Source organism: Cottoperca gobio, chromosome 2 (assembly GCF_900634415.1).
Source record: "Cottoperca gobio chromosome 2, fCotGob3.1, whole genome shotgun sequence".
NCBI lineage: Eukaryota > Metazoa > Chordata > Actinopteri > Perciformes > Bovichtidae > Cottoperca > Cottoperca gobio.
This window is the reverse complement of record NC_041356.1, coordinates 705810-768476: the sequence shown is the minus strand read 5'-3', so window position 1 is coordinate 768476 and position 62667 is coordinate 705810. Positions and strand designations below refer to the sequence as shown.

The 62667-nt window shown below is 41.2% G+C and overlaps 1 protein-coding gene across 1 annotated transcript; it reads left to right on the top strand.

Moving 5' to 3' along the window:
- The first annotated feature begins 16861 nt into the window (after positions 1 to 16861).
- On the top strand, positions 16862 to 57394 carry LOC115021681 (muscarinic acetylcholine receptor M4-like). The gene is made up of 7 exons (XM_029452278.1): positions 16862 to 17323; positions 44723 to 45321; positions 47572 to 47726; positions 48970 to 49171; positions 49854 to 49943; positions 54183 to 54452; positions 55674 to 57394. The coding sequence occupies exons 1-7, from the start codon at positions 17269 to 17271 to the stop codon at positions 55917 to 55919; spliced, it is 1617 nt and encodes a 538-aa protein (XP_029308138.1). The 5' UTR covers positions 16862 to 17268; the 3' UTR covers positions 55920 to 57394.
- The last annotated feature ends 5273 nt before the right edge of the window (positions 57395 to 62667 follow it).

Below are 62667 nucleotides of genomic sequence, written 5' to 3'. Positions count from 1 at the left end.
CAAACTTTGAAGGAGCTAATTTGTGTAGATTTCTACGAGCTGTTTTTTTTCAACCCACAATGGCTAAAGGAGGAGAAGAGATCGATTTGGTAGCAGATATAATTACAATGGCATTTTCAAGACAAACTTTTCAAGAAAAAATAGACATCGACACCAACCCCGACGCTAGCGAGCCTATCACAGCCGGGAAAAGGGTTTGTCCGCCACTTTCAAATCTCTAACTACGAGCGGTACCCCCGGCTCACAGCCTCCGAGAGGCACTGCACATTGTACTGCTGGGAATGCCTTCTAATTACAACTAAATATTTCGTAAATATTAATATAACTCTGTTGTTAGGGTGATGCAACGCCCGGTTATACTGCGTTTCTGTCTAAATGTATAGTTTCTAGAGCCATGACATCATAATGATGGTATTAAGAGGTGGAATAATTCAGGTAGGACTGTGTAGGACATCACTGAAGGCCTAGGTGTGAAATGCACGGCCCGCCACTGCTATTACTATAGATAACGCAGAAAACTTCTCCCAAGTTACAAGTTGCAATGCCCCTTTTGAGTTCTTAAATGGACAGTGATTCAGCTATTTTATATACATTTCTACCACATGCCACCACCATATTGTAGCCTGTACAGTATAACAGGGAATTGTGTTCCATATTTGGGCATGAAAGTCAAAACTTCCATTTTCTAAGCTGATTACACCATCTGGTGGTTGGACTGCACTGCATAGAACAACACCGGAAAGGCTGCTCTGCGTAATAATTGTGTGAGTTTTATCTTATTTCAACATAACATATGACATATGTTGATGCTGGTATCCATGTTTCCCAAAAGACAAAGGGATCTGGAGAGAGTCCTGCCACTAGGTTTGGGGAAGTTTTTCGTAAACTGTCTCGAAGCTTTCAAAGCGTGAGTAATTGCATTAGTTTTGTGTTTCAGACCTTCTCACGTCACAATGAAGCTCAAACACCCGGCTGACAAAGAAGGCGCAGAAGGCTAGGATTCAGAGCACACTGCTTTAGTAAGGTGCAATTTTAGAAATGACTTGAAATGGCACATAAGCTCATGAGTAATGTGACTGCTCTCTCTCACACACACACACACACACACACACACACACACACACACACACACACACACACACACACACACACACACACACACATACACACACACCGAGACTCTCTTCACTGTAGTGGGTTGTGTAAGAAGATAATGGCTGAGCCAAAATCAGCCCACTTCAATCCATAATGACACATGTTTGTCAGAGGTGAGGTGAGTCGAGTACAGCATTTCTTATGTAAGGTTGTTGACTCAAACACACACACACACACACACACACGAATACTCCCTCCTGCTCGCAACACTTGAGCGTTATTTTTATGTATGTCTGTGTGTGAGTTTTTAAAAGGTTAGTTCAGATTCACATCAAACAATAACACAAGCAAACGGACCGATCGAAGCAGCAGCAGACCGGCAACCACCGTGTTCCACGACGTACAATTACTGTTTTTGTCAATGGAGTCTGGTGGCTTTGAAGACAGCATGGATGGATATAACGGCACGACTCAGAATCAGAAATACTTTATTGATTCCCGGGGAATTGGGTTTTGTTGCAGTTTCTCAATAAAAAAACAAAAAACTGTTTTTTTACCATATCTAACAACAATAAATATGTAAGTACAAAATAAGTAATAATAAATAAGTAAGATACAAAAAAATATTTCTTGAAATGTTAATACAGTATTATTGCAAAAGTGATGTAAGTATTGCATCGTTAAATATTTGCACAATTAAGTAAAGTAAGTCTAGTCCATATTGCACAGTTTAGATATAATAACTCTGGCATTATGGCTGCGGACAGGTGTGAAATAAATCCAAGGTTCAGTCTATTGACTCAGAGAGAGTTTGATGGCCACAGGCAGGAAGGACTTCCTGTGGCGCTCTGTGGTGCACCTCGGTGGGATGAGTCTGACCAGCACGTCATGGAGTGGGTGGGAGACATTGTCCAACATGACAGGTACCTCATACAGCGTTCATGTAGAGGGCTTCAGTTTTCTAACATACACTCCCGGGTCCTGGTACTCCTCCACAGTGTCCCCCCTGGATGGAAACAGGATCAGAATTCAGTTTATTGGCAAATTGGTTTTCACATACAAAGAATTTGTTGTAGTGTATTGTCTGCATACATAAACACAGTAAGATACATTTAAATGAAAGAAAAGAAGAAAGAGTGAAAAATTATTACAATCAAATTGTACCGGGAAAAATATAAAAAATAAATAAAATATGACAAATTACTTAAAAGAAATATGTACAGCAGAGTCATCAGAAAACTTCTGAAGATGGCAGATGTGTGATTGTTGAACTCTGGGGTTTAGAGGGTGAAGAGAAAGGGAGACCGGACCCTCCAAATTGAGGCAGCCCTTCAAAAACGTTGTGCATTTTCATATAACATTGTGGCAAACATGAAATAAATGCAGAATGAAAGAGTGGAATTCTTCGGCATCAATATAAAAAACAGAAATAATGTTTTCCCCATTTATCTGACAGATAGTACCATGGACCTTTTCAGTGGAAAAAAGGCAAATCAAGGCTAAGGTTTTGATTTAATCAGAGGCTATAGAATAGGATCACATTTTTCACGAGTTAAACTTCGGTGGCAGATTTCTGAGGACTAAATAGAGAGCACCTCTTTTGTGAACGCAACGTTTTCAAACCAGTGTTAGCAGCAAAGTAAAGTAATTAGCACAAACTATTTGGAATATAAACCAAGCATTACTGGCGTCATCATTCTCTGCGATTTTCTCAGCAGCCGTAAGAAGTTCGGAACAACTCGGTTGACTGAGTCAGGTGTTTGGCTTCTTTCATAACCTTGGGCTTGAATGCCACTTCTCAAGCATCTCTGATGCAGTTTTGGTTTCAGAACCAAACTGCAGCAGGAAGTCTTAATTCAGCTGCTGCATTAGAGATGACATAATACACTTTCTATCCAAAATGATTGACGGTGACCTTTGATGCGATCATGACCATTTTAACCATACGACTTCATATCCGGATTAGCTTCTAGTTTCCTTGTTTGGATGGATGATGACCTTTGACCTCGATGTGGATGGTGTGAGCTTTTGATCACAAAAATGATCATAGTCAGAACAACTTCTAAGTTCAACTAGTAAGTAGTGAAACTCCATAAACAAATGTCATTTATGAAGGATGGTCTCAAATTAATTGGTTGTTGCGTTTTGAGCGTTGACCCTCAGGGCCACCGTAGAAAATGGACACCTTTATTGGAAACAACCGTTATCTCTAATTCCAACTGTTTATAGTGTATTTAATCATATTTTAGTAAAAGAAACCTTCCTGCCTTGATAAATTCAGTACAATGTACTAACAATGGCAACTGAAAGAACGGCAAAGTTGAAGCAATTGAAATGTATTTATTTAACAGCTAACTCACAGAGATGTGTTCCTTTGCTCAAGTGCTGTACGAGAGTACACTGTTGAGGTAGTTTACTTGAGTATTTCTACTATAACTAACTTTGTACTGCTACTGTACACCACTTGGAAATATTGTACTTTTTCACAGCACTGCATTTTATATTATAGCGGTTGTTAACTTTTCAGATTTTACATAAAAACACACGATAAGACTGAGAATGCGATGCTCTAATTTAAAGATTAGAATGAACCGTTCCCAACCTTTTTGGCTTGTGACCCCTAACCAAAGAACAGAGTCTAGTGGTGGCCTCTTTGCATGTGTCAGATGTCTATGAATGGTTAGACATTTCCCCTCTAAATTTCTCAACCGTTAGCTGTTAAAACTAGCTCCATTTCAAGCAGCTAATATTTCTGTAATTTTATTTAGGGGACATTATTAATTTCAGGATTCATCTGAATTCATTCATGTCACATGCCCCACCAGAGACAATAAAACACTGGACTTACTGTATGCCAACACCAAGGAGGCATACAGCTCATCAGATCAGACCACAACCTGGTACACCTCCTGCCTGTGTACAAACCCCTTGTATGCAGACAGCCAGTAACCACACGCACGGTGAAGAGAGGCCCTGCAAGACTGTTTTGACTCCACTGCGTGGGATGTGTTCATGGACTCTCATGGGGAGGACATTAACAGCCTTACAGACTGTATAACGGACTATATTAACTTCTGTGTGGATAACGTCGTACCCACCAGGACTGTACGATGTTTCCGAAACAACAAACCATGAATGAATCCTGAGATAAAGGCTCTCCTCAAAAACAAAAAGAGGGTCTTTAGGTCATGTGACAAGGAAGAGCTGAGGATTGTTCAGAGGGAGCTATGGTGGAAGATCAGGGAGGGAAAGAACACCTACAGGAAGAAGATGGAGGAGCAGCTGCAGCAGAGGAATGTTAGCGGTGTCTAGAGAGGCCTGAAAACCATCTCTGGGTACAAGGAGCCAGACTCTCAGCCGACCTAAAATGGGTGAATGACTTGAACATTTTCTTCAATAGATTTGATCAGTCAGGCGCCCCTCCCCCGGCTCATTCCCCCGTGCTGCAACCTCCATTGTTCTTATCACCGGTGAACGACCCTGCCATCTCCACCCTGCCCCCTCCCTCAACCCCCCACTGTCAGCTACTTCACACATCCTCTCTGTCTCCTGCTTCTCCACTCACACACCCCCCTCCACCCACTACCTGCACTTTGTCCCTCACAACCAACCAGGTGAGGAGTGAGCTCAGAAGGTGTAAGGCAAGAAAGGCTGCGGGTCCAGATGGTATCAGCTCAAGGCTCCTCAAATCCTGCGACGACCAACTGTGCGGGATTGTGGAGCTATTATTCAACCTGAGCCTGAAGCAAGGGAGAGTACCACAACTGTGGAAAACATCTTGTGTGGTACCCGTGCCAAAGACCCCCAAGGACCAACTAACTTTGTACTGCTACTGTACACCACTTGGAAATATTGTACTTTTTCACAGCACTGCATTTTATATTATAGCGGTTGTTAACTTTTCAGATTTTACATAAAAACACACGATAAGACTGAGAATGCGATGCTCTAATTTAAAGATTAGAATGAACCGTTCCCAACCTTTTTGGCTTGTGACCCCTAACCAAAGAACAGAGTCTAGTGGTGGCCTCTTTGCATGTGTCAGATGTCTATGAATGGTTAGACATTTCCCCTCTAAATTTCTCAACCGTTAGCTGTTAAAACTAGCTCCATTTCAAGCAGCTAATATTTCTGTAATTTTATTTAGGGGACATTATTAATTTCAGGATTCATCTGAATTCATTCATGTCACATGCCCCACCAGAGACAATAAAACACTGGACTTACTGTATGCCAACACCAAGGAGGCATACAGCTCATCAGATCAGACCACAACCTGGTACACCTCCTGCCTGTGTACAAACCCCTTGTATGCAGACAGCCAGTAACCACACGCACGGTGAAGAGAGGCCCTGCAAGACTGTTTTGACTCCACTGCGTGGGATGTGTTCATGGACTCTCATGGGGAGGACATTAACAGCCTTACAGACTGTATAACGGACTATATTAACTTCTGTGTGGATAACGTCGTACCCACCAGGACTGTACGATGTTTCCGAAACAACAAACCATGAATGAATCCTGAGATAAAGGCTCTCCTCAAAAACAAAAAGAGGGTCTTTAGGTCATGTGACAAGGAAGAGCTGAGGATTGTTCAGAGGGAGCTATGGTGGAAGATCAGGGAGGGAAAGAACACCTACAGGAAGAAGATGGAGGAGCAGCTGCAGCAGAGGAATGTTAGCGGTGTCTAGAGAGGCCTGAAAACCATCTCTGGGTACAAGGAGCCAGACTCTCAGCCGACCTAAAATGGGTGAATGACTTGAACATTTTCTTCAATAGATTTGATCAGTCAGGCGCCCCTCCCCCGGCTCATTCCCCCGTGCTGCAACCTCCATTGTTCTTATCACCGGTGAACGACCCTGCCATCTCCACCCTGCCCCCTCCCTCAACCCCCCACTGTCAGCTACTTCACACATCCTCTCTGTCTCCTGCTTCTCCACTCACACACCCCCCTCCACCCACTACCTGCACTTTGTCCCTCACAACCAACCAGGTGAGGAGTGAGCTCAGAAGGTGTAAGGCAAGAAAGGCTGCGGGTCCAGATGGTATCAGCTCAAGGCTCCTCAAATCCTGCGCCGACCAACTGTGCGGGATTGTGGAGCTATTATTCAACCTGAGCCTGAAGCAAGGGAGAGTACCACAACTGTGGAAAACATCTTGTGTGGTACCCGTGCCAAAGACCCCCAAGGACTTCAACATCTACAGACCGGTGGCGCTGACATCGCAGCTGATGAAGACCCTGGAAAGGCTGGTCCTTGGCTATCTTCAACCCCAGGTGAGACCATCGATGGACCCACTTCAGTTTGCCTACCAACCTGGCATCGAGGTGGATGACGCTGTCATCTACCTGATGCAGAGATCCCTCAAGTGCCTTCAACCCCATTGAACCCAGGCTGCTGGGGGACAAGCTCTTGCTCTTTGCTGTAACAATGTAAATTTCCCCGTCGTGGGACAAATAAAGGATTTCTGATTCTGATTCTGATCTAAAATCCCTTTGAAAAAACTTAAGGGGTTTAGGGTTAGGGTATCTGTTTAAAATACATTATACTGATTTTACCATAAAAGCCAACGTTGCACCGGTTGTTTAATCATAACAGTGTACTTACATTCTGACCTTGACTTCCACACTCATGCGAGTGTGAGCCAGTCTGATAAAAATAAACCACTTGTAGTTTTGAAATCATTTCATCATGACGGAGGTTGTTTTTATTTCAATCAGACGATGCCAACAGCTGCTTTCACTTTGTCTGTGAGTGCTTTCATTAGGGTTAACTAGATGCTGTGATCAATATGCTTATAGGAATAGAGGCATGCATAGGCACCTACACACACACACACACACACACACACACACACACACACACACACACACACGGCCAAACATTTACGCCCCAGCCGCTGCCATCGACTAACCCTTCCCCGCTTTTTGTCTGTCCAGTTCGTGTGTGGTCGACCTGCTAGCGGGGAAAGCTATGGCGGTGTGTTCAGAAGAAAGTGTCAGAAGAGTTCTGTGTGGTGTTCATTGGGTACACGGAAACAGCGTCCGTCAAAGCCCCCCGACCCCAGCAGTATGTCCTGTGGAGGACTTCCCCATCGAACCGCCCTGGGATGATACTGTCCGCCATGCTTTCAACCAGGTCGTAAGTATCGATGGCTCCCAGCTACACCCGAACGCCGCACTCGCTCACCCACACTTTACTGTAATTAGGGACAGGTTGTATCATGTGAGCCGAGACACACAGACAGGGGAGGAAAACACTCAGTGCTCATCAGAACCCCCATGTGCGATCATCTGGGGTACAACAAAACACTACATCGGATCATGGCCCAATCTTTTATTGGCCGAGCATTCGCGCGGATGTAAAGTTGGTGGTGTGCATCCTGATGCGAATGTCAGCTGTTTCACCCGCCAGCCACCCCAAAAGCGCCTTTGCTCCCCCTCCCATTAATTGAGGTGCCTTTTCAAAAGAATTGGCATGGACCTCATCGGGCCATTAGTGCACAGGGATATCGCTTTGTGATTCTCGTGAATTATGCAATGCCATATCCCGAGGCACAGGCACTGTTTCATATTCTCTCCCGAAAGGGAGTGAAATATGTTTTAAATTACATTTTCTTGTTTCTGGGAGACGACCCCCAGACACCCCCGCCATTATGTATCTTTCCAAGTTTGCTCCCCCATTTTAAAACTAAACCAGGTGCCCCACTAATATCTATAGAATACAATACACAATATAAAGGACGAATAAGAATACTCTCAAACTTAGAACAGAGCAGAGCTTCTTCTTCATTGCACAGCTGCTTCGCAAGGTAGGTCTCTAAGTAGTCTTCTCCGTCAGCGCACAGTTTGAAGCTTTTCTCAGTTCCGCCTGATCACACACAGGCGGAGCTGTCCGTTCAGCACCACTGACAACGCTTCCAACTGGAGGCTGCGTCTGCTATTTATTTGTGTGCCTGTTGGTTTAAGTGGGAGACACTTGCTCTAATAATACAATCACGCAGGCTGCCACAGTGAGGTTATGAGTATTTTTTTTTCTGGATGAACCATTATATGCCCTGTACCACAGCAAATTCCTTTTATTTGCCAATAAAAAAGATTCTGATTCTGATTCTGATACAGGTAAAACAGTAGACCTTCACTTTCATTTACAGCCCAACATAAAAGAGATGCATCTCAAATACAAACAAAGGGGGAAAAACTTAAGACACATTTTCACATTCAGCAGCCTGGTTCAGACATGCTCATTCACACACACACACACACACACACACACACACACACACACACACACACACACACACACACACACACACACACACACCACACACACACACACACACACACACCGATGGCTCAGCCTTGGGGTTCAGTATCTTTGACCAAGGACATACGGACTTCCTGAGCCACTCTACCTCCTGACCCACAGGCCATAGATCTTTGCTATGTATCAACCAGAAATGAAAGTGTTGTTATAAATAATATTGAACTTTGTCCATTTGCTGTGACCTCTTTATGTGTGTAAAACGTGCGTGTCCTTGCATTTACACCTAGCTCATTCCCCCTTGTGTTTTCAGTCAGAATAGGAACGTAATGAGAACGCACAGAATGATATTTTTGTGTTCTTCACTTAGTAGTTTGGTACCTCCGTGCTGTAAGCCTCGTGCCGCCCTTGGATATTCGTTCTAGCGCCGACACCGTCTCCAACTTTCTCATTATTTACATTCATCAGTCCGTATTAAGTACAACACAGAATATTTATATTTATATTTATTAATTATATGTATTTGCCGATGATCAGTATGCCTCCTATTTTAATAGGAGGCATACTGTGTACGTTAGTGATGACATATCGTATAGTAACTATATATTTATAATACCAGAACTGTGACGAAATGTCAAATACCCTAAACCAGGGGTCACCAAACTTTTTGATACTGAGTGCTACTTCAAGGTACTGAATAATATGAAGGGCTACTTGTTTGATACAAACTCCCTGAATAACATAGTTGCACGGTTCACCTTTAATGATAATGTTATCATTAATAATAATAATCATAATAAATATTCATATATGTGAAGAGATCACATGTTAATGTTAATTATTCCTCACAATGATTATTAACAATGATTTACCATGGTAGGAAACACAGATATATTTAAACATTATTTATTTATGTTCTCAATCTATTTCAACATTTGAAAGTCAGAGTTATCATATCTCTGATATTTTTGTAAATATCTTTATTGACAGTTTTGTATGAATGAGCACATTTGTAGCATTTTGTTCAAATTATATTTTAGTACAAAGTATCACTTCTGTAATAAAATGTAGGAAATCATTAACTGTCACATCTTCAAATCATATCCTGTTTGTACAGACCACTAACTTTGTAACATCAGAGAGTGGAGATGACATCGGAACCTTTCTTCTCGTCTAAGAACAGTGTTTTCAATAACCATCATTGCACCTTTCAAGACCTCTCCGTCCGAAAAGGCTTTCTTGTACTTTATTAAAAATGTGCAGCTCTAAATGAAGCTTCCGTTGCTTTCTGTGACTTGTTCTCCGTCCATCCATCCATCGTCTACCGCTTATTCGGGATCGGGTCGCGGGGGCAGCAGCTCCAGTAAGGAACCCCAATCTTCCCTTCTCCGGGCCACATCCTCCAGCTCCGACTGGGGGATCCTGAGGTGTTCCCAGGCCAGTGAGGAGATATAATCTCTCCACCGAGTCCTGGGTCTTCCCCGGGGTCTCCTCCCAGCTGGACGTGCCTGGAACACCTCCCTAGGGAGGCGCCCAGGTGGCATCCTTACTAGATGCCCGAACCACCTCAACTGGCTCCTTTCAACGTAAAGGAGCAGCGGCTCTACTCCGAGTCTCTCACGGATGGCTGAGCTTCTCACCCTATCTCTAAGGGAGATGCCAGCCACCCGTCTGAGAAAACCCATTTCGGCCGCTTGTACCCGTGATCTCGTTCTTTCGGTCATGACCCAGCCTTCATGACCATAGGTGAGGGTAGGAACGAAGATCAACCGGTATATTGAGAGCTTTGCCTTCTGGCTCAGCTCTCTTTTCGTCACAACGGTGCGGTAAAGTGACTGTAATACCGCCCCCGCTGCTCCGATTCTCCGGCCAATCTCTCGCTCCATTGTCCCCTCACTCGCGAACAAGACCCCGAGGTACTTGAACTCCTTCACTTGGGGTAATGGCTCATTCCCTACCCGGAGTAGGCACTCCACCGGTTTCCTGCTGAGAGCCATGGCCTCAGATTTGGAGGTGCTGATCCTCATCCCAACCGCTGCACACTCGGCTGCGAACCGATCCAGTGACTGTTGAAGGTCACAGACCGATGATGCCATAAGGACCACATCATCTGCAAAGAGCAGCGATGAGATCCTCAGGTCACCGAACTGTAACCCCTCTCCTCCACGACTACGCCTCGATATCCTATCCATGAAAATCACGAACAGGATTGGTGATAAAGCGCAGCCCTGGCGGAGGCCAACATTCACGGGAAAAGAGTCCGACTTACCGCCGAGTATCCGGACACAACTCTCGCTTTGGGCATACAGGGATTGGATGGCCCTCAAAAGTGACCCCCTCACCCCATGCTCCCGCAGCACCTCCCACAGTATCACCCGGGGGACCCGGTCATACGCCTTCTCCAGATCCACAAAACACATGTAGACCGGATGGGCGTACTCCCAGGCCCCCTCCACGATCCTTGCAAGAGTAAAGAGTTGGTCTGTTGTTCCACGACCAGGACGGAATCCGCATTGTTCCTCTTCAATCAGAGGTTCGACTACCGGCCGAACCCTCCTTTCCAGTACCTTGGAGTAGACTTTATCAGGGAAGCTGAGAAGTGTGATACCCCTGTAGTTGGCACAAACTCTCTGGTCCCCCTTTTTAAATAGGGGAACCACCACCCCGGTCTGCCAACCCCTAGGCACTGTCCCAGACTTCCACGCAATGTTGACGAGTCGTGTCAACCAAGACAGCCCCTCAACACCCTAAGCCTTCAGCATTTCTGGACGGATTTCATCAACCCCTGCGGCTTTGCCACTGTGGAGTTGTTTGACTACCTCAGTGACTTCCATCAGGGAAATTGACGATGATCCCCCATCAGCTTCCAGCTCTGCCTCAACCATAGAGGGCGTGTTAGTCGGATTCAGGAGTTCCTCAAAGTGCTCCTTCCAGCGGCCGATAACCTTCTCAGTTGAAGTCAGCAGGGTCCCACCCTTGCTGTACACAGCTTGGATGGTTCCTCGCTTCCCCCTCCTGAGGTGCCGGATGGTTTTCCAGAAGCACCTTGGTGCCGACCGAAAGTCCTTCTCCATAGCTTCTCCGAACTTCTCCCACACCCGCTGCTTTGCCTCTGACACGGCAGAAGCTGCCGCCCTTCTAGTCCTTCGATACCCTGCAACTGTTTCCGGAGTCCTCGCGGATAACATAACCCGGAAGGACTCCTTCTTCAGTCGGACGGCTTCCCTGACCACCGGGGTGTGTGTGTGTATGGTTATGAGTGTGGATAAATCTTTTTGGATGTGGGTGTGTACACATGAGAACATGCAAATACTGTAGGAAGAAAAATGCGTGTTTGCGTATTTTAGCAACCAATGTGTCTACTGTGATATGTGTGTTTGTGTGTACACAAAGTTAATGAATGTGTCAACCTTTGCAGGGGGGGGGGGGGTGTCCCTGTTGCCTAATATATGCTTGAACAGGCTTCCTATCACTAGTGGGTGTAGGGAATGGATGTACATTGTATGTATGGATATAGATACACACAGATACATGGTTTTGTTAATGGTTAATGTTGATTTGACAAGATTATTTGCAGTCTTGCTTCCCAACTGTGTTAGTAGTTTATAACAACCTAAAGTGCAGGCTCCACTAGAGGGCGTTGTTATGATAATCATTTTTGGAAAAAATGAAGGGTGCTTGCTGTCACTGAACTATGCTACACTATTATTTATTACCAGTACAATGAAATGTTTGCCAGCATTAAAGATTGCATTAATACTATGTATTTATTTTGGGATGAGCTTTAGATCACTTTCTGTGATGGTGGTTTCTTGTGGTGGTTGTTGTTGACTGTGTTCGTTAGTTTCCTTAACTAAAACAGTTTGATGAATCCTCTGTGTTTGGCTGGTAGGGGTGTCACGATTTTGAACATCGCCCACTCAGGTTCAATGCCCCCAACCTCCACAGGGATGGCTGAAAAGCTCCGCCGGCCTCGTGAAAAGAGACTGCTGCTGCCCAAAGCTGCCTTTAACTCACGGCTTGTTCTAGTGGTGGGCGGATCGATCTAAAATATCGATGTATCGATAACGTTGGTATCGGTCCAGAACACGGTTGAACGGGCACATGACTCCATAGCGGAAGTACCCTGGTGGGCGACATGAAGTGTCTGGAGAACCTCATGGCGGAGAGAGGGTGGGATGACGACGCTGTCCTGGTACATAATGATACCATCGGAGATGTACAGCGACTTGCGGTGACTCCAGAAGGCGGCAAAACCATCGGTGATACAGCGGACGGCGGGGAAACCAGCTTCAATCAAGTCCATCAGAGGGTGAATGTTGGCATCGGTGAAGGTCTCATTGGCGAGGCGATCCCGGGATAATGCAGTGAACTCTTTGGCCTCTCGACGGATGACCGCCACTATGGCACGCTCCTCATCCTCCATAGTCGAGTGTATGTACGTCAAAACGCCAGAAGAGAGTCTGTTGCTTTATGCGAAACAAGCGGATGTTGGTGATTTCGTCAAGGGTTCGGTCGCCCAGTATCTTGACTAACGGCTTATGATCAATAACCACAAGCAAGTCATCGCACCCTTTGGTGAAGTACTTGGTTTACTCCAGAGATCCGGAAGCCGGCGAAGTCCACGGTTCTTTGTCCGAATTGGAACTTGTCGGGTTTCAGCACGATCAAATCAAATCAAATCAAATTTATTTGTATAGCCCAATATCACAAATTATACATTTGTCTCAGTGTGCTTTACAGACTGTACAGGTTACGACACCCTCTGTCCTTAGACCCTCGCATCGCACAAGGAAAAACTTCCTAAAAGAAACCCCATAATTAAAGGGGGAAAAATGGAAGAAACCTCAGGGAGAGCAACTGAGGAGGGATCCCTCTCCCAGGACGGACAGACGTGCAATAGATGTCGTATGTACAGGATAAACAACATAGTATAAATACAACATTTGACAGAAATTATGTGTTGAAAAAGAGAAAGTTTGGATGAATCCAGGAAAATGTCAAAAAGGCTTCCCGGTGTCCTGCAGTACCAGGGCAGCAGGCGCAACCACGATTCCTGATCCTGACGTAAACTTTATCAGTGGCAACCTGCCACATGAGACACAGAAACTCTGGGGATGATACCCCGGATGATGAGTTAGTAACATACATTTGCAAAAATGCATACAGATAGAGAGGGAGAAGAAGAGAGGGAGGGGAGGAGAGAGGAAGAGAATGAAGAGAGCAGGGAGGTGTCCCCCGGCAGTCTAAGCCTATAGCAGCATAACTAGGGGGTGATCCAAGGCAAACCTGAGCCAGCCCTAACTATAAGCTTTATCAAAAGGAAAGTCTTTAGCCTACTCTTAAACGTGGAGAGGGTGTCTGCCTCCCGAACACAAACTGGAAGCTGGTTCCACAGGAGAGGAGCTTGATAGCTGAAGGCTCTGGCTCCCATTGTACTCTTAGAGACTCTAGGAACTACAAGTAACCCTGCAGTCTGGGAGCACAATGCCCTAGTTGGTTTATAAGGTACTATTATATCTTTAAGACATGCTGGAGCCTGACCATTAATTGCTTTGTAAGTCAGGAGAAGGATTTTGAATTATATTCTGTATTTTACCGGGAGCCAGTGCAGAGCAGCTAATACAGGAGTAATATGATCCCATTTCCTTGTTCTTGTCAATACACGTGGCGCTGCATTTTGATCAACTGAAGAGTCTTAAGCAACTTTTTGGCGACGATGTCCGCGACGATGCCCACTTGGCCTACACAAGCGAGGAAGTGAATGGTTCGCCACCAGTGTTCGTGCAGGTCCTTGTCATAGTGAATAGTGTCGTCCACGCATCTCTCCTTTCGATCGAAGTCTGTTAAGATAGCGTCGAAACGGCGGTTGTAGCCATCGCCTGAAGAAAGGAAACCTTGCGGTGCTCTGGTGTAGCGCCATCTGCCGAAAGGAGTGATAAAGGTGGTCAGGTGGTGATCAGACTTGGAAAGGTGACTCTGAGGCGAAGGTCTCTCTTTTGCAGTGTGTGTTTAATGTGGAGAGATCGACTGTTCGTTGCGGAGTGTCGTTGTGCTTTCGTGTGACAACCATGCGGTGGCACCAAGTCACGGGCTCACCGTATGGTACTTTCTCGATGACTCCGAGAACTTCGTCCCTTAGTAGGTCATTGTGTACCTGCTTCTGCCAGTGCAACGGCAGGGAGGCTGGTGTGTGAACAGACTTGGACGTCGCATCGTCATTAAGATGAATCTCAGCCAGGGGTCCCGCCATGCAGGGGAGGGGCCGGTGGGGACATGTGTTGAATGTCGAGGAGGCGAAATGATCAAGCAGCCAATCTTTCATCTTCTGATTGTTCTCCGGGATGCACTCAAATGACAGTGTCGATTTGCCATGCAGTACTGTGCAAGTACTGCTCCGGCAATGTTGATGGGAGACTTGTTGGCTGCCGAGAAGTCTAGAGAGACGGGTATGAGGTCCTTCATGGAGAAAGCCATCGCTAGGAACCCCTCCATTGACCAAAGGCAAGATTGCGCGCCAGAGTCGGCCAGAGCTGGGATAGTTGATAGCAAGATTTTAGAACACTGGTGGCCGAAGGAACGGTAGTCTGACACAATGTCAGCTTGACCTCCGGATGGCTGAGGGCCTTTACTTTCCGCCATTCGCCTTTGAAGAATATGTGGTGAGGGAGCCTGGTTGTAGAGGGCCACGGTCCCTGTGATGAGACGCCACGCTATGCCTCCCCTTGGTGAGCTTTCCGCCATGCCAGGGGATGCTTCATCTGGTCGTCGGCGAACCCAGTCAGTGGCGTAACTTGGGATACTATAGAGCCCACTTCAGAAGCAGTAGGTGCTTTGTAGTTGCGTTATCTGCGGCGCTGTGTTCTGTAACAGTCGATACAGAGTCGTGGGGCCGGGTGTTCCATCCTTTAGCGCCTTCTGAGTACAGTGAGTAACGTTTTTTGCATTCAGGGTGGGGTGGCTCTCTCACATTTGAATGAGACACCTGACGTTGACGCTGCAGTAGGCAGGGCATTGCGTGCCATTTCAGCTCGGCTTGAAGGATGCCGGTGGCAATATGGATGACAGCGAGCGTTCTCATGGCATCCAGGACTACTGTAGGAGCTTTAGAAGTGATGTCCTGATCCATTTTAAGTATGTTGTCACCTAAAGTGTTCTTGGCACATTGGAAAAGCTGAGCTGATACTGACCCTGGAGAGAGCTGTGATCCGTCCTTGAAGACGTCCCATCGACGTCCCATCGACGCTTGAAAATGTTCCACTCCTCCCCAGATACCCCAATGTCAACTTTTGGACGGTCAAGCTTTGGGCCGGAAGAAGGTGCTCTGGCTTGAGGGATAGCGGCGTGGGAGGCGGTGTGGTTTCCGAGGAGTGCGAATGCAGCAGCCTCGGATACGTCCTGGGTTGCGAAGTCGCATGTCGAGAAGGTGCAGTTGAGTATCATTGTTGATCTATGTTGAATGTCTCTCACATGAAGAAGAATCTCGTTTTTGAAGAATCTTTATTAATCACTCAAAAATGTGAGAGATATTCCTGAAATTAGATACAGATAAATGTCAATAAGAATGTCTCTAATAACATATATAAAACGGATAACTGTCCGTGACGTAACATTTCCACAAAAAGGGAAATGGAGATTTAGCAGAGTTCATATAAATAAAACATTTTTGTTTTTTAAATTCTATATTCAATATTGTCATTTTAAATGTTAAATTAGACTGAATAATTCAAGTGTTATTGATTTAAAAAAACAAAACAGCAAAACATTTACATACACATTTTAAATGGAGCTCCATGGTGACTAGTGCTATTTTTAGAACATGCTCTGCGGGCGACTCACGTAGACCCTGCGGGCGACCAAGTACCCGCGGGCACCGCGTTGGCTACCCCTAACCCTAAACAGAGATTCAGTCACTAAGGATTGGCTGAGGGAAATGACATCACAAGTCTCTTTCTCTCTGTCTCTTTTTACTGTCTCTCTCTCATCCTCTCTCGCGGCAGGCGGGTGGGGAGAGAGCGAACGCGAGCGCGAGCGCGAGAGCTAGCGCGCGAGAGAGCGACGCGCGCGCACGGGGTAGTAGAGAAGGGGAGAGCGACCGAGGGGAGGAGAGGGAGAGCAGAAAAAGAGAGGAGAAAGAGAGATAGAAAAAAGAGAAAGAGAGGAGAGAAAAAGAGGGAGAGAAAGAGAGAGAGAGAGAGAGAGAGAGAAAGGAAGAAAGAAAGAAAGCGAGAGAAAGCAGAAGAGAAGAGAGAGAAAAGAGAGAGCGAGCAAAGCGAGCCGACGGAGCGAATTTCTCTAAGCTCCGAAGCAGAAACATATTTGTCTCGCGCTATCTCTACCTCTAGATCAGATCCTCCCCAGCGATCTATTCTCTCTCGACCCTATAACCCTCGCTTCCATACCCTCGTCTCCTTCTCTCTCTCTCTCTCTCTTTATCTCACTCTCGCTCCACCCCCCCCCCCCCCCCCCCCGAAAATCCGAAAACGCCTTCTGGTGCGCGTGAAACCATGCGGGAGAAGCTGAGCGGCCAGATTTCTATTTTCGGGAGAATCATTGAGTTATTCAGAAGCACAAGTGATCAGGCTTATGTCTTTTATTTTACATCCCTATTTTAACCCGGCTGATTGACACAGTCTCTAACCCCCAGAGAGGCACAACTGCATTATACAGATTGGTTGATATGAGAACAGAAAGAGAAACCATAACAAGCAGAGCATCAACAACACAGAGTAAAGTCGGAAGAGCAGAAGGAAAGGATGAAATAAAGAAATAAAGGGATACAGAGATCAAAGGACTACGGAAAGGAATTTCGCTGCGAGAGCTGCTGGAAAACTTGGAGAGAGGAAAGTGGAGAAGAGTGAAAGCGGAGAGACGCTTCAGTTCGACAGCTGTCGGTGCTCCATCATGCAACATGAGTAACGACAGTAACGGATTTGGGGTGCTTCGGCCCCTCTGGAACTTCAATGGTGAGTGAAAACATCAATTCATTCTTTTTATTTTTATTTGTTAATTGACCTTAAACGATTTAAAATAAATGACGGCCCGTCAAGTATATGCTCGCAGTATAACAACCACATTAACTGATTTACGGCATTCTAAAAATGCGTGTAAAGTGAGGAGAGTTTAGTTTAGATTAAAGTGAAGCAAAATCCAAATATACACTCAGAATTTATTTGATTAATATTTTTTTTAATGTAAATATTTATACATATATATATAGTAAACACAGTGTAATTTTTTTTTAATTATAGTTAATAATTGAGACATTTTCCTATCCTTATAATTAATAACTGACCAATAAAATGCACTTGGATCAGCAGGTAAGTGATTTGATATTCACATAAAAAAAAAAGAATGTTTCCTTTTCACGACCAAATCTAAATGGTTTGAAATGTTGTTTTTGAGACCAGCAGCTTTTCCTCAGGGCACAGGAGGAAACATGAAGATGAGGAGAAAGGGGCGAAGGAGGAGATAACCAAAACAGTGAGAGGAGACGAACAGAAAGAGGTTTTTCAGAGATTAAGAAAGGCTGAATAAACTCCTCCTTCCACTCCGCTCTTCTCCGTTTACCGTTTTCCTCTCATCTCCTCTCCTCTTTTCATGTCTTTCCTGGGATATAAAAGCGACGAGGCTTGAAAAGAGAGAAGAAGAATATGAGATAATTGTCCAAACGTGTACAAATTGGCTATGCAAATGATCAAATATATGAAACTCTATATGTGATGTCATAAAGACTCTGCAAATCTCAAATCTGCATCAATTGACATGTTATGAGGATCCCACAGTGTGTGTGTGTGTGTGTGTGTGTGTGTGTGTGTGTGTGTGTGTGTATGTGTGTGTGTGTGTGTGTGTGTGTGCGTGTGCGTGTGTGTGTGTGTGTGTGTGTGATGAGAGACCTGGAAAGGAAATATACTGAGACACATAGGAGGGGGAGGAGAGAAATGTGGGAAATAAATATTAGTATTTTAAATATTTATAAACATTTAACACATTTAATGACCAGACGGTGATACTTACTGACTGTTTTTTTCTTTTTGCTGAGACTGCTACTGTAGTAGTTTGGGCGATAGATCATATCGCACTGCATGATACTGAAACGTATTAATACAATTTCTCCAAATAATTTACACATGCTATATGGAGAAGCAAAAATATTACACACCCTACAGTGTATGGGTGTAGAACAGAGATGTCTCAGTGTTAACAGCAATTTAAAGTTTGTCACAGGTTTCAATTGTTCCTGTCACCCAATATATACGTGTCATAGATCTCATGTATTTAATTGAAAGTGTCAATAATGTACATATTTACACGTCTTTCCTGGTCGTATATATTTTATACATTGCATGTACTAAACAGCTGGCTGCGTGAATGAATTAATACTTGGGTTACGGAAGGGAAGGGGCTGCGAGACTCTGTACGATGGAATGATTGACAGCGCTGAGTTCCCGATAAAACATTGGGGGGTTGATGTAACATTCCCCCTCGACTCTATTTTCTCTGATTCCTCCCCTGTCTCCTCCCCTCCATCAGCAGCTCTTCTGTTCTCCTCTCTTACTTCTGCTCGCGTAATTCTATCCTATCTACATCCCTGCTCCTGCTGAGGACAGATCCCTGTGGTGTAAAGCTGTGTGTGTGTGTGTGTGTGTGTGTGTGTGTGTGTGTGTGTGTGTGTGTGTGTGTGTGTGTGTATGTGTGTGTGTGTGTGTGTGTGTGTGTGTGTGTGTGTGTGTGTGTGTGTGTGCGTGTGTGTGTGTATGGTTATGAGTGTGGATAAATCTTTTTGGATGTGGGTGTGTACACATGAGAACATGCAAATACTGTAGGAAGAAAAATGCGTGTTTGCGTATTTTAGCAACCAATGTGTCTACTGTGATATGTGTGTTTGTGTGTACACAAAGTTAATGAATGTGTCAACCTTTGCAGGGGGGGGGGGGGGTGTCCCTGTTGCCTAATATATGCTTGAACAGGCTTCCTATCACTAGTGGGTGTAGGGAATGGATGTACATTGTATGTATGGATATAGATACACACAGATACATGGTTTTGTTAATGGTTAATGTTGATTTGACAAGATTATTTGCAGTCTTGCTTCCCAACTGTGTTAGTAATTTATAACAACCTAAAGTGCAGGCTCCACTAGAGGGCGTTGTTATGATAATCATTTTTGGAAAAAATGAAGGGTGCTTGCTGTCACTGAACTATGCTACACTATTATTTATTACCAGTACAATGAAATGTTTGCCAGCATTAAAGATTGCATTAATACTATGTATTTATTTTGGGATGAGCTTTAGATCACTTTCTGTGATGGTGGTTTCTTGTGGTGGTTGTTGTTGACTGTGTTCGTTAGTTTCCTTAACTAAAACAGTTTGATGAATCCTCTGTGTTTGGCTGGTAGGGGTGTCACGATTTTGATTCTAAATCGGAAATCGAAAAAAATTAGCTTTCAATTTCTCCACGTGCTCGCGTCTGAAGAAAAGAAAGCACGACAACACTCACAATAACACAGCAGGGCCTGCAGCACAAAGACCACAGCCGCTCATACAACACAGAGAAGTTTTTTTCAAGCCTGAAGCTCAAAGATGACAGACTGCAGCTCACCACAGCCTGCAGGCGCTTACCGGAACTTGCAGCTCAAAGACAACACAACGCAGTTTACTGCAGCACAGGAGTCAGTTGAGGTGGTTCGGGCATCTAGTAAGGATGCCACCTGGGAGCCTCCCTATGGAGGTGTTCCAGGCACGTCCAGCTGGGAGGAGACCCCGGGGAAGACCCAGGACTCGGTGGAGAGATTATATCTCCTCACTGGCCTGGGAACGCCTCAGGATCCCCCAGTCGGAGCTGGAGGATGTGGCCCGGAGAAGGGAAGATTGAGGTTCCTTACTGGAGCTGCTGCCCCCGCGACCCGACCCCGGATAAGCGGTAGACGATGGATGGATAGATGGACAGTCTACCAGAGCCTGCAGCTCAAAGACAACACAGCGTAGTTTACCGGAGCCTACAAGACAGGAGCAGAAACATCAGATGTTCAATCAATCAATGTTTGTTCTCTGCTGAAATAGGTTCTCTTTATTACATTTTAAATAAATAAATAACATTTGACCATATGGCGTTTGTGGATGTATCAGCTTCATATTATGTAGCCTATCTTTATAAATGTAAATGACAGTTTTCAGGGTATGAAATCAATGATCTATTGACTCCAACAATAGCATAGCTGTCAGCACTGGTGGACTCGGGAGGGTTCAGCAAAGATGATTATTTGTTTTTTTAAATGTTCTTGCCACCTTTTTCACCCCTGATAAGTGTGTCACTATACTGCACTCTCATTTTTTTAAATGGTAAATGCAGGGGGACTAAGTAATGGTATTATGCGGACTTTAAAATGTGCTTAATGACCAAGGAGTTCATAAAAATGAGACACCAACAGCGGCAGTTAAATTAAGTGTCTTTCCTCGGAGAGGGGATGATAAAAAAATTAAGGACATGTGAATTGATTGATTAGAATGCTTTTCAGTAATTTAGCCAAGGATAATCATATTTACTGTCTGTTCATATTAACGTTGGCTGACAAGCAAAATATTCACCAGCCTTTCACATATTTTCAAAGAGCGATTTGACGAACAAAAACGAGTCCACTTTAAAGCACAGCAAGCATTGGTCAAAAATATAGCCTAGTCCCTCTCGCTGATAGTTTAGACACACACCACAGGCTCAATAGGATAAGGTTAAAGTTAAAGATTCAACATGTAATTCCAAGCCGCCTGCTCCAAAGAACTAGGGAGCAGTATTTTACCTCTAAACTGGGTCCATACAATCTGTAATGTTTATATTTTAGTAGTTTTATTCCATCATATTTATTGTATTCTAATTTATTCTTTATAGTGTGTGTTACATTTACTCATGTGTAATGCCTGTCAGTCAGTCAGCAGGGCAAGAATACTCAACTTAATTCAAACTCTGATCTCCGGTCAGAAAACTCTGCTGTTTTATAATCTTCAGGTGGAGCTGATCATCTGTGTTTAATGGAGCACTGATGTTAACTGTGGATGTAACGTTATGCTAGTTTGTTTATTGGACTAAATCCAAAGTGGCAGAATCTAGGAAACGGCCGCATATTCGCCTCGTCTTCCCGGTGGCGGAGCAGCCAGGAGAGCAGCCCGCCGGGGGGAATATTTACAAGAGAGTCAGGCAGCTGCACTTCTTCTCCCACTGAGGGCAGACTGGAGCTACACTGACTCACTATCACCTCTAGAGGAACAATTGGTATTACAGACTGGATGGAGCGCTGCTAGCTGTTAGCATGCTAACTTCAGTAGATATCTCTGCAACGCAATAGACGTATTTGACATAACGTCAACACTGTTATCTCTTCACACTCTGTTGATAATGACATTGTTTTAATGTTTTGACTTTAACTTGTGGCATATCTTACCTTTAAAGTCTTGCATTTTAAACTTCCCTGAAGTAAAAATATGTAAGTTTCATTTAGCTGACGCTTTTGTCCAAAGCGACTTACAACAAGTGCATCATGAGGATACAACTCCGAACATCAAGAAGCTTGCAATTATATTAGCATCAAATAGGTGAAATCATTTTAAGTGCAGAACAATAGATTCAAAAAGGCCAAACCAATTTAGAAATAAGATTTTTTTTTTTATTGTTTACATTTTTCAATTCTTAAATTTTTAAACTGTTTAATTTTGTAATTTTGTAAAAAAAACAACTGGTGTTGTTATGGTGTGTTTAAAAAGAGGACCTAAGTGCAGTACACACAACAGGAAGGTTGCAAACAAAAAGCGAGCCAAACACAACACACTGGTCAAATACAAAACTGAGGGAGCAAGCCAAGGCCACAGAAAACAGGACAAACCAGGTTGGCACAATGGCACATGGGAACACCAGGATCAACGCAGGGATAAACACAAAAGGCATGACCACACCAAGAAACATAGACAATGAACCAACAAGGAACAATGGGACACACAGGTATATATGTATACACAGAACAGGACACAGTGTGCTGTACAGTCTGTAAAGCCCACTGAGACAAATGTGTAATTTGTGATATTGGGCTATATAAATAAATTTGATTTTGATTTGATTTGACACAGCTGGAAAAGGCAGGCAAAGACACAAGGGCAGCAGGGTGATTAGACACAGGAGGATCAAACTAATTACAAAAGGCAGGAAAACACACAAAGCGGAGCTGCTCTGGGGGAAGGGCAGGAAGATGACGAGACGGACAGAGCAGAGCTGGAGGTTGGAGACGATGGAGGAGTTGGAAAGGCCCCTTTGGAGGACTAAGGCTGAGGCGGGCCCACCAACGAAGCCAGGAGAGTGCAGGGGGAAGTTTGAACCGCTGCAGCTCAGCAGGATGATTTTGTGACTACTGCAGCTCGGCAGGGGACACCGGAACAGGGGACTGATGCAGCTCTGTAAGGGGAACAGGAACAGGGAACTGCTGCAGCTCAGCAGGGGGTAACAGAGGAGAAACGGGGAAATCAGGGATCTGCTGCAACTCAGCAGGGTACACCAAAACAGGGAACTGCCGCCGCTCAGCAGGGAAAAGCAGTCTGTTGCAGCTCGAAAGCAGGGTCAGGGATCTGCCACAGCACGGTAGCAGGGTCAGGGATCTGCCACAGCTCAGCAGGGGAGAACAGGAACCGGGTACACTAGGGTTATTGATGATGGGACGATCATTCAAGATAGCTTCCACCTCGCACAGATGAGTTTTCAGTCTTTCCATCATCCAAACTTTGTTGGTATAGTATTGAGTTCAGCCCCTTTCTGACTATGCAAATGATTATTTGCCATGCTCTGCCATGAGGTGATGCAGCAGGCGTGTTGAAGCTCCATATCACTCCAGACTGAAGTAATAAGTTTAGAATTTTTTTGTGGTTTAGAGCAGAAATAGCTTCACTCGTTATCTGATCTGATGTGTGATACTTGACCTCTTCTGGAAATGAACCTGCGCAGTGCATTGATGCAAGAACTGGTGTCTAATAAGTATGCCATTTCCAAATGCGCTGACAAACTGGCCATGCAGGTGAAGAGAACTCCATATCGCTTGATGAGGCTGCGGCCCTCCTTAATCTCAGAAGGGCCAAAACGTCAACGCTTACATTTGTTAATAGTGGGAGATCAGGTTGAAATCTTTTTGTAGGCAAATCTATCAATCTGTCAATCAATTCCCTTTTAACGTCTGCAAATGACACAGTGAGAACGCCGCTTTCTAGCAGCAGCATTTGCACTGGTGATCCAATAGTGTTGACGAAGTCTTGAAGGCATGTGATTTCTTCCACAATGTCCTAAGTGCTCGTGAATGTGAAGTGGAGATGTGCTGGTCTTGAATTACTGGGTGCTTCATGCCATCAGGCATTGCTGCTTTGCTGAGCCTTCCTCTCACTCTCAAGATCCCCTTTTCCAGCACTGGATTAAGTTTGTAAATGTTTACTCCTGATGTTTTCCTTTTTAAAACAGTTAATTACTGAACTTGTCCAGTTGACAGTACCTAATGATGGCACTCTCAGCTGTTTCAATATCTTCAGGAGACAAGGTTTGACCACCCAATGTGGTTCTAAATCTTTGCTCTTTCCACTTTGTTCACTGCAGGACACAGAAGCTTATATTTATTTTTTCTTCTGACTCAACAACTGCGACATCTTTCTCAACTGGAGAAAGCAAGCAACTGAGGTCTTTAGCTTTTTCCATGAAGAGAAGTAGGTTATCAGCTGGTTCATTGTATTATGTGCACAAACATTCACTGTAGCCTCTCTTTTGACTTCTGCATTATCACTGCTGATAGAAGCTAAATCCAATATGTTAATAGGCCATTCTCTTTCATTCTTTAAAAGAGAGTCTGGTCCATGGAGCCACCTGTTGCATGTTAGAAGGTACTCGACATTCACCCCACGAGATGCCTCATGAGCTTTGTATCAATGACCTTCATTGTGAGACGGCAGTGGCTTCTCTTATAGCGAAGATGCTATTGGCCACAAAGCGCTTTGTTTTGTTCCTAATGTACTTTAGCACCATTGTGCTGTCCGTCCAGAAGGTTGAATTTACCAAGCCTAGTGGTCTAGTGGTATGGCTTCCAAACAGAACATTGGAAGGTTGTGAGTTCAATACCAGGGCTGCCACCATTGAGCCCCTGAGCAAGGTACTTAACCCAGCTCCACTTAGCTCCAGGGGGACTGTCCCTGTAGTTAGTTCACTGTAAGTTCCTCTGGATAAGAGCATCTGCTAAATGACATGTAATGTTGTGTCAATTTCTGTATTAGGCCACCACAGGATGCTAAGAAAGCTTTCATCCTGTTTTGCCACTTTGACTTGATGATACATTGCTTGCATATCAGCCATCTATAGATTCTTCACGAAACGTTGTGAGAACTCCAAACAAAGAATTTGTCAAGTCAGGTCCCTGGAGTAGCTGACTGTTGAGTGACATCCCTTTGAAGCTCTGCACCACAGTTAAATACCACTCTCAAGGTTTCCTTTTGAGGATGGTGCACGCTATGATGCAGGACATACTAAACTTTTCCTTATTTTCCTTGCAGTTGGTGTTCTGGCACCCTTTCTGCATAGCCTTCGCTTGTCACCGTGAAATTGGATGTATTCCTCTTTAAATGCAGCTCTTTCCTTTTCAGGCAGAGGACTCTTTGCTCGGCTACTTGCTGGATATTGGGCATGGTAACATTATCCTCTCTGAAAGGTCATCTCAAGCAATATTGTCCATTGTTGAGTTCAGCTGATTACATGATTTTCATCTCACTTGAGATCTTTTCTTGACATTTCTGGCTTTTCCTCTGTTGATTTCTCATTGAAGTTGTGGTTGTATTGCTTAACCACCAGTTCCTTTATGTTAGCAATGGATATTCGGTTGACTGTTATGGTGACAGTTGCTCCCAGTCTCATTGCCTCCTCTCAGTGGTCCACTGATAACACACCCCAGTAGGGTTCTCACAGCAAAATGTCCTTCACCCTTGCTGTTGACAAATTTCCATTTTTCTATTACTTTAGAAACGTTAGTTCCCATTAAAAGCTCCACATCAGCATCGATGACAATATCAATATAACCTGCTTGACAGTGGTGCTTCTCCTGCAGATCATAAGCACTGTTTCTTAATTTTCCCCCTCAGTCTGTATGGCAATTTAAACATTATAGCATGAATGTTGGATAGCATATTCATCTCCAACATGTAACGTCTTCCATGCTGTTACAGCAGACTCGTAGAAACAAAGCAAAAGCTTGCAAAGCCTTGACGTCATCTGATTTCACTAGCGACCATCCAACAGCTTTCTCCATGTATGCAGTGGCTATTCTTTGCCCATTTCCAAAGCGTTCTTGTTCTTTGATATCCCCTGTCAGGTGGCATGTGTTGACCAGCTCCCTAGGTTGCCCTTTGGTGCACTTCTTCAAAAAGTACAAGGAGTCTACACTGCTAGCAGCCTTTCTTTCCACTCCATGCTCAAATGCTCTGATGAATGCACTGTACTCAAGAGGGTCTCCATCAAAGGTTGTATATCCCTTGGGGGTAATGATAATGAAGACTGCTGCTGCACTAGCTGAGCTCTTATGCCATTTTGCCTTTCCATCATGGTGAGAAGATTGCCATGGTTCACATTGGGTTGAAGTAAACGGGTTCTTTCTTGTAATATAGGGCGGGTTCCTGTGTCTGATGTGTGATGTGATGTATTTACTGAGATCCTTGAGGCATGCTTGGTTTGTAATTTAAAGAATGAGCTTTTGGTCCAACTTTTTCTTGGGCCATGCCTCCATTGGCATTGTAGCTTTGCTGCCTCCCGTTGGTAGACGATTGAACTGAGGGTTGGAATCTTGTAAGACAAACAAAGATTTGTGTTTAGAAAGTCCCAGATATGAACTCATTCAACTCAACCTCTGAATGAGCTCTGGAGCGCTGTACATCGGTTTTGCTTTGAGTGAAGCTGCTATAGCTAGGAGAGCAGCCCTTTCAGCCTCTGCTTGGTGGAGGCGGATGACCTTGAAGACCATTATTGTCATCAGCTTCATCATCAACATCATCATCAACTTCATCATTAACTGGTCTTTTACCAATTTCATTCACGTTTCAATTTGATTGACAGGTGCATTCATTTCCACGTTACTCATTGCGATGCTGTCAACGGCTTTATTCAGAGTTGTATTAGGATATAGCTGTATCCTGTTTGTGAGAAGGCCACATTTCTTCCTTGTTACAATTCTGAAATAATCCTACTGGGATTCTTTAGCTTTGCCTTTAAGTGGATTCAGCTGGAGCACAGTCAATAGAGCAGAAGCGCTGTCCTTCCATATCGGAAATTAAGGTGATCCATCCATTTGAAGCAGAGTTTTTCAACAAAATTTAGTGGAAATCTATCAACAGAAAATGCCACTTGTGGGAATTTGAAGTCCTTTCCAGCTTGTGGTGGTGCAAAAGATGAAGTCCTCCAGAATATGTTAAGCATTTAACACTTTATTTAGATTTATGTCCGAACAAAAAACATCTGCAGTTGCACACGCTCGCACAATTGAAAAACAGTGTAGCTTCCTAGTTGCTAATTCCCCCCCACTGTTCCCCAGTGACTCCCCTATGTAATCTACGCAACCACCATGAGTACCCACAGGTGCCCACACCCACGTACACACATGTCAAATTTGGCTGCAACACATGGTTTTTTCACTGGACAGGAAGCGGATGAAAAACTGTAATCTGAAAAGTAACTAAAGCTGTCTAAATGCATTGGGGTCTGAGATGTAGTGGAATAAAAAAATGAAGTTGCCTAAAATAGATATATACTGTCACTTTCTGCCTCTCATCAAACTTTGAGCCTAAACCGTCTGTTTCTGTCACATTCCAGAGGTAAATGCATTCTTGTTTGTCCTATACCTGCCTTCCCCATCATGCAGTAGTGCGAACAAGAGTTTGCTCGTTCAACTTACAAAGGTTCAGCTTCTTCCTCTAGTGTGAGCGGAAAAACGTTCCCATTGTTCGACATACTGGCAAGAAAGCAGTGGAAACACTGCTGTGCAGATGTGATGTGTACTTTCACCAGTCTGCAGGCCGTGCAGATGTTAATTACTGGCATTACTAACATGTAGACCATTTAATACAATGAATTCTGCAAAAGCAATGCTGTTCTCATTACAGATTGGTCTTGTTTCTTTCTTTAAAAAATAAACACAATGGCACGAATAAATGTCGCTGTTCTGTGTTGAATAAGATTTCTGATGGGAAAGAAAAACCTAAAATATGACAGAAAACAAATAAAACAATAAACACAGAACTAACACAAAGCTAAATACAAAATCAAAACCTATACATCCTTATAAGCAGGGACACACAACATACACAACATGTATCAGCAGAGCAAAGTATTGAAATAAGTAACAAACATTAAAGGATTTATAAAAAAAGGACTTTTGAACCTGAACCAGAAAAGATGTACTGTTAACAACACTCCTCGGACTCATAAATGTGTCCAACGTATATTAACCTTTTAAATATATCAAAAGGGTCCCATTTTTTACAAGTGCTATATGGAATAACCTTTTTAAGATCTAGAGGTTATATACAATTTATGAATTATTTTATTTATCTTTAACCATCATATATTTCTTGTAGCAGGATGGCCCACTATTAGTCTTTTGTTTCCAATCGTTTCTTAAAGCGCAGATTAACTGATTAAATGAATGATCATGTGTTTTAGTGAACTGGTTCCTCATTAGTTTCACATTTGCACACACAATTTAATTTAAAACCCAAACACCATGATCAAATAATGTTTTTCAAAATAGTGGCTATATTGTTTTATTGTGTCTGTTTTTTTTATCCAAAAGTGGGATGAGACTCATTAGATTAGTCTCCAATAACGATGACATTTTGAAGATGGAAGGTTTAAATCAACTTTTTGTTTCATTCAGTTGAAAGACTGGTCCGGGAAGTCCTAGCTAGATGCAACACTGAGGTGGAGGAAGGCGGCCATTCTCTGAAAAAAGAGTCATCTTTTCATACAGAGTTTCTGTTTTTCTCATCTGGCAGGTTGCCACATTTAAAGGTTGTGTCAAGATCATGGATTGTGGCTTCACTTGTTGCGCTGGTCCTGCTCGATGTCTACAGCTACTACCATTACCATTACCATTATTATTATTATTATTATTATTATTATTATTATTATTATTATTATTATTATTATTATTATTATTATTATTATTATTATTATTATTATTATTATTATTATTATTATTATGCTATTTTAACATTAAATCAGCTACAACATGTTTGTAGAACAGTGACTACTTAGTGTTACATCTGTAACTAGCCCAAAGCTGGTTGGGTTGAGTTTTGTGCATTTTCGCTATCAGAAGTTGGATAGATTGCACAAGAACAAGTTGGTAGGATCTTTTCTGTCTTTCATTTCCAAAGTTGTCCTGTTATTGTCATAGTTTGAATTCGAGCTGAGGCTTGAAATTAATCCCAGAACGTTTTGTCAATTAATCTTTAAAGTCATTTTTCGGTCACATTTCCTAAGGATTTGCTGCCTTACATTTTTTTTGCATTCAAATTTATTTCAAAGAAATGCTGATTTTTTATTATTTTTTGGTGGTGGTGGTGGTGGCAGAAGGGCTCTGCATGTTCAAACAATAGAACATCCTAATTAAAGATCCGCAAGCATCCTTTTTAAACCTGTAGTTCTGTTGTCATCTTCTAATTAGTTTTGACCCTGTAATGGCCTACTTTCTAAGGATACTGCAGTTGCCATGTTGCATTTACTGTGTGGCTATGTATGTGTGTCTGAATTTGAACGTGTACTGTATGTGTCAGCCCCAGATGTTGCAACTGGCACATTCCCTGTGAGCTGGCATCAAAATGGGCACAGAGGGATGTAAAGTTGGATTGGGAGGGGAGGATGCAGAGGGGCGATAGAGGAATTAGGGGATAGGGGTTTGACAAGAGAGATGAGGATTTATGCCAACTGTTCAAAGCTAGAGAGGACATCGAGTCTGGTCGGGTTAGAACCGATTGTGCTAACCCATCATTTATTTAGAAAATAGAATGTGCTCATAACTAGATCTAACGAAGAATCACAATGATCTTTAGACATTTTACCAATAACTACTTTCCAATATGTATGTGAGAGATATTTTTGCATACTTTGATGTCTGTAGTAGTTCTAGAACGGTGTCTGAAACCTGACCTATATTACTGAATGTTATTGTGCTGCTGCAAAACATTTCGCCTTGTACACTAGATTAAAAATTTCTAATCTAGATGCTGGGGGAACATTAGATGGTGCATAATAACCTTCGCTGTACGATATGCAGACAGACAGAAATATGCACTGATGGAGACAGAAAACGGAGGGTTTTTAGGACACGGACATGTGATGCTCAGGAATGTACTGATTACATGTAGATGAAGTCAGCATCAGTGGAAGTGCATCCGGGCTAATCTCTGATGTGCCACTGAGGGAATTAGGAAATTGGAGGAAATAATGCAGCAAACGTAATCTCATTATTTCCCATTAGAACTTGTGCTGCTAGTTAGTACTGATGTTAATCATAAAGCATTAAGTGTATCCTGATCGAATGGCTTTTTAAATATTATTACCCTAACCTGAAGTGATATTTCTGGTGAACAGGGTGTGGAAGAAGTTCTTGCGTGAGGCCCTATTGTCTTGTGTTACCGCTCAGAGGGTGGCAGGCCAGTGATGAAGTCCAGTGAAATGTGGTCAATGCAGAATTGGAAGGGGTTGAAAGGGCTGGAACCAATCAAGTATCTGCCTCCATTGTGGGTCATTCCAATCACTACTGTACCTCAAAAACAAAAGGAACTGCCAAAATGGCATGAGTCGAGGTGGAGGGGATGTGTGACAAAAAGCAGGACAAGCATCAGCAATATGAAAGAGCGAAACTGTCTAAAGGTCATCAAACAAAGGCTGGAATACTAAGGCCATGAGGCATGATAGAAATTGTGGTAAAAGGAATGTGACTGATACAGAGACTTTGTGCTGTCAGAGTTTTGTGCGAGGGGGGAGAGGCTGTCCGAGTTGTGTGCAACGGGGGGGGAGGAATGGCGGATATGAAAAAAATATACATATTTGCTTTATCTACAAACAATTTCGCGACCCCCCTGCAGTACCCCTTGTTGAAGACCTATGCTCTGGATGGTGCACCTGTAGAAGCGGGGCTCTGACCTCCTCTCTGCACGCCGTCTCGTCGCCGTCGGTGATCCTGTGTTTGCGGAGCTTGCTGCAAAAAGCATGCTGCCGAACTGGGGCAGGTGTACGGGAAAGTGTCAGGTGACTCGCAAAGGCGGGAACACTGGTTGGTGGTAAGTCTGAAATGTGGTAATATTTTTTGATGTCCAGTCCTGCTTTTTTAATTGATGACTCAGCAAATTGTCAAACTCATATTCACTCATTCAGGGCCACGCTATGAAATGACATCAAACGCCATTCATATATAGTTTATTGAAATGCATTTATTTGATCTAAAAAATTCAAATAAAACATCTTTGATTATATTGTTTCATATTTCATTAAGCGCTCTCACATACAATTTGGTCCACACAAAGTCCTAAAAAAGTCCACAAAAAAGTTGCTTGGCCAGCAATCAGTCAAGCAAAACATTGCATTCTGATTATATTTTTTACAAATAAGATACCAAACAGCAATTCCCAGAACTGAATACAATGACTCGATGATTGTGTGGGGACGTTCAATAAAACAAAATACTTCCTGATGTAAAAGCAAAATAAGAGTCTCACATAGCCTGTTTCACAGACCTGAATATATGGCAACATAATGGTTACGTGAGACATTTAAAAGTAAAAGAACTTTGAACACATTAGGTGTCCCATACAGCCTAGCCTTCTGGTATGCAATCGGCTTAATTTAAAATTCACTTTGCAGTCAATCAAAACATGCCGTTTATTTCACAGACTTAAATATGAGCGTCATTGTGGCCTTTTCCCAGACACCTGACATCTTTTTTTTTTATGTAAATTCATCAACTCTTGGCTTAAAGTCCTGAGCTGTAGAGGATTTCCCACAGAGAAGCACAGAAGTGTGTACATTATGTGAGATGGATGATGGACATGTAAAATAATCCAGAAACACTTGTAACTACAGCGCAGTGATGTGGATTGCTGTTGAGATTTATTGCCAATTTGTTACTGTCATTCACTTTTTTACACTCTACTAGCTAATTAGATTGTTTTTAGCCACGTTTCCGTTGGTAGGCTGTTATTGCCATAGTGTGGCAGTAGACTCTTCGTTTTCCAAGAGAACCCAGTGATGGAGAAACGATGAAAGCTGAAAAAGAGACGAACTGCATTCAAAACAACATTCAAAGATGTAGCTTTGACTGGAGGACTGTGGGATTGTGTGTGTGTGCTTGTGTGCATGTGACACACACAGATCAAACCAATGGAATGACCCAAAGGAAAAAGAGGGGGCTCGAGATGAACAGAAAGGGACGAGAGACAAACGGACAAAGACAGAAATGAAGTGAGAGAGGCAGAAAGAGAGAGAAGCTTCTTAATCACAGAATAATATACCAGATTTCATCTGTCTAATTTAATTATATAAGATTTTATTGTTTTATTTGGATTACCATTGAAAATAAAAAAAACTGTCAATTTAAGATGAAAAAGAGATAATCTCATATTTTATCATTGGTGGAAAGTCCGATCCTACATACTAAACTCAAAGAAATAAATCCCATCCTACATATTAGAATCAAAGAAATAAATCCCATCCTACATATTTAAAGAAATAAATCCCATCCTACATACTTAAAGAAATAAATCCCATCCTATTATTGTTCTAATTCTGTCCGTCTGAATATACCTGCATTCCCCCTCTCTGCTGAAACGCATGTGAAATAGGAAGAGGAGCCACATCTGAATGGCTTGTTGAATGAGATGCTTTCTGATGTAGGCAGCCCACAAGAAACTGACTTTCATGTTATAATATATTTGTCCTATCATCATGACATACTGCGTTTTCCTCTGTTAATGAGGTTTACGAAACAGTGATGCATGATAATGTTCCATGTGGATGGCACATTGCAATGCAGTACCATCTACTGCTTCCATATCCTGGTAGATACAGGATAACGATGGTATAAAGTTTCAAGGAATTCATCAAAATCTCATAGTCTCCCGTGCACATTTTCTCAACCAGCTGTAACAAACCAGGATGCAAAGTCCGCGTCAACAGATCATCAGATCATCAGATCAAAGATTAACCATCGAAATGTTTACTGAAACCCGGTTGGAACCAAGTCTCTGTAAAACAAATAATATTGCAGCTACAGAATTCTTTCTGTACTTTTCAATGCCACTTTATCCAAATTTTGATAACGTTATTGTTACGACTGGGTGAAGAGGTGGACCCAAATGCAGAACGCCAGATGAGGTTTAACAAAAGGAGAGCTTTATTTAACAAAGCTAATCAAATACAAAACAAAGTAACAAGTAAAACAAAAAACACAAACCAGGGAAGACACGAGGTACCACGAGGTGGCATGAGTTCCACACGAGAACATGAGTGTAACAAGAATGACGAACCGACAAAGAACACTGAGACAGACAGGGATAAATACACAGACACTAAATGAGGGAATGAGACACAGCTGGGGGAGAAAGGCAAAAACACAAGGGCAGGTAAGTAATACAAGACATGACACAAGGGGAAGGGAACATTTAAAAATAAAACAGGAAACGCAAATCCAGCATCGTGACAGTTATTAGTGGTTGCATCGGCCAATCGGCTCGCTGCTCCCTCACTGCGAGTTGGACCCAGATTCCCCTCAAATAAAACAATCATGGCTCCAAAATGATGGAACAACCTCCCCATTGATGTCAGGACAGCAGAAAGTCTGCACAGCTTCCGTTGCAGCCTGAAAACTCACCTGTTTCGACTGCATCTCGGCGAATGAAGAGAGAGAGAAAAAGATTCTTTGTATGTGCCTTTTGTTTGGCTTATTCAAAGTTATTGTTCTGCACTTAAATGATTTCACCTATTTGAAGCTCATGTACTTGCAAGATTCTTGCTGTTCGGAGTTGTATCCCATGATTGTTTGCACTTATTGTAAGTCGCTTAGGACAAAATGAACTGTAATGTGATGTAATGGTTGTGGCACAGTGGTGGCTCATTTTCTTGTATACCTTTTCTTTGCACTTTTGGGGACGTAGGACTAAAACCCAGACTCTCTATGTGACACCACATCGACAGCAGAAACCACATTGCCTAGCGGTCGAGTGCACTCCATGAGGCACACAAAGGAAGTGTAATAGTCCAGATAGAATTGTTAACATTAAGAGAGAAAAACAAACACACAGAAAACAGACAATGACTTTGCATGGCAGATCCGAAGGCAGGGAGTTCCATATGATGTTCGAGGTTGAGTGCGATCATTGTGATGCAAGTCTGCTCATAACTGCTGAACATTTGGACTGACCACCGGCGCTACTGGAATCTGCTGAGCGTGTATGAGCGTGATCGCCCACCTCTAAATTCTTTACAGTGTTGCCATAAAAACCTTTTTTTGGTATCTTCATTGCATGGAACAGTGAATGAGAGGATTGTAGCTTCAGTATAATTGCATTTCTGGCCTCACAGTGTGGTGGTTCTTCAATAATGTGCATTGAAAGTTAAACTGTGGTTAATCCTGAATTGTTTCATCCCTTGTTTACTAGCTTGCAGTCTTCTTCTTCACTTTCTTTGTTGGGTTATTGCTGCATTTCTTGGCACATTACCACCACATGTAGATAATAATAATTATAGCTTGGATTTTTATAGTGCCTTTCAGGGGACAAATACTGTATGATGAAAAATGAATAACACCACAGATGCAGCATTCCGGACTGAACTGGGATCCAACTCATGAACAAACGGTGCTACTAGAGGTCTAAAACTCCACATGTTTTGCAGCTGTCACTGTTGCAATTGACTTAACTATTGGTGACATTTTGATGATAACAGGGGCCAAAGTTGTCTTATCTCTCTTTGCCTTTCTCTCTCTCGTCACTCTCTTCTTGTCTATGTGCCAATATCCAGTATTTCCATAAAGTCTACACCTGCTTCACCCAGACGTCTAATCGCAACAGTCTGCAATAATACATCAGTTTCACGTCATTTGACGATGATCCATTTCTTCCTCTCTTATTTTTAGACCTTTCACAAAGCACCATTGTATAAATATTGCACTTTTCGGCACCTGTCAAAAGGCTGCAAATGTTAAATCAGCCTCTTACTGTGCTTTTAAATGACAAGCTGGAATTTGTTTTACAGAAATTTGGATTTCTCTAGAGCCTCTTAATCACATCCATTTTTCCGTCATTTAACCCTTACAATTTAAAGAGCGACTTCCTAGCTTATTTTTGATTTATTATACATGCAGTAGTTGTGTGCAGACAGTTTTCCTGTACAAGCTCCAAACAAATAGGGGGCAGCATTTCATCACACAATTCGACCAAACTGCTAAAACTCTGAGAGGTCAAAATAACGTATTATCTTACTGGTGGCATTGATGGTATAGCTTGTTTAGGTCAGTTTCAGAAAAGACCATAGTAGCAAGAAAACAGCCACATCAAACCATACATCGACGCCATGTGGAAAGTTTTATCGGTATAGTTGTCATTATTTTCACATAATATAAGTAAATAATTTTGTTAATTTTGAATAGTGAAACACTAGATGTCACTTACCAGATGTTGTGAGTCATCAAACCTCATTTGCCTCTTTTTTTATACCACTTATTTTCTTTGCCGCTCGATCTGGTTTCTTGCCGGTAACGGGTGGTTTGGATTGTGATAAAAGGTCGCTGGCCAAGAGCTTCGGCCATCTATGCAATCACTGTACCTTTAACACGATTGACAAGCCCTCAGGAAGGCTCTTCTTATTCATGCTCTCATGTTTGAGGGACTGGACTCACTATCGCCTCTCAAGGTAGAAGCGGTATTACAAGGGATAACCCCAATTCTGTCGATAGTGTTTCTGATTGTTTTAAAGTAAAATGCTGGCCATATCTTACACTTTACCCTCTTCACAGGATTATTACTGTTGTTTTATTTCAGTAAAGTGCTTTTGATAATCTGGGCAAACCGTCTGCTTGTTAACAACTCGTCTGGCTGTCAGACTGTAGTAGCAGCGAGCTGCTGTCCGTGTGCCAGGCACTGTGGCTGTGATGTGTCAGATGCATATGTTGCGTGATTGTTTTTCTCTCCCCTGACTGAACATAGCAGTGTAATTTTAATCGGTGTTAAATGATGATGATTTGTTTCCTTGCGGTAGTCAAATAATAATGTGTTTGTGATCTCGACATAACAAAGCGTAACTGGTCCTTAAGGCTTTCTGTAAGCCACAATGGACCAATAATCAGGACGATGCTGTGGGCTTTGCAATGAGACCTGTGAGTTTAGTGTTGGTCTGCTGTAGTCCACACTTCCAACAGAACAACAACAGTAGCTCCACTGGGGCTTGTTTGCTGGAAAACTGCTAGACCAGCTGCCATCCCTAAGGATCTTTCTGTATTTGTTCTTTCTTTGCAAAATACAACATGTATATTTTGAATTCAGCATTGGGGGATAATAGGAAGGTCACTCCAGTGTTCCACTCTTCCTTCTCTTGGGAGATCATAGAAAAAGAGACACAAGTATTTCCAACACCTCTAAACATATTCAATCCAAGACACACCAAGGCAAAGAATAGTCTCAAACAATAACTTACAGTTAAATCAACCTTGCCTTGTGAGAAATGAAAAAGGTTGTACAATATTTATTACAGAATTCTTTGAATGCGTCACAACATTCATAGCTTTCCATTTCTACACATTTAGTTGAAGGTCATGCTGTGTTATTCAGCATACATTTAGACTGTTTCAGATCTAAAGCCGCACTAGGTAAATGAGGAATGAAGTGGGGGACATCCACAGTTGTATAATTTAATATAATGTCTATTTTAGATGAATATTTCAATGGAGTGATGGCGGCTGGTTGTCAGTTGACTTGTGTATGCTCATTTTGAGAGTTGTAAATGTTGCAACGGCTTGTTGGCCAGAGCCTTGTTGTTGTTGGAAAGCTGTTCATGTATATATGAGTGTGTGAGATGATGATGAAATCAATGGAAATGTGCTTCTCATCAGCCTGTGTTGTATATTTCATAGAGGATCTAAGCCAAGTGTGTGGATGTGTGTGTCCTTGAGATAGAACTAAAATGTATTTTTTTATATTTTTGGCAAAAGCCATTTTACACACAAAAAATATATATATACAGTATATAATGTGATGTATTGCAGTCTATTAAAGAGAATATTGTTTTTTAAATACAGATTATTTCACAATTTAGTTATTCTTATTCCCATATTTTTTTGTTTCTGTTGTCATGGCGAAAGAAACGAGTATAAAACTGTGATTTTGATCATCGTCTAGAACGACTCATAATAAAGTTCGGGACAGTATGCAACCTCAAAAGCAACGGTTGCAATCTGCTGTAAAACCTAGAAGAGTAGGAAGAATCGACGTTGAGGCTCTGCATATATTGTATATTATACCGATATCACAATCTGCCACAATACGATGTTTGGCCGACACTTTACAATTTAATTAGTTTCATTTATATAAACTCACAAAAAGCAACGTAGGTATGATTTGACAGACCTCCTGACCTCCTGACCTCCACTATCAAGAGCCACATTTCCAAAGATATGTATCGATATATTTGCCTATTAGCGAGAGGTCAGGTTTTTCTGTTTCTATAACTCAGTACCCTCCATTGATTTTTTTTTAGAGATCATTTAATGATTACATAAAAACTCAAACTGAGTATAGTGACTAGAGCAGGAGTCTTCAATGTTTTTCAGGCCAAAGACCCCCAAACTGGTGTAGCATGGAAAAGGGACTCTCTGCTTCAAACGTAGGGGGGGTGCTGTCGGAGTTCTGTGCGAGGGCGGGTTCTGTCGGAATTCTGTGCGATGGGGGGTGGGGAGGATGTGAATGTGCAAAAAATATATAAATATATTTTTTTTATTTAAAAAAATGTGCTTTATCTACAAACAATTTCGCGGACCCCCTGTTGAAGAGCTATGGACTAGAGTAGTATATAAATAATAGACACTGTATCCAGAATTAGCTCCACTTGTCCCACATAAATGATGCATAAAAAATGTCGATGGCTCTGGTTTGCTTTTAGAACTTAACAAACCTAATGTTACTCATTATCTTACAAAGACCACCCAATAGTGTTCTGATCCTAACATGAATGTCTTAATGTTTTCTTCTCGTATCGTGTGAAAGAATTCCAGCACAATTCATTTATTGTGAACATTATGTCTCATTATTGCTTGCTGTACATCTAGTCCGACTCTGACTTCTTTTATCGTTTGTAAGACATATTGTTACATATAGAACATTTTCAGACCATTAGTCTATAGATCAACAGCAGCAGTTTATCATCACATTTACAATACAAAACAGACACTTTGTTTTTTTACTCATTTTAATATTGCACAGAACACACTATAAACTGTGTTCATGTATTTTAAGGCTATCAAATCTTACTATGACTATTGATTTAATTTAATTCTGTAATTAAACAAAACATATATATATATATATATATATATATATATATATATATATATATACTATACATGAACAAACTGATTTGAAGTAACACACAGGAGACAAAATATCAAATGTTAGTAAACCACCAATATCCTGCAGCTGTTATTTATAACATTGAAACATACAGGATACAATTATATATAAATATATTAAAACATTTGATCATATCTACAAATGTGAATTATTGTGACATAGAATGTGTCCCACGTGCTATCATTATAATATTGTAATTTTAATTGGAGCGCTTCCTATTCGGTGCAGCGTTGATAACAAGGATGTAAGGATGCTGTTCTGTATTATTGTTAAAGAGGAGGGATGCACATACATAATTCAAGCGTGTGTTTTATGCTAATGTAATGGTCAGTTTCTCTACTGTACGTGTGAATGTGTGTATTATGTGCAATATGTATGCACATGGTGTTGCAGTATGTTGAAAGTGAATGTAGCTTTTGAGGCATGCATGCATACATAATATGACAATACACTATGACCACTGCAAATCCTGACTTGATATATGTACTTCTTTTATGCGGTATCTGTTATTAATAAAGACATATTGTTGCATATTAATTGTGCTGACGTTCTTCAACAGTATACATATTTTATCTCTGCAGCCATTAGGAACTTAAAATAGATTTTATATATATATACATATATATATATATAAATATATAAATAAATAAATATAATATATATATAAATATATATATATATATATATATATATATATATATATATATATATATATATATATAAATCCACCAAATACAGACAGTGAAGAAAAAATATCTATACATTGTACATCTGTACTTTATGTACTTTACGTACTTACACTTACTTTTACTTATTTACCCTTTATACTTTTACTCCACTGCATTTCATAAGGTAATATATTACCTTTTACTCTACTTTATTTGTCTGGCAGCTGTAGTTGCTAGCTAGACTAGTTTTATTTATTTTTAAAGGTGTATTGTAAAAAATATTTTCAACATTCCAGGGGTTTCAGATTCTAAGATGTGAACATTTGCTTTGTCTTTGAATGCATCACTAATTATAACAGGCAACCAAACAATAAAAAAAATTGAAGAAAATAAACTGCAGATTAATCAATAATGAAGAAGTGGTAGACGATGGATGGATGGATAATCAATAATGAAAATAAGCATACGTTGCAGCCCTAATAGTTGAGGAAATGAGTTCCACCTCAACCAACTACAAGAATAAAATGCTGCTTAAACATTACTGCATGAGTAATAATAATCTAATGCTATACTTCATAATAGTACATATTTAGTATAGAATGAGACACACTATATACTACTTTTACTTTTATTATTTTAAGTGCAGTTTTCTGGGAATACTTTTACTTAAATAACATTTTCAAAGCAGGACTTTTGATTGTAGTAATTTTACAATGTGATATTGATCATTTTTCTTAAGTAAAGGATCTGAATTCTCTCTCAATACTAGTTTATTCATGTTAAACATAGATTACATGCTTTAATACACCTTTCTTTTTTTTATTTAATGTATTTAATTTACACACATTCCCACTGTCCTCCTTTCTGCATCAGCAGTGTACAAACTGTTACTGTTCCAGTGAAATGTTTCACATTGCTTGTGGTTATTTATTATAATAGCGCTTTTCTTCACTGAAAGGTGAGTGATCCACTACTGTTAAACTGTGTCATTCTTAAAACATTAAACTACTATATAGTGTTCACAAAACTACTTTATAATATAACAATTTGATTTATTTAGTGTGCTTAGACTTTCTATTTAATATACTATAGCCAGCTAAAAAAAAAATTTTTCTTTCACCTTGGCTTCTATTAACCTTACCTGGATTAACAAAGCCTGCTTTTAAATAAACGTTCTGCTCATCTAAAATCCCTAGAGCTATGTGTGTGTGTGTGTGTGATGTCCTCATCACAAGGTGTAAGGGACATAAGGGAGGACAACTGATACATCAAGTTGATACTAGCACATTAGATATTTGTTACTAGATTTGGTCCTTCCTGATCTCCGATATCCGTATGGCGTATACGAAAAATTGTCCAAATACGTCCAACTTTTCATCGGATCGGATTGGAAAAGTGACCGTATACAGATACGCATGACTAACCTATTGATAGCGTATCACTTACTTAGACAAAAAAGTATCAGACGAATACCCAACGAATGCATAACGTATACAAAAATATGGCGTATACAAAATATCGGCAATACACTTATGTACGTTGATATAAGGTAAGGCATAAGTAGTATTTGTTAAGAACACGCTGTGTTACCCTGGGGTACATTGTTGAACGCTGAGGCCATGAAAATGTTTTGAGCGTGTTCAAAGTTTTCGGACGTACCCAACGTATGCTTCATAAGTTATGCAGACGTTACACATAAGTTACGTTATGTTAGACATACGTGAATACGTACGTGACTACGTTAGAGGTATGTTATGTTTACGTCGGCTGACGGTGAACCCTACGGCCAATTTATTGATAACGAGTGGATAACCTATTCGTAACCTATGTTAAACTTATGCCTGACGACGGACTAACTTATTAAACATGTTTCCACAGTACAGCTAGCGTTTTGGGAGCCAATTGGGGTTTGAATATAGTATATAGGGTCCCTGTGAGTAGTTCATCCTCACTTCTTCACAGCACGTATTTTATGAATATAAATGCATGCGCATTTTATTGTATTGCGCATAGTCTATTTGGATTTTCTCTGTCCTGAACCATAAACGTACCTAACTTTTTGTTGGCATAAGAGGAACCGCACTAAGCTCGTTCAAGTCCTATTTATCTGAGCGATCTCAATTTGTACTTGTTAACGATAAATCCTCCATGACAGCCAAAGTCAGTCTTGGAGTTCCGCAGGGTTCTGTACTTGGACCGATTCTATTCACCTTATATATGCTTCCTTTGGGCAATATTATAAGGAACCACTCTAGAAACTTTCATTGTTATGCGGATGATACCCAATTATATCTATCAATTAAACCAGATGAAACCAATCAATTGGCTAAACTTCAAGCATGCCTTAAGGACATAAAAACTTGGATGTCTAGCAACTTTTTGATGTTAAACACAGACAAAACTGAAGTTATTATACTTGGCCCTAAACGCCTCCGAAACGCATTTTCTAATGACATAGAAGCTCTGGATGGCATTAACTTGGCCTCCAGCACCACTGTAAGGAATCTTGGCGTCATCTTTGATCAAGATCTGTCGTTTAACTCCCACATAAAACAAATCTCAAGGACTGCCTTCTTTCATCTACGTAACATTGCAAAAATAAGACACATCCTGTCTCAAAATGATGCAGAAAAACTAGTCCATGCATTTGTTACTTCAAGGCTGGATTACTGCAACTCATTGTTATCAGGTTGTCCCAAAAAGTCGCTTAAGACTCTTCAGTTGATCCAAAATGCAGCGGCACGTGTATTGACTAGAACAAGGAAACGGGATCATATTACTCCTGTATTAGCTGCTCTGCACTGGCTCCCGGTAAAATACAGAATAGAATTCAAAATCCTTCTCCTGATTTACAAATCAATTAATGGTCAGGCTCCAGCATATATTAAAGATCTCATAGTACCTTATAAACCAACTAGAGCATTACGCTCCCAGACTGCAGGGTTACTTGTGGTTCCTAGAGTCTCTAAGAGTACAATGGGAGCCAGAGCCTTCAGCTATCAAGCTCCTCTCCAGTGGAACCAGCTTCCAGTTTGTGTTCGGGAGGCAGACACACTCTCCACATTTAAGAGTAGGCTAAAGACTTTCCTTTTTGATAAAGCTTATAGTTAGGGCTGGCTCAGGTTTGCCCTGGATCAGCCTCTAGTTATGCTGCTATAGGCTTAGACTGCCGGGGGACACCTCCCTGCTCTCTTCCTTCTCTTCCTCTCTCCTCCCCTCCCTCTCTCTTCTTCTCCCTCTCTATCTGTATGCATTTATGTAAATGTATGTTACTAACTCACCATCCGGGGTATCATCCCCGGAGTGTCTGTCTCTCATGTGGCAGGTTGCCACTGATAAAGTTTACGTCAGGATCATGAATCGTGACAGCGTCTGCTGACCTGGTCCTGCTGGACACCGGGAAGCCTTATTGACATTTTCCTTGACATCATCCATACTTTCTATTTCTTTTTTTCCAACACAACATAATTTCTGTCAAATGTTGTATTTGTACTATGTTGTTTATCCTGTACACACGACATCTATTGCACGTCTGTCCGTCCTGGGAGAGGGATCCCTCCTCAGTTGCTCTCCCTGAGGTTTCTTCCATTTTTTCCCCTTTAATTTTGGGGTTTCTTTTAGGAAGTTTTTCCTTGTGCGATGCGAGGGTCTAAGGACAGAGGATGTTGTAACCTGTGCAGTCTGTAAAGCACACTGAGACAAATGTATAATTTGTGATATTGGGCTATACAAATAAATTTGATTTGATTTGATTTGATTCCCCTTTAATTTTGGGGTTTCTTTTAGGAAGTTTTTCCTTGTGCGATGCGAGGGTCTAAGGACAGAGGATGTCGTAACCTGTACAGTCTGTAAAGCACACTGAGACAAATGTATAATTTGTGATATTGGGCTATACAAATACATTTGATTTGATTTGATTTGATAAGACAACACATTCTAAGTAAACAAGGCAAAAACATTCCTTCTCCATGTGAGCATGCGGCGGGTGAACTCCATGGTTCTGAACTCTAGTCCTCAGCAGCCTTTATTGTAGGCACAAACTCCTGAAGAGCTTGTTGAGAGACCTGAAGTGGAACCATTGATTTGTACCATAGTCTTTAAAATAGTCTATGGTGAGGAGTGAAGGGACTCTGACTAATGACTTCAGAATATCTAAGGAACAGCTTCTCTGCTGAGTGAGAGGGTTGAGATGAAGCTTATTTTGTACCAAGTTAGCAAAGCTGAAAATCATCGGCACAAATACATGACTCATAGAAACTTCAGTCAGGCTTATCCAGTGGCATAAACTCCAGCAATCGTCAGCGAACCACCACCTCAAACATTATATATTCATTTTAAACTAACTCAAAAAAGATTTTGGTCTTTTTGGATTTCACTCTTCAAACTCGGTGTTGTGTTGATGATGGTTGTAAAATACTATCAGATTGTTCTTCTACCACAAGTAATATTTTATTATGCAGCCAATTAATATCATGTTCACTTTTTACTTTGTGTCATGGTGTTGTACAGAGGTTGGATTTTGGAAAGGGAAACTTGTTTTATTTGTCATTAGCATTAATGCCTATTGCTAGGGGAAAGAAATACTCCTTCACAACAAGACCTGAATATGTTGGGCACCTTTTGTAGGCGTTTCAGTTTTATTGATGTAAGGTATGTATGTTCATAGTTTTATGGAAAACTAAATTGTGACGTGCGTGCAGATCAGATCTCAGGCTGGGTCATTTTTTATGGCTAGCATGCTGCCAGCCATCTTCTTGATAACATATCTATTCACGACACAGTTGAAACCATTGACAATGAAACATCTCTCTTGTAATTCGAAGTAATTAGGAGTGACTCTTTTATATTGGCAAAACTCAGCATAGCATGAGTTTGATCTCCCCTCAGACTGCGGCAGCAAGTGAGTTAAATGCAGAGTGGTTGGGGGAGGTGCGGTACAACCAGATGGATGTGCTGCTAAAACGCGTCCCCAGTGTAGCTGTGGAAGTAGAAAAATGGTTATGCACTCCAGATTCTTCCATCTTTTTGGAAATATACAATCTCTAACGAGCCAGCTTTAAAATTGTCTAAACATTGCTTTGCTAATTAAGGTTTGTAGAGATTATAGTGCCAAGAAAAATTTACTTTTTCACTTTCTAACTGGTTTCTTGGCAATTTCATAAAGTAGTTTTCCAAATCAAATCAAATGGATTTGTAAAGCCCAATATCACAAATTACTCATTTGTCTCATGGGGATTTACAGAATGTACAGCATACAACCCCCTCTGTCCTTAGACCCTCGCACCGCACAAGGAAAAAATGGAAGAAACCTTAGGAAGAGACGGACAGACTTGCAACAGATGACGTGTGTATACAAACTTAAACGACAAAGTAAAAATACAACATAGACAATCCATGTGATGAAAATGATGATGTGATCGTATTTGAAAAAGATGGATCCAGGAGAATGTCAAAATTAGCTTCACAGTGCCTCCCCAAAAAAAATAGTGGCAACCTCCTAGATGAGAGACACAGTAACTTCGGGGATGATTGCCCGGATGCTGAGTTGGTAACATGCATTTAAGAGACATGAATACATACAGATAGAGAAAGGTGGAGGAGAGAGGTGTAAGTCCCCCGGCAGTCTAAGCCTATAGCAGTATAACTAAGGGCTTGGCTCAAGGCAAGCCTGAGCCAGCCCTGACTATACGCTTTATCAAAGAGGAAAGTCTTTGGCCTGCTCTTAAATGTGGAGGGGGTGTCTGCCTCCTGAACACAAAGTGGGAGCTGGTTCCACCCTCCCCTCTCCTAAGTTTCTCTTTACTTTTCCCAATGTAAAGCTGAGGATTATTATCAATGTGCCAACTCACAAGATTAGACACCTTCCTCCTATATGTGGGATACTGACCCAACTACTGCGGTGTCACCAGCACAATTATTTTGACCAGTTGCCATTTCAAATGTATTATTGAAGTACAGGTCACTCATATGACAATATACACCATAGTTCTCGTTTTCTATCTTCTTATCTTTCTTTCTATTTCCTCAGGGTCTTCGGCCGTCCAATCAGCTGACCTGTTCTCCAACACCTCATGCAACATTTCCTCCAATGATTCAACATTCTGCTCTCCTGTGGATGAAGGAGTGGGGACAGGAAGTCCATATAAAGCTCTGGAGATGTTTTTTATCGCCTTGGTTACAGGATCTCTGAGCTTTGTGACTGTCACAGGAAATATATTAGTCATGCTGTCCATCAAAGTAAACCGCCACCTACAAACTGTCAATAACTATTTCTTATTTTCATTAGCATGCGCGGACTTGATCATAGGTGTTTTCAGCATGAATTTGTACACAGTCTACATCATTGTTGGCTACTGGCCGCTCGGGCCGGTGGTCTGTGACTTGTGGCTAGCTTTAGATTATGTTGTCTCAAATGCCTCAGTGATGAATTTATTGATCATCAGCTTTGATCGCTATTTCTGCGTGACCAAACCCCTCACATATCCTACAAGAAGGACAACTAAGATGGCAGGGTTAATGATCGCGGCAGCATGGATCCTGTCGTTCATCTTGTGGGCTCCTGCCATCTTGTTCTGGCAGTTCATCGTTGGACAGCGAACAGTGCCACCCGGAGAGTGTTATATTCAGGTACAGTAAATAAAACTTACATTAAGAGATAGTAACCCCAGTCTCCGTTCAAAGATTGTCAGATGTAAATCTGCTCCACTGACTCCTGGTCCCATTGGATGTAGTGGGGAGACTGGTTTAACCGCTACGACCTGCAAGGCGGGTGTGATGTGACTAATGGAGATAGCAAAAGATGTCAGGAGGCTAGTTGTTGGTATCCATGCAAGATTGTCACCTTCTACTTTTCAATGTCTACATTAAAGGTCTATTACACTGTTTTTCCCTTAACAAATGATTATCCCCTTTATAATCTGATTAGATTTTGATGAACTGATTATAACTGGGTGGTCAAAGGTCAAAGATCAAGGTCACTGTGACCTCACAAAACACATGATTGGCCATAATTCATTAATTCATACGCTAATTACGACAATTTCCCACAAAGTATTACAAGGATAAAATGATTAAGTGATGACATTTTGGACAGACATGGATGTAAACTGCAACTTGACTGGTTGGTGGAGTCTTACATGCAAGGTGGTAATTCCAAATAAAAATATAAAACATCCATTGTAAAACACATAGTCAGTGTGAGGTACTGGATACTATTGTGATAACAACTTGCACAGCCAAAAGTAGTTTGCAGGGAGTAAAAATGCTATCAGGTTAGCTTGCTAGTGGTAATGCTAGTTTGGCTGCCCCATTAGTTACGCGACCCTCGACTTGTAGGTTGCAGTGGTCCATCCCAGACGCTGTGAGTGTTTTGGTCCGGTGTTCACAGACAGCTAATATTGTTCTGATGTTCATTCAATCTCTTGTCCAGACTCTTTGCTGTTTCACTGATGTAGAGTTCCCCAACGTTATTAGATCATCACGTCATGCACCATACATACGCAACAAATATTTAGTCACATATGCTGTTCCTAGTTTTAAGAACAAACTTCCAAGAAGCCCCTGACAAATTATGTATAATGCTTAGGCCCTTAGATTTGGACTCTTAAACTAAGACTCTTTTGTTTCTCTTTGCTTGTATTTCTAATACTGTAATATCGTGTATGTATGTGCTAAATATTACACTTTTGATATAATGCATCTACAACCTCAAAGATTAACAGTTTAAGCAACACAGTGTCAGCAAACCATACCTGTCAACCCTCCCGTTTTTCCCAGGATTATCCCGTACCTTTGCTTCTATCCCGTTTTCCTCCCGTTTGAATATTTTCCCATAATTATCCCATATTTTTAACCTTTCAAAAAAAAATAAAAAGGCCTAATTAAAAAAAGTGTACAGTGGCCTCCGGTAGAGCAGGTGACAGTATTATGTTTAACATGAGCTGAAAAACGTTATCCGCCAGTAAACACACAGAAGAAGAAAGCATATGGATGAGAGTCACAGTGAACGGGAGATAGATGGAGACGCAGTTGTACCTGCTAAAAAAGTTAAAACTTTATGCAAGTAACTAGACAAATGGGAGGAGACCTTCCCTTATTTAATAAAAAGCAAAGTCGGGCAAACTCATGCTTTTTGTAAAGTGTGCCATTCAGATTTTAGCTTTGTACACGACGGAATAAGCGGTGTTCGCCAGCACGAACAATCATCCAAGCACGCCAAGCGGCACAAAACATACATTGTCAATGACTTCATGTGTGACAAGAACTGTTTCAGAGGCAAACCAAGTGACCAAAGCTGAGGGAAAGATGTGAATGCTTTCCGCCAAAAATAATGTAGCCTTCAGCTTCTGCGATGATTTCAGTCGCAGTGTAGCGGACATGTTTCCCGACTCTGCCATCGAAAGGAAGTCCTCGTCGGGGGAAACAAAAGCCACACAACTCATCAATCATCAAATAAATTGATGATATTAACTAATAAATAAAATACATAAATTGTATAAACATGTCTGTACAAGTAATACATACTTTACATAAACATGTATTTCCTGAATGTATATAGCCTACCCGTCCCTTATGTGTTTACATTTACATTATATGGGTGGGGGCTGGGGGGCTGAGAGCTGTTAAAAATATGGGCGGAGTTCGCCAAAACAATTCCCTTATTTTGAAATTCTAACGTTGACAGGTATGCAGCAAACATTCTATAATGTATGGTGTATTTGATTGCATTAGACAGTGTACCTCATAAACTGGGAACTCATTTGCATATGTGTAAATATTGTCTCTAGATCATGGAAGGGTTTCCTTCTTTCTTTCTTTTTCTCTCTCTCTCGCTTTCTGTCTTTCTTTCTTTCTTTCTTTCTGTCTTTCTTTCTATAGTTCCTTTCAAACCCTGCGGCGACGTTTGGGACGGCCATAGCAGCGTTCTATCTTCCTGTCATTATTATGACAGTCCTGTACATCCACATTTCCCTTGCCTCCAGGAGCAGGGTCTCCAAACACAAACCAGAGAAGAAGGAGAAGAAGGGAATAAAGTAAGGGAATCAAATTAATGGCAGTTTACAAATAACTTCATGAGAGAAAAGAAAACACAAAAGACGAGATGGCATGGAGAAAATGTTTAAATCCCAATGCTTACCTTTTTTTAATTTTAAGTTACCACTATAGCTATGCATCTATGAGACCGAACGATGAGCATCACCACAGACTTCACCTCGAATGATGCCATCCTTCCTCCTACCCTCGGAACCTTTCAATAAAGTCATGTGATTGACCTTTAGAAGGTTGGCTCACTGTGTATTAGAGCATTCAGCCCGTTTTCAACGCAGACTTTTCACAAGATCTTCACCTGACGAGTAGCATCAGAGTCACGAGGAACTGAGGAGCTGAGGATACCACACTGTCCCTTCCCTGTCAAGCAGCTGGGAGGAGAGCAGAGCCCAGTGGGGGAATAGTGTTGACCCACAATGATGTCACCAGCTCGGAGTGATCACAAATAAAAAGGCGAAGCGCTCACAAAAAAGACGCAGGGTGCAGGGCTTTTTCTCGAGGCGGGCGCTCCTTCCTTATTGGGAATAATTGAAAATATACGGTATAAAGACACACGCCCTAAGTTCAGTCACATGACTTTGTTGATATGTTGATAACGAGGACAGGTAGAAGGATGGCTTCATTCGTCTGTGTCTGTGTGAGGTCAAAAATAGATCTGTTATAGCTTCTAGTTTCCTTATGATCGCTCCTCTTTGTCTTTAACATAACTATCATTAAATCATATCTTACATTATATGTATAATCTATATGAAGTAATCATGTAATGTATCAACCATGATTATTTACATATTATATGCAATAATTATAAAAATATAAATGTTTATACTTTCTGTTTCTTATGTTGACAGTATGTTGAACACTATATTTGGTGATGTGCACCTGGTTAGTGTAGAGCAGTGTAACAGATTCACTGTCTTAGTAAATGTTTTAATGCACAGGTCACATGAATATTATGCGTGATCTAAACGATCATTTTGTTCTTAGTTAAAACTGTACAACTTCCAGAGAAGGAGATGGGGTCAATAAATCACAAATTGGCACCAGATGCCTCTCACGCAGTCTTTTAACATAATTAATCATAAACACAATTTGTTGCAAAACTAATTACCATAATATATGCACCATTATTTATTCATATCGATTTTTGGATGTTACTGCACATGTTATAGGCAGAAATGTTCTAATGGTGTAAAATAAAATAAAACAATTCTAATATTTTTTTCCCAGAACTCCCAGCTTGCTGAAGAGTCACCTGTTGAAGCAGAACAACAACAATGAGACCAGTCCTCAGGCCAGTCCCCGCTCTACTCCCAAACTCAGTCTAGACTCAACTACCACTGCGCTGGAGGCTGTGAAGAATGGCAGAGTGGAGGAACCTAAACCTGCTCAGCCACAGTCTCAAGCACAGTCCAGTCCAGCACTCACACAGGTACTGAGACCTACACCATTAACTTCTCTCCTGATGTATGTACCTGATGTAGTTCAGCTGTGTGACAGACTCATGTCTCTCTATCTCTCTATGTATGTATCTATCTATCCATCTCCTTCTCTCTCTCTGTCACTTTGTCTCGCTCTCTCACTCTCTCTCTCACTCTCTCTCTCTCTCTCTGTCTCGCTCTCTCTCGCTCTCTCTCTGCCTCTCTCTCTCCCTTTGTCTCTGTCTCTCTCTCTCACTCTCTTTGTCTCTCTCTCTCACTCTCACTCTCTTTGTCTCTCTCTCACTCTCTTTGTCTCTCTATCTCTCTGTATTCCTGTCTCTCTCTCTCTCTCTCTCTCTCTCTCTCTCTCTCTCTCTCTCTCTCTCTCTCTCTCTGTCTCTCACTCTCTCTCTCTGTCTCTCTCACTCACTCTCTCTCTCTGCCTCTCTCTCTCCCTTTGTCTCTGTCTCTCTCTCTGTGTCTCACTCTCGCTCTCTCTCTGCCTCTCTCTCTCTCCCTTTGTCTCTGTCTCTCTCTCACTCTCTTTGTCTCTCTCTCTCACTCTCACTCTCTTTGTCTCTCTCTCACTCTCTTTGTCTCTCTATCTCTCTGTATTCCTGTCTCTCTCTCTCTCTCTCTCTCTCTCTCTCTCTCTCTCTCTCTCTCTCTCACTCTCTCTCTCTTTCTATCTAGGAGGAAAAGGAGAGTTCCAACGATTCGTCCACAGCTTTTATTCCCCCCACAGAGCCAAAAGACAACACCAATAAGGAGGTAATATCTGAGGTTGGTATTCAAAGTTGGATTGCTTTATTTTTCCAATTCCGTGCTCTATTTCCAACATTCTTAAAAGTCTATCAAAAATGATACAGATGATATACTAAGATGAATATTTGCACAACAAAGTTGGACGCATTTCTTTGGACAACTTTGTATATATGCACAGAAGCCAAGAGCTGCCAACTATTATGACAAGATCAGTGGCAGGCTGTGCATTTCACACCTAGGCCTTCTCCTACACAGTCCTACCTGAATTATTCCACCGTTGTGGAGCTCTGTTTCCCTGCGCACTTATTCGTTGAGCTGTAGATCCACTCGGGTGTCCCCAAAAGTTTTCAAAAGCACCGTTGCTTGTAAGTGCCCAGTCGTGCTTTGGTGTCTCGTTGCTGCCTTGGTTAGACAACTCAAGTTTGCAAACCCAGTGTGGCTCCAAACACCAAATCGATCAGTTGTAAATAGCAGGCATTCCCAGCAGTACAATTTAAAGTGCCTCTCGGAGGCTGTGAGCCAATGGTACCACTCGTAGTTAGTGATTTGATAGTGGCGGACAAACCCTTTTCCCGGCTGTGATAGGCTTGCTAGCGTTGGGGTTGGCCGTTCTCTTCTCACGATGTCTAGCTTTTCTTGAAAGGTTTGTCTTGAAAATGGCGTTGTATTATATCTGCGACCAAATGCATATCCAATCAAAAGACGTGAACGTGCTGACATTATCGTACGCCTGCTAGCTGGCCCCGGTGTCGCCAACTCGAAATCTGATTGGTTAACGCCACAGTTTTGTCTCCGTTCACTTTAAGCTACAGGCGCTCGCACTGTTGATTCTGAAGGCCTAAGGGCAGATCTCTTGGACCCTGGCAACACATTATGGCTGAAATATGATTGGATAAAAGCTCTAACATAAAGGCCAGCCCTCCAAATCTCGATCTGAGGCTGGAAGCAGCGCAACCAAGAGGAAAGCTATGAAATGAAGAGAATAGACCAGGGGTCGGCAACCTTTACCACTCAAAGAGCCATTTGGACCCGTTTCCCACAGTAAAGAAAACACTGGGAGCCACAAAACCCTTTTGACATTTAAAATGAAATAACACTGCATATAACGTTTTTTTTGCCTTTATGCTATGTATAAACAAACTATAATGTGTTGCATTTATGAAATCAATGAACGACTGCAGAGAAAACAAAATTACATTTCTGCATGCAACAAAACATTTTGAGCTCCGAAAAAAAGACGTTGACGTTGGGTTGAAGGTTACTTTCAAGTAAAATACTCAATGTCTATTTGAGTCCTTCTTGTATTTATGAAAAAAAAACGCTGAACTTAAATTATCCACCGTCAGCAAACCAAAAATGCCGTCCTCTCTCTGTGTGCCGTCATCCTTTTACTGGCGCGTGCAGTCCGCTGTCAACCTGAAAAATAAAAGGACTATTTCACTGAACAATGAAAAAATATGAATATGTGCAAAATAATACGCAATTAAAATATTTATCATACTTGGTTAATGTGATTTCTGCTCCTGAACCTCAGCGCACAGCGTCTGCACATCAGGGCTGTATGCCGTCATCTTCATCTTCACACAGGATCGTAAGCTGTCATCTGTGAGGCGTGCACGATGTTTGCTTTTAATAAAGTTCATGTTGGAGAACACCTGCTCACATACATATGTGGATCCAAAGATCGACAGGACTCCAAGTGCATACTTTTTCATGTTCACATAAACGTCGGGGATAGCATTCCAAGTTTCGAACACAAGTTGGTCCGTTTTGGGGAGGTTTTCAATATCACGCCATTTGTGATTCTGAGCAAGAACGGCCTTCTGACGGGCAACATCTTCAAGGTCTGCTGTCAAGCGTTTAAACTTGGACACCCATATGTCTTTGTCGGCTATGTCGGCCAGTTCCATCTCAAGATCAGGTTGACTCACACCTGCCAATGCAGTCGTATTATTATATATTCTCCATCTGTGAACGGCTTCCCGTGCCTGACTATTTCCTTGAGCGGCTACAAAACTCGCATATGTACTTGAATTTGCAGACTTCATCCACTTCTTGAAGTGATTTTTACTCAGATCAACCTTCCGCATCAGTTCCGAAACGGCTTTTTTTCTCTCATCTCCATCCGGATATTTTTGAGCAAAGGCTGCGTGTTTATTCTGGAAATGTCTTGCGACATTTGACTTTTTGTTGTTTCCTAGTTTCTCATTACATATTAAGCATACTGGTAAACCAGTCTCGTCAGCAGTGAAAGCAAATTAATCTGTCCACGTACCATTGAACGTTCTGTTTTCTTCAGACACTTTTCTCTTCTTAGAATTCTCCATAGTTGTCCTACCTGGGATTCGAAAAGTTCAAGAAATCGCGCGCTGGCGGGTGTCGCACATTGGCGGTTGTGACGCATAGTAACAGCGTAACAGCGACATAACATTTTTTAACACGTTTTATTTAGATGTTACAAGATCACCATAATCTTCAAATTGAGAATTACATTTTAAAAACGAACAAACTAAAATAAAATACATTTTAATTAAATACTCATTAATTATTTTCAAAAGCCACAGGGAGCCGCATCAGAGGGATGAAAGAGCCGCATGCGGCTCCGGAGCTGCGGGTTGCCGACCCCTGGAATAGACGATGGGGAATAATTTAATACATATTTGTGGAAAAAATATATCAAAATTACATTTATATTCTGATGATGTTTAGGCCAGCAGAGAAGGCCTTGCTGGCCCTGACGGCCCACCACTGGTCAAGATTGTTATTAATTTATCTTGTTTTGTTGGGATAACCAAGTCGTCTTCTTCTTATGGCTTAACTATCTCTTTCTTGTGAAAACAGGTTAATATCTTCTGATCTTGGGAAAACCAAAATCTTTTTTTATCTGGTTATCTCAAGGCAACACGTGTTGTTATTAAATATAAAATAAATGCATATTTTCATCATGTCAGCATGCAGTTACTGTAGTTTCTTTGAAGTGGAACTTTAGTTAAAAGGTTTTCAGCTTTAATATGTGTTTATGTGAATATTTATATATCTGCATTTGTTGGTTTGGGGAACAGAGGACAAGACAGAGGGAGGACAGACACAACATGGTGCTGTGACATGTAGGGTTGCACCATTCCAAAATATGTGTGTATTGTAACGGCAAATATCTGATGCAATGCTGTGACCACATTGACAGGGATATCTAATAGATTAAAAAGATGTTGGAGGGTATCTACTTTTTGTTTTTTATTTCTAGATATGTCCTTATGTACAGGAATCTGTTGTTTGTTTCGTTCACTTTTCAGTTTTCTATTTTTTCTTCTGCCTCACAGTTTCTCACAGTAAAAGCATAGACAGCGAGAAACCTGTGATCAGTCAGGTGTTTGTAGATCATGAGTTTATTTTTTAGCTTTGGAGAATATTCGCCGTTTGGATGTTTTAAAGTTGGGCTGTGTGAGGTGCTTCTCCATCGTCAGTGTACGACCTACAGTCGATGGCGGTCAGCACGTCCACAGTTTGGAGGAACAGACCGGAGTACTAACACGGGAGCTAAATAATATACTGTTGTGTACGGGGCAGCAGCAAAATATTTTCACCGCTTTGCATTGCCATGAGACAGCTATACAGTCTGTGTTTCCGAAAGGGAACTAGTGTCGTTATCTATGCTCTCGCCAAAGACACCAGACTCAAGACACAGTAATTTTACCTCGTAGAGCACAAAGGTGCTGCTTTACTGCTGACTCAAATGGTTTATTTGTGTTAATGTGTGACTTTGATGAATCCGAACTAACCAAAGTTACACAATAACACAAATAACTACTCCTCTGCCCCATCCTACAGCAGAATAGTGCGTAGCTCCCGTTTTAGTACTCCGGTCTGTTCCTCCAAACTGTGGTGTGCTGACCACCATCGACTGTAGGTTTCTACACTGATGATGGAGAAGCACCTCACAGAACCCGACTTCAAAACATCCAAATTATCCCCTTGAATATTGAGTTATTGTATGTACAACTTATTAATGCAGTTATTTACTTTTGATGGACAGGTAAAATGTTTTGTGGCAGCCTTTTTCCGGACAAAATAAAATCAGTATAAAATGATGATTACTCTTGGTGTTTTAAAAACTGCAATAATGTTTCAGAAAATGTGCCTTTAGGACTCTTTCTGGAGCAGAATTCTGGAACTTTTGTTGTGGTACAAAATTACTTCATACAATAGGTCACACTGTCTGTAAAGGTTCCTCACAAAACTCTCTTGGTTTGGTTACAGGCTGCCACCAATCCTAACCCAGATGAAACGACAACAGCCAATCCCGAGGTGGCCAAGATCAGCTCCAACTCGAGGTGGTCCAAGATAAAGATTGTAACGAAGCAGGCCGGGGACGAATGTATCACAGCTTTAGAGATTGTCCCCCCTGTAGAGGGAGCCGAGAGGCATTCGATCCCAATCAGCCGTCCCAGGACTGTGGCAAGAAAGTTTGCAAGCATTGCCAGAAGCCAAGTGAAGAGGAAAAGACAGATGGCTGCCAGAGAAAAGAAAGTATGTTAATGTAACACTGCGCAGGACATGAGGCATAAGTGGATAAACAATATAGACATGTAGATGTGCGTTTGATCGGTAGTGGAAGAGCATAGCATTGCATTGCAATTAATTGAATTCGATGGTTTGCCTGGTTGAACACCGTGATTACAAATACTACATGTCCCTTTTCAATGTCCCTTAAACGTGTGAAAAAGCACAGTCTGAGGTGATACAAGCAAACTGTACCATGATGCAGGTTACATCCAAAAACAGTGTCATTTATCATGACAACAAACAAAGCGCTATTGCTACAAAATCAAAACTATTGGTTTTGCATGGCAGCTTACATTATGCTGCTGGTTTACAGGTGGGACCAGCCAGTTTACCAGCTGTTGATGAGTTACTGTTGAGCTGCAGTCACTTCATTAGCGTTCAGAATGACAGATGGCTTTTGGAAACGTTCCTCTGAGCTTTTGACAGAGCATTGAATCTCAACCATGTTTTTCTGATTTTGATCGAGCACTATTCAACACCACTACGGGTCACAATTGAATTTCAAAACAAGGTTTGGGATATGTATTGTATACAATTTCAAAAATGGGGAATGTATCTTTAACAAAGTCCCAGAGCAGTCCTTATGATGGCAGCACAGGAACAAGCAGCACTGACTTCCAACTTCATGAATTCCTTAGAAATCAGCTATTCAGCGCTGAATGCTCCAAAATTCAATTTTCTAAGAATGTGAACGGCTTCATATAGTAGAAAATATATAGATTATATAATGACTGATTTCCAAACTGGATTTTCTGAATTATATACCTGCAGGAAATGGACAGATAAATGAAGGGAGGTCTTGAAGCAACATCCGGTCTTGGAAAATACATTTCTTCATAATATTAGTTAAGAAAATGTATTCATTGAGTGATTTTGAAAACTGTGTCCTCTGCTTTAAGATATAAACTGTTCCAAATAGCTGTGTGATGAGATTATAGTACAAGGCCTGGTTTTAGTCAGACTCTGAGAAGGATTGGAGGTAGTCAGGAGCTGTAACCGCTGGCTGTCTGAAAGCACCTTTGAGTTTAAGAAGGTTTGTACGATGGATCACAGTAATCAGATTATTCGATGGATTCACCATCATTTTAGCCTTGAGATGCTTATGGGAAACAGGGCTCAGATTTGATCCCTGTCTACATCGATGACTAATCTTCATCATCATCTCTTTCTTCTTATTCTCCCTAGGTTACCAAGACTATCTTTGCCATCCTGCTGGCTTTCATCATCACATGGACACCGTATAACGTCATGGTGTTGATCTCAACCTTCTGCCAGTCTTGTGTCCCTGACACTGTGTGGGTTATAGGCTACTGGCTGTGTTACGTCAACTCTACAATCAACCCAGCTTGTTATGCACTGTGCAATGCCACATTCAAGAAGACATTCAAGAACCTGCTGCTGTGTCAGTATAAAAATATAGGTACAAGATGAGATGGAAGGAGAAGACTAATGTTGGGATGGATGGGGAAGGAAACCACTGCAAGAATGTTCGACAGAGGAAGGGAGTGAGGAAATATTGTGGAAAGGTGAGTGGAAGAGGGCTGGAGGAGCTGGTAAAGAGCAATTGGATGACTTAGTTGAAGGGTTCCTTCTAAAGGGAAGAGACATCTGCTGGGGATGAGCAACTGTGGTTCATTTTGTAAGCGAATGGCAGTAAATCCCCTATTGGTATTCAGAGCCAAATGTGAGTGTAAACCAGTGAATCTTTAACCTGCCCAGCTTCCCCTGAGATGAAACTGATCACCATGCTTCTATCTGATACGATAGATGTGTTTCCCCATACAGGAGTTCAGGAATAATAAGATACCACTTATTACAAATGATGCGTCACCGCCATGGTAACTATGACAGCAACTCAAGCCATGGCTTCAGTCACAACAAGCCCAGTTATCTTAAAATGTGCTGCAGTGTGCTTAGCCCGCCACTTCTGAGAATGTGCACTCACACTCAATTGTAACTAAAGCATAATACATAATCATATATCATAATGTATCAACGCTGTATGCATGTTAGAACTCAGCCTAACTCTATGGATCAGAGGGAATGCATAAAGTTGTGCGAGTAGTGGTCACTTTCATTTAAGTGTAGGGCATCAGTCGCCTTGGAAAAAAATCTTTTTATTTGATCTAATTTTATTAGTTTTCTAACAATTTAAATTGATTGTGATACACACCCCAAAATATGTAATTGGTTAGACCACAGGCAACATAAAACTGAAATAAAAATCAAATAGAAATAAATAAGATCTATACATAGAGGGGAGGAGGGATGACTGGGAGACTTTGACGGTGACTGAAGACAAGCCAAAGGTGGAGCAGAACAGTTGGTATGGTGGAGGAAAGAGGAGGACCTAGCAGCAGTACGAGGGGAAATATAAGGATTTTTAAGTAGCATAGCACACACTGTGGCAGCCATGTTGGAGGTCTTTGGATCATGTGCAACAAAAGCAGCTAATTGTAAATAAGCTAATTAAAATATAACTTTCATACAACTTGACCACCTCAATAGTGCTTCTCCATATTCAAGTCGTAGTAGTGCTTTTCCCTATCACAGCATGTGATTAAACGTTAACGTCTTGTTGTCAATACATCGATTTGCACATTACTTGCATGTTGTAGAACAACACAAGTTAGAAATTGTAGTAGCTAAGCTCTATGTCTTCAAATAGACAACTTCACATGAGTCGCCTGCAATTTGTTCAGTAACAGTTGTTTGTTAAAGTTTTAATTATCATATTAAAACATGATTGGGGTGTAGCCCCACTACCATTCCTTAATAAACCCCTCAATCTGAACATTTTAAACTATAGGCCCTGTCACACATATCCGTATGGCAGAAACGTATGCTGGCGTATATGAAAATTTGTCAGAGTCCAAATACGTCCAACTTTTCATCGGATCGGATCGGAAAAGTGAACGTATACAGATACGCATGACTAACCTATTGATAGAGTATCACTTACTTATACAAAATGTATCAGACGAATACCCAACAAATGCATAACGTATACAAAAATATGGCGTAATATGGCGTAAATATAGTACGCAAATACCTACGTGAATACAGTACGTGAATAGTATAGGCTACGTCGGCTGACGGTGAACCCTACAGCCAATTTATTGATAACGAGTGAATAACCTATTCGTAACCTATGTTAAGGTTATGCCTGACGACGGAGTAACTTATTAAACGTGTTTCTACAGTACAGCTAGCATTCAGGACAAGAGTACATTCTAGCCGTTCTCCAGCATCAGCATGACGTGAACCAAATGGCACTTTTCCAGCTCCGTTGACCAGATGCTCTGATACGTTTTATGATACGCTAGCAATAGGTTTGACATACGTATAATAATTTGTTATGTATTCGTTATGTATACGTCAGCTACAACACCGCTGTGGAAAAGTTGGACGTATTTGGACTCTGACAAATGTTTATCAAATTTTCATATACGGCGGCATATGTTTTAATGCCATACGGAACTGTGTGACAGGGCCGTATGTCTGGCGTGTTCGGCGTATCGTCTGCGTCCTTCGAACGATCACAACTATTTGCCCGATATTTCGTATACACCAGCATACGTTTCTGCCATACGGATATGTGTGACAGGGCCTTATCGAGAGAACATTTTGAATCATTCAGCCTTACAGTGACGGAGCTTAACATATTCTAAAAAGTGATTTGTGGGACCCACTTTTTTATAAAGGTTGTTATTAAGTATGTACTTTGAGATGTTTAAAGACCTTTACGAATTATCCATTCTCTGCACTGCTCCAGGAGTCCATAGAGGCCAGGTGGCTCAACTACAATATACTGTATATGTTACCTTATTGTTATAATATAAAGAGTATTTTTCTTCCTGGTGCTTCTAAAATGTCTTTGTATTGAGTCATGAGACTTAGGCCTCTCACACTGTTCCTGGAGGCTTTAGTCCATCAGAGCGGAGCCGCATCCAAATGGCATGTTTGGCAATAAATGAAAGTGCAAGAGGTTTACATTTTAAGGTCTTATCCTCTGATGACCATGACTTCATATATCCATTTTCATTCCATTGGTTTCTGATGAAGTATGTACAAATTTGGCAACTGGGCCAGTGGAGTTAGTCCTGACGCATCCAAAACACACGTCATCCTCTGAGGAGTTTGGACATGTCGCTTAATTGTAGAAGGATGGGAGTGAGAAGGGAGTGAAGAAAAGAGATGCTGAAGAGAAAACATCTGAATGGGAGGAAGGAATGTTGAACCTGTGGAAGAAAATGAAGCCACAATGGGAGAAATTCCTAATTAAGTGCTGAGCTCCTAATGCTGGAAATGTACTTTTACAGACAATTAGACAGAGCGGCTAAAAACACATAAAATCCTGTCCTCCAGAACCATAGTATTAGCATAAAGAATGATTTAGTTCTTATAACAGTTTGATTGGCCCGCATGAATTTAGCAAATAATTGAATTTCTGTTGTTTTCCATTACTAGCAAACTTCAAACTTTTAAAGGCTTTTACAGAGTTATTGAAGTAAGGGTTAGACCATTGATGTTGTTGGATTCCTCTCACAGAGATGTGTGGCCTTTAGTTAAGTTAAGCTATAATGTCTTAACAAAGGTTGGCTAAACTTCACATGAAGATGGTGGATCACCGATACGAATACGAAGAATAAGTGGCCTCAGTAATTATGGGAACAAAGTCCGCAAAGGGAGGTAGGAGTGGATGGATAGATGGGGCAAATAAACACAGGACTTTGACCCAAGAGACCTCTGTGAAACCAAAACTCAACTTAACATCTGACATCTTAAGTTACGTAATGTACTTAACTTACCAATGTAACAAAGTTATGTAACAAACATACTTATTTTAACCCAAACCATGATCTTTCCTAAACCTAATCATGCGAGCATTTCACTTTTGCGACGTGCGGGTAGGTGCAATCTGAAGCATTACAATGGCAGTGATAACGGCTGAGTAACATCCATTAAATAGGCTGATATTTATCTGTTTATGACTGTTTGCAGGATTAGTTTGACACGATTAAGTAGTGTTGAAGAGGGAAGTGCAATCCTTTCTAAAATAAATCAAATGTATGAAACTGTACAGCATGTGTACCATCTGTACCATCAAACAGCGTTTAGACATTCCAATCTAGGTTTATGTTTGTGTACATAAACTAGATTCTCATCCAACTAACACAATAGCCCTAAATGGTACCATCATTAATATTGATATACATGTTAATATACTTCCATCTAATTTCAATCTGTTTGCTTGAAAAAATGTCACAGTTAGAGCTAAACTTCTTCAAGGGTTGAGGTAAAGCTTGGAGGGACTGTTTACACGACTAACTAGTGTTAGTGACCTGTTACAAAAGGCTCTTTCAGTAACAGTCCTCTCTTGGAACCTGCTTTCTTCTCATTGATTTGTCAGTAGATATGATTGCCTTTAATTCACACTCTGCCCTCAACAATGTATTGGATCAAATCAAACAAGATCAAATCAAACAAGATCAAATCAAACAAGATCAAATCAAACAAGATCAAATCAAACAAGATCAAATCAAACAAGATCAAACCAAACAAGATCAAATCAAATGAAATTGAATCAAGCACGATCAAATTAAATGGTATCAAATTAAATAAGTTAAAATCGTGTGGGATGCCCCATGGAGGACCTTTTTTGGGCTCCGGATGTGAAAGTATTTTATTATCCACAATAAGCAGTTATTGAGTTAGGATGGACATGAATATTTAAATCATCAGTGCCTGCTATGAAAAACATTTGTTAAAAGATTTTTACAGCTATAATGACAGCTGTTGCCGGCAGAGTTTATCCACTGTCTCTAGCTAGCTAATTAATATTAACTTCATGAGTTGCTTGATACCGCTGCATCGGGCTGGCTGGTTTTAAAAAGTGAAGCCTTCTTGATGTTAAACACAGACAAAACTTAAGTTATTGTACTTGGCCCCAAACGCCTCCGAAACACAAACGCTGTTTGGTGGTACAGATCATACACATATGCTGTACAGTTTCATACATTTGATTTATTTTATTTTATTTTAGAAAGGATTGCACTTCCCTCTTCAACACTACATAATCGTGTCTAATAAATATCAGCCCATTTAATGGACGTTAATCAGCCATTATCACTGCCATTGTAATGCTTCAGATGGGGTAAAATGGAAAAAATGCACCAACCTACACGGTGCAAAAGTGACAAGAGTCCCATGCACACCACAAGACTGGGCACGTTGAGAAATCCAAAGCTTCACGGTCATGTCAGGCCTCCTTACAGTTGTGTAGGATTAAATTCATAAAAGGCAAAAAAAAAAAATCATTAATATACATTTTTTAATGACTCCAGTAAAAGGTATAGTGTCTTTAGCGGAAGAGGAATTTAAATCAAATCCTTAAAATTGGATTGCTTACAAGTGACTGAAGTCTGTTGTGGAGTTCTCGAGGAGTGTTGCCCTCCTCCCAGACACCCTTGACTTGCGTTGTTAAATCAGGAGGAAGAGGATAAGGAATAATAATAACCTTCACAAGTGTGCTGAGATAGTCGTCCCAAATCCCATTTGATTGGTTAAATGTATCAGTACAAGATGTGTATATATATATATATATATATATCAAAAGATAACAATATTTGTTCCTTTTTATATTCATGTTATAATTTAAGTCCAGAATATACATTGAAGATTCCGGAGATTATATTCTATTTTAGGTGCTCTAGACCCTGAATTACCCAACATGCAGCGTGGTATGACGTGGCCAGTTTGAGTAAATATTATCAACGACACTGCTTCTCTCTGGTCTTCCACATGTTAATTCCATCAGCACTTGTTGCACTGTATCACAACATGTCTTATTTCCAAACACTGATTGTTACGAATTAGACTATAATTTAGAATATAATTGTATGACTGTCACAACATGCAGAAATACGGGGAGAAGAGAATTCCGAAGAGACATTATGAAATGAAAACATTTCCCTTTGTCAGTTGATGTTCTCTGGACACTGGAGACTGTGCAGGAACATTTCTAAAGCTTTTGGTAATTAATTATGTTCTCTCCCGTGCACTATCTCTTCATTTAGTAATTATTCTTCATGCTCTCGTCTACCTCATCTCCTTTTTATTTCACCTTCTTACTCCCTCTTCCTGCTTTTATTTATTTTGTTTAAGTTTTGCTTCGCACATTAAGGAACGTTATTTGTGGAACGAAATATTTGCACTGGAATTTAACATTTAAATGACGTGACAGATTAGAATCATAATTTAACAAAACAGGAAACATTTCCAGATAAGAATGTGAAATTAACTCGGTTTTTTTAATGTTGTAATCAATTCATCTTCTGTATGATCTTCAACCTTCTTCTTATTAAATTTTTTTTTTTTATTACCACTTTCTTCTTTATATTCTATTAGTATTTAAAGTTCATATTCAATCATCAAAACAGTTTGTGACAGTATATTTGAAAACCCCATTGGTTTGTTTTCTCCCAATGAGAATACAGCCGGTATTTAGAGTCTAACAACAACAACAACTTAAGAAATGGCTGCTCAGTGTTATACAAACAGAAGAGAAAGAGAGCTAGTGCGAAGAAAAGAAGAGTGACAAAGAGACGTATTAAATGGATGGCAGCAGAGTTTAAGGAAATTACATTGACTGCCTGACTTCTTTACTGACTGAAAGGATTAAAGCTTCACTGGGAACCATTTCCATCTTAAACTGGACTGAAACAGAAACGAGTGCCAAACATTCACCAAACTTGAAATGCTTGTACTCTGGGGGGAATTAATGGGAAACCTCAATCTAACATTTAGTGCATTTCCAAAGGGAGACGAACTAAAACAGAATGTTTCTCATCGCCTTTGCATTTGTGGTCTTGCCAATGAAGCAGGATGACACTGTTTCAGCAGTGCTCTCTCAAACCATTTCAAATAGGGTTACCATCACTGTTTTATTTGTTGCCACCGGTGTAGTTAGGTGTGGTTAGGGTTCTGGGAAAACAAAGTTAAAAGAACTTGAGGAATGATCGTGGTCATGGTTATGGTTGGACACAGACGCAATGACAGCATCACCTCTTCTCTCTGCCCTCACTTCCTGTCAACTCCTACTGTCTGTGAGGTAGTGCCTCCATTCAGGAATGTTTTTAACACAAGATTATTTCTGGTTTGCTGATGTTTTCACTTC

Bases quoted from the DNA above. Each gene is read 5' to 3' on its own strand.
- LOC115021681 (XM_029452278.1), top strand. From the start codon at position 17,269: ATGAGTAACGACAGTAACGGATTTGGGGTGCTTCGGCCCCTCTGGAAC. The intron at 47,727-48,969 runs GTAAGGGAATCA...TTTTTTTCCCAG, and splicing joins AAGGAGAAGAAGGGAATAAA to AACTCCCAGCTTGCTGAAGA. The intron at 49,172-49,853 runs GTACTGAGACCT...CTTTCTATCTAG, and splicing joins CCAGTCCAGCACTCACACAG to GAGGAAAAGGAGAGTTCCAA.